The sequence below is a fragment of the Nicotiana tabacum genome, chromosome 12, assembly GCF_000715075.1.
Source record: "Nicotiana tabacum cultivar K326 chromosome 12, ASM71507v2, whole genome shotgun sequence".
Lineage (NCBI taxonomy): Eukaryota > Viridiplantae > Streptophyta > Magnoliopsida > Solanales > Solanaceae > Nicotiana > Nicotiana tabacum.
Window position 1 is genome coordinate 126619543 of NC_134091.1, and position 56330 is coordinate 126675872.

General features: G+C 35.7%; 5 protein-coding genes and 1 non-coding gene across 13 annotated transcripts; 2 read left to right on the forward strand and 4 right to left on the reverse strand.

Moving 5' to 3' along the window:
- Positions 1–1437: 1437 nt before the first annotated feature.
- LOC142167378 (uncharacterized) lies at positions 1438–1764 on the forward strand. The gene has a single exon (XM_075227543.1). It carries the CDS (start codon positions 1438–1440, stop codon positions 1762–1764), a length of 327 nt encoding a protein of 108 aa, XP_075083644.1.
- A 612-nt stretch (positions 1765–2376) lies between these two features.
- On the reverse strand, positions 2377–10305 carry LOC107830902 (cyclic nucleotide-gated ion channel 4). Its single transcript, XM_016658581.2, has 8 exons — positions 9627–10305; positions 7489–7704; positions 6319–6632; positions 5806–5914; positions 4844–5080; positions 4135–4221; positions 3316–3581; positions 2377–2681 (listed from the first exon to the last, which is right to left on the reverse strand). The coding sequence occupies exons 1-8, from the start codon at positions 10095–10097 to the stop codon at positions 2432–2434; spliced, it is 1950 nt and encodes a 649-aa protein (XP_016514067.1). The 5' UTR covers positions 10098–10305; the 3' UTR covers positions 2377–2431.
- Positions 10306–14635: 4330 nt separating this feature from the next.
- On the reverse strand, positions 14636–19814 carry LOC107830903 (uncharacterized). The gene is made up of 6 exons (XM_016658582.2): positions 19609–19814; positions 17493–17557; positions 17369–17398; positions 16423–17290; positions 15816–16085; positions 14636–14952 (listed from the first exon to the last, which is right to left on the reverse strand). Exons 1-6 carry the CDS (start codon positions 19723–19725, stop codon positions 14884–14886), a joined length of 1419 nt encoding a protein of 472 aa, XP_016514068.2. The 5' UTR covers positions 19726–19814; the 3' UTR covers positions 14636–14883.
- A 132-nt stretch (positions 19815–19946) lies between these two features.
- Positions 19947–20019, forward strand: TRNAF-GAA (transfer RNA phenylalanine (anticodon GAA)). Its single transcript has one exon. It is a non-coding gene; the product is annotated as a tRNA-Phe (tRNA).
- A 2142-nt stretch (positions 20020–22161) lies between these two features.
- Positions 22162–34620, reverse strand: LOC107830904 (myosin-2). 8 transcript variants are annotated; one of them, XR_012697494.1, is made up of 25 exons: positions 34318–34615; positions 33650–34107; positions 32662–32763; positions 32417–32560; positions 32177–32327; positions 32043–32070; positions 31709–31877; positions 31488–31559; positions 31119–31203; positions 30326–30429; positions 30077–30215; positions 27970–28088; positions 27653–27805; positions 27481–27570; positions 26981–27058; positions 26438–26593; positions 26002–26169; positions 25657–25862; positions 25443–25578; positions 24916–25045; positions 24473–24586; positions 24293–24396; positions 24067–24136; positions 23415–23621; positions 22162–22995 (listed from the first exon to the last, which is right to left on the reverse strand). XR_012697494.1 is itself a non-coding variant. In XM_016658583.2 (25 exons), the coding sequence occupies exons 2-25, from the start codon at positions 34100–34102 to the stop codon at positions 22522–22524; spliced, it is 3588 nt and encodes a 1195-aa protein (XP_016514069.2). In that variant the 5' UTR covers positions 34103–34107; positions 34318–34615; the 3' UTR covers positions 22162–22521. The 8 variants fall into 8 exon arrangements, 5 of the variants coding, with proteins under 5 accessions (XP_016514069.2, XP_016514071.2, XP_016514070.2 ...); XR_012697493.1 differs by adding an exon at positions 31305–31318 and having other exon boundaries at positions 23415–23618; positions 31496–31559; positions 33650–34615; XR_012697492.1 differs by adding an exon at positions 31305–31318 and having other exon boundaries at positions 31496–31559; positions 33650–34615.
- Positions 34621–38422: 3802 nt separating this feature from the next.
- Positions 38423–42087, reverse strand: LOC142167379 (uncharacterized). Its single transcript, XM_075227544.1, has 10 exons — positions 42063–42087; positions 41445–41834; positions 40763–41213; positions 40374–40410; positions 40213–40290; positions 39727–40149; positions 39301–39413; positions 39066–39143; positions 38818–38978; positions 38423–38559 (listed from the first exon to the last, which is right to left on the reverse strand). The coding sequence occupies exons 1-10, from the start codon at positions 42085–42087 to the stop codon at positions 38423–38425; spliced, it is 1893 nt and encodes a 630-aa protein (XP_075083645.1).
- Positions 42088–56330: the final 14243 nt, after the last annotated feature.

The following is a 56330-nucleotide window of genomic DNA, read 5'->3' on the forward strand; positions in this document are numbered from 1 at the left end:
AAATCGAAACTAAATGCGACCTATGAAATGGATTTGGTGAATGTGGTTTATAAATTGCAGTTCTTAAATGCGATTTATAAATCGCATGCCACAATTACGACTTATAAATCGCATTAACCAAAATCCGAACTTATTTCCAATGCATAAAGGATTAGGTAAAGAACAAATAATTCAACATCTACAAAGAATTATGAAAATGATTTGGAATTGGCGAGAGGCGAGGCGAAAGCCCTAGGGGCAAGGGCGTAAGTGCTAGCTAACTTTGATTATTGTGTGTGTAACATTGACCGCAAATTCGAGTTATAGGAATTACTTCGATGGTTCAAGTAAACCATTAGCTTCTTCAACAGATCCACTTCTGCACTAAAACCTGAAATAAAAAAAAATAAAAAAATAAAAAATAAAAAAAAAAGTGATAATGGGGTCGCACACACTTGCATAAATTCTTGCATACGTCATTGGTTAAAACATTTGTTTTTATCCATGTAATATTTGAAATTCACTTATCCAACTGATGTAGATTTACTTCCCATAGGATATGAATAATTCCTTTTTCACTTTCCAGTGTCTGCATATTTTGTACATCTGAAGCAAAAACCACCCAACAAGATCCAAAATTTGTGGGGCAATCCAACTAGAAAAATTGATTTACAACATAATTTGTGTCTGCACAGCCACTAGTTGTTTCCAATTCCGCCTAAACTATAGGTAATTTCCCTTCTTCTTTTTTTTAAAATTTTGTTCCAAATAATTACTCGAGTAGATTTCTTATTCTCCTCGACAAAGATGTCCCTTAAATTTGAAGTAAGTCTAAAATGATCCCTGGAATATATATTTGATGAATTTTGATCATCTAAGTTTTTCAAAAGTAAGCACTTTGGTCTTCGTAAAAAATTTAGCAAACGTTAGTTGTTAGATTTAACGAGAATTGTGAAAAAAAAACTATTTAATGGGAACTCACATTTGGAGTTTTTTTTTTTTTTTTTTTTTTTTTGTAGTTTGTACTCTTTTAATATATTTTTGATGTATGGTGCAGTCTTTTAGGTGCAATTTCTATTGTTTTGGAATATTTATGATATCTGATGTAGTTTTTTTATGTTGCAATGGATTCAATGGAACTTCCTTGTTGTTTTTGGTTAATTTTTTTTCCCCACAGTTTTAGTTAATCTAATAGCGAGAGTTTGTTAAATATTTAATGGAGACCAAAAGTATTCGATTTTGACAAATTTAAATGACCAAAACTATTCACAAGTATATTAAGGGACTATTTCAAACATATTCCAAACATAAGGGACCATTTATCAATATTTTCTCGTTGATTTAATTTCATCTTCTCTCCTCTAAAATATATATATACATGATCAAGTTTTCCAATTCCTCAATCTAATAACACATCTCCTAAAAAGAGCTGGCAAATTTAATATTTTGATCAAGAAAATGACTGCAGTAGCAGCAGCTACAAAGAGATCAACATGGATTGTTGCAGTAAGTATAGGAGAAATTGAGGCATTAAAAGATCAGGGTTTTGCAAGATGGACTTACACTTTTAGGTCATTGCACCAACATGCTAAGACTAATTTATTATCTTCTTCTTCTTCTGGTACTACTCCGGCAAAATTATTCCGAGCTGCTACTCCGGCGACGTCGGCGTCGACTGCTTCAGAGTTCTCCGGCAAGATTATGATCAGGCCGGAGATGAAAGAGGAGAGTTTGAATAAAGTTATGAATTTGAGTTGTTGGGGTCCTAATACTATAAGATTTTAGCTATATTCCGCGGACTCTTCAAAATCGTTGTATTCGTGTCGGATCATTCAAAAATACATTATATTTGGATGATCCGACATGCACCCAGCGACATTAATGAAGAGTCCTAGCAACATAGGATTTTAGTGCTAGTCTACTCTTTCTTTTTTCTAATTCTTTTTTGTAATTATGGTGTCCAATTTGAGCGCACCTAAATTATTTTATCAGTTACTTACTTAGTTACTCCTTTCATTTATATTATCATATTTTCTTTTTTATCTGTTCAAAAAAGAATGATCCGTTTAATAAAAATTGGAAACAAAGATCAAGTAAAAACATAGACACTCTAATTTTGTCAACATTTAGAACTATCAGCGTACACAAACTAAACCAAGTTATTAATTATGATTAGAACCCTTTTTTTTTTCACCCGGTATCTGGAATCCGAATTGGAGTCTGTCTAAATTTGGATTCACACCGGAAAGTTGAGGGGTATAAAGCGTTCTCTAACAAAGACAACTCCTTACTCAGGACTCGAACCTGAAACCTCTGGTTAAGAATGCAGGAGTATTACCACCCCACCGCAACCCTTATTAGTATCTAAATAGAACCTTTAATGATATATTAATCGAATTAAAGAAAATTATAAGTATTATATATCAGTACAAATGTCTTTTCTTAAATGATTTTAGAAATCAAAATCATCTTGATTTGGCTTAGGTGAAGTCAACAAAGCAGTATAAATCCTAAGTCTATCTTCCCCTAGCGAAGAACAACGAGACAATGGCCTTCTTGGTCTAATGAAAGACAAAGAAGTAAGTGTTAAACGATGTTTGTATCTTCTCCAAGCTAATTGAATAGCAACAGCACCCCAAGTTCTCCACCCTGGTGAATAATACCTTGCACTTCTCTTCACTTTTTCTTTCACAAATGTATACCTGAAATTATTAGGGACGGATTTAGAATTTAAATATAATGGATTCACCGTTTAAATTTCTAATACTAAATAAATTCTATTTATAGAATTATGAGTTCAGAACTTAATTAATATTTCTTCTAGGTTCAGAGTGCGAGGGGCAATGTACCTAATTTTCGATGTAAACTTGGACATAAATTCTTTAAGTTTTGTTTAACTAAAATATACATATCTAAAAATTATAAGACAACTACTAGTATAATAAGTCAACATAGTTAGCAAGGAGGGAACTAGGGGATGCAAAGGCGTTTAGAACCCCCTTCATGAAAAATTATACCGCATATATAAGGTTAAAATTATATATGTATATAGTAGATGTTAAAAATCCTTTTGACTTCTTCATGTGTTTACTTACTTCTTTATATTTTGAATTATCCCAGTGAAAATACTGGATCCACCATTGATAATAATTCAAAATATTTTAAAACATTTAAAAAAAATCATAGTTAAATAAAAATTATTGACTCCCCAAATATAGATAAAATGAGACAAGGAGAGTATATGTTAAAATTTTATGCTTATTCACATATACCTTTATGTTTTGTATAAAAAATACTGAATTCAACTGAACGCATAACTCAAATACCGTCACTGACCTGAAATGTTGTGTGACATACTTGACATCTTCGGCCTCAAGGCCGAAGGCTTCGGTGGTCTCAAGCGTCACCAGTGTCGATGACGACGGCGGTAGCCGCTCTACAAAAGGCCGCCGGAGGCACCATGACAGAAGTTCATCTCCGCTGAAGTTGCCGGGGCCTAACATGCAACAACTTTTCACACCATCTCGCAAAAATTGACTACTTTGGAGGTGACCTCTTACAATGAATAACATTCTCTGAACTGGATCACCCTCTTTTGTTATCTAACCAAAAAAAGAAATAAGGGAAGATATTAGAATCAAAGGTGGATTCGAGATTTTAAATTAGTGAGCGTAAATATAAGCCAGTAAAATATAATTGTATGTACATAAGATTATGAATGGTTACTCAAATTTCAGTTTCTTACATCAAAGTTAATTACTAGATTATCTTTTGTAACGAAAAAGTCAATTTTATCCTAGTATCACAAAAGGCACTAAACTATATTCTGTAACCAAAAGGGATCTCTCAATTTTAACTACTTAAGTATCGCATAAAATCATATGGATGAAAACAATTGAGATATTTTTTATGATATTTAGGTGCAATTGAGTGACTTTTTTTTGTTTTTATGACTTTCCTGATACTTTAATTTAATAAAGTTGAATAACTTTTTTATTGTAAAAAATAATTTAGTAACTTTAGTGCGACAAAGCAAAATTTAAGTGACCATCTGTGCAACTATTTGGGGAAGAAATTTGCACTTACTGGCCTAATTTTGGGTTATCAGAATAGATTATTACCAAATGCAAATGCTGTTATTAGGTTCGAACTTACCGTTTCCCCCTTTGTAAAAATCAGGGACTTAACCCGATCACATATGTTCTCGAGCACCAAATTATCCATATGTTGAAACAAAGGCACCTGAAATAATTAAGTGCAATATATTAGGTTAATTAATGAAAAATTAGAAGAACTAACCCAAAATAGTTGTCCATGTTGTGATCGAAATAACATGATGCATGCGGGGAAGCTAACAAGGTAAACTTTTGAGACGATAAATTAGACAACAAAGAAAAATATACTAAACTAGACATAATAATTTATAGTGATTTGGTCAATCAACCTACATATAATCTATAACTAATATAAAAAGAGAATAAATTTTTTGGAAGAATAATCTACCCTAAACATGATTCTCGTAAGAACTACATTGTGGAGATTATTGTGTTGTTGTATGAAGGATGAATACTCAATTTATAAATGTCTACAAGTTTTCCTCCAAGAAACGGATAAGACATATGAATGAGATTTATTCCTTTTAGGAGTCTTTTTTCCCTTCCTTAAAGAAAGAGAGTCCTATTAGATTAAAAATATAATCAAAACCTAACAGTCTACCCAACTGCTTAAATTAAAAATAGCTTATAGATATATAATATGTGCATAACCGTAATTAATTAGTATATAATATATGTATATCGGCTAAAAAAGATTAAACAGTGAATCTAGTCGGCGATTTGTGTAAGAATCCCAAATAAAACTTTACCTGCCTGACCAAGTCCAAACATAGATGATATTTAATGTCCCTCCTAAGGCCCTCGGGCAGATTTCTGATCATTTCACATTCATCAACTCCTCTCATTGCTGCCCATTTTTGCCTTTCAAAATTTCGAGTTCTCTGCTTTAACTCCCGAGGCAAACGTCTACTTCTCATCCACCATTCTATCTTTCTCATTTTCAGTTGCATTGCCTGTTTCTTTGATGTTGTTGCATGCAAGAACACCTGCATTTCATGTATCAACATACGCCTCGAAGTTTTATGCGTTGACAGTGTAAAAAAATATTTATACGTTACGATCGAGTTACTTATAATTGGTAACGAGTAAAAGGTAATTAACCATTTGTTAACACATATTAAATGATACTGATTAATTAACACGTAAGAAACTTTACACTATCAGTGTATATATATATATATAGGAGTATAAATTAAAGGGTGAAAATTATTTACACTTCCCAAGTTTGCTTTAAAGATCAAACTTCTCCTCCAACTTTGAACGATACACATTATCTATTTTTCCCTTACATATATAAAAGCCATGGCTAAATAGAGATTGTGTAGTATAGGAGAGGGAGAATAACTATCATTCAAAATTCAAATTAAAATTGGAGGGGGGGTTTGATTTTGAAAACAAGCTTAGGGGTGTGAATGATTTTTCACTCATAACTTAAATCAAATTACAACTTTCATATATTGACTGGTAAAAATATTTTTATATTATCAGGTCATCTAAAAAATAACTATACGTAACCATCGATAAAAAATAGAATCAAAAATTTGAAAAATAAAGAAAATTTTACCTACTAGCTACACATACAGTAAGAATGTAAAAAAGATTATCACACCGGTGTTAGATATAAGTTAAATTCTATATATTATTACGTATTCCATTTACTAGAGCAATATAATATTTCTCTATCGAGTGGTTACAACATTAGGAAATTTACCTTGATATTACCAATGAACATGGTGACCAGAATTAGCCCAGAGGTAAGAACGATGATTATGAAAATCACTTCTAGCCAATCTGTTGTGCTCTCCAAGTTTCCAAATGTACTGTTCAATATAATGATATGCATAATCCACTTTGATTAATTTGTTATTGGCTCGATATAAACATAACCAAACAAAAAGTAAAACCACTAGATTATATTACTTTCTCTACTAACCAAGTATATAAAATATATGTTGAAATATGTATATTATATATTAATATGGTAAAATTATACATTTCCGACTATTATATTGGAAGCGATTATATTGTTTAGATTTCTGAAACTTTTCTTGTAGTGTTAAACACGTCATAGCATTTGTACGGTTATAAAAGTCTGTTATTAAGAGTAAAACGAAAGTTTATTTAAGTTAACTTCTTAAAATTTTTAAAAACTGTCAATTTTTTTTAACAAACTAAAAAGCAAATAATGTCATGTAAATTGAAACAGATGACGAAATAAAAGTACCTGAGAGTCATGAGACCCCAAAAGATGGGAAGGAGTATCTTCTCAAAACGATTTTCATTTGCAAAAAGTTGAACAGTCCATTTATAAGCTCCATAATCAAAATTTTCGCCATTGTTTAAGCATGTAAATCTTGCATTACTGGTTTCACCCCAAATTAATCGACTTTTTTCCTTCACCAAACTACTTGTGCCATAGTAAATTGGCTCTTGACATGCCAACATATTCAGGCCACAACCCTTTGTAACTCTGCACTGTTCTTTTAGACATTTTGCTGCCCTTTGGATTCCTAGCAAGTACCAACATGCCCCCACAGCCTGCTCTAATGTCGGAAGCACGATTTTTACCGAGGGGATTCATAAAAAATAAACACACGAAGAAATCAAGGGAATTCAATACCGAGTATACATGCATAAAAATAATATGGCCTACTCAATGTTTGTATATATTCACTTAGTTATTACAACTCTTAGCTGTTTAGAACGGTGAGAATGGATTATAACAAAAATAATCATGGTTGAGTTCTCGTTCTAAATTCATGTACTTTGAACTTAATTCAATAAGTTTTATTTATTTACTTTAAAACCTAGAGTTATTTTGTTTAACCATTCGGTATTCGGTATTTTATGGCCTGATTAATTCAGATTCGCTCCGCATTGGGTCCAGTGGCGAAACTAAAAATTTCCCAAGGGTGTTCAAACTTCAAAGAAGTAAAAAAATCTTCGATAAAGGATGTTCAATATATGTTATATACCTTTAAAACCTAATATTTTACCTAGATACGCAGTGTAAGTGAACAAAGCTTCGCCCCTGATTGGGCCCATTTAAGGGGGAAGCACCGCATGAGTTTCTCTATTTCCATATCCACCCCTTGTGGTTAATTAAAATCTAGATTTCCTTTATATCATGTACATGATTTTGGGAAGGATTTAAGTTATATATACGGATAGTATAAAATTAAAAAATTTTATAGTATCAAAGTAATTTATCTAACCTTTAATAGACGGTTATCTACTTTTCGAGTTATCAAATCATGCTTGTTATAAGCCTTTACTATAATGTTATTGTAGGTAACTAGACTAATAGTGTATAAGTACTAGTATAACAATATTGAGTGTACATAACTTAAACTTTTGCCGAAATTTAAAATAGGGATTTAAAGTTCGTTCTTACGTGCGAGGCGACGAAATAAGCGATGGTATTAAGAGCAATTCCCCACCAAACAGTGCCAAAGATGTAGCCAGAAAGATTCTGCATTCTTCTCAAGAGGCAAATGGAGTGATAGATTTTGGGCAAATACTGAAACAGAAACATTATTAATAGCACTGTCATCACTGTTGTTGTCGATCCTTTCTCTAGTAGAGCTGGGATTCCCACCCACATCACTAGCTGCAAAAGTTGTTTTGTGAATTAATTAAGTACGTCCAACAATCTGAAAACTATACTATATGTCAGCTCAGACTCTCCGAAAATGTTTCTAGGTGCGTGTCGGATCCTCCAAAAATTGTATATTTATACGACACGAGTGCGGCATCATTTTGGAGAATCCGCACGACATAGGTGCTAAGTAGTTTAAGAATTAATGTGGAGGTGGAAATAATTAATTGTAGTGACACCTTGCTATATTTGAAAATAATTTAATATTAAACTTCTCATTTTATTCTTAATTGCATGATTTTATTTGCTATACTAATCTTATATCATATTTAAGACAATAAATTTCAAAATTTTTTTTTCTTCAAGTTTATGCCCTGTCAAATATATTCACATAAAATAAAACGAGGATAATAACAAAGAAATCGGACTTTTTAATTCGTATGAGGTTATCTTCCGCATGCACAAAATATGTCGAAAATAAATGTCATTTGCAAAGATAAACACCTAGTCGGAGGCGAAGTTAGAATTCTAGTTAGGCTCGGCAGAATTCAATAATTTTGGCCAAAACCTTAATTATATTTATGTTAAGAAATTTATTAAAAATATATAAATAATTTATTTAGAATCTAATGATAAACAACCTTTTCAAGAATCTAGAACTCATAAATTCAAAATTCTGGATCCGCCTCCACACTTAATAATACTTTGTTAGTACAAATTTGCTTAAAACACAAGGTTACATCACATGCTTACTGCTATTGCGATTGTCGCTGCATGCAACAAAAGCAACGGATGACATGCACGCCAGCTTTGTCATCTTTTACTATAATTTCATGCTAAAATCCAAAACATACATTATTATACCATTTGGCATCACCTTCTATTGACTATTGATACCTCATCGGCAGAGCCCGAATTTTCATCAAGAGGTGTCAAAATATAAAAAAATTAAATAATCAAAAAGTTAAGGGGAATCAACATATAGTAAATATACATAAAATAAAAAAATTTATCTAATAATATAGTATAATTTTCCGGCAATACCCCTTGGTTCAATGTGGTTGTGCCACTGCTCAGAAGATATATACACCGTTTTGATTAAAAAGAAAGAAAAATTTGTGAGTAAGGCTGATTTAGAATTTGAAACTATACGTTTCTACATAAACTTTAAGTTAATATACAATAATATATATAACTGGATTTACAGTCAAATATTTATAGATACTTAATAAATTTTTAATATATATTCAGGGCCTATACAAAAATTACCGTACTATGAACATATATGGTATACTGTACATTCGCCTCTGCTTGTGAATCATAGGTTTAATTATTTGTTGATTCTTTCGGAGTGCATGAGCCATAAGTTGAGCCAATTTTAGAACGAGTTTCGTATTTTCAACTGAACATGCTATTTTCGACTCAACCTATATGTATGTATAAAAAAATTAAAATAAAATCACACTTATTCCGAACTCACTAACTTTAATTCTGAATTCACTTGTGATTATAAGGTATGTTGCTCGAACTCTCCAAAAATGTTGGCGCACCCGTATCAGAACCTCCAAAAAATATACTATTTTTGGAGAATCCGACATGCATGAGACAGTATTTTTAAAGAGTTCGACCAACATAGTACATAAGAAATGAATAGAACCAATTAACAAAGCACAACTTCTTACAGGACTTTTAACAATTTTTTGTGAAAAATTAGGAGGTCCCAATTACAACTGCCACCTCAACAAAACTAGTTGGCTCAATTACACACACACATAGAAAACATAAACAAATTAAATATATTGTTCGGACTCTCCAAAATCATGTTGCACTAGTGTCGGATCTTCCGAAAACGCATCACATTTGGAGAATTCGACACGCACCCGACCACATTTTTTAAGAATTCGAGCCATAAGAAATGAATAGAACTAACTCACCTGGGGTAAAGGGAGGATGACAAAGAGATCAAAGAAGAAACCCTTCTTAGCCACCATATGAGTTCGCCGTGATCTATTAATCATCTTGAATTGCAACCACATATTCCACACGTGCAATGCGTCGGTCATGCACCGGAGAACCGTCACCGTCACGGCGAACCAACCGTCGACGAAGAGACACATGCAATTCTCACTTATAGAAAGAGCATAGAAAAATAAAGGGTCTAAAAATAGCCCTATGGCACATACTAATAAAAATACTCTGTTCCATTCTTGAACCCATTGTGCTCTAGGGTCTATTATCTTATTTCTTGAGAAAAATTCTATGATTAATCTTCCTTTATTTCTGCCTTCTTGAATTTTGTTACATTCTTCTGAGTTATTTTCTTCTTCTTCTTCAATTTCTTCTTCTTCGTCGTCGTCGTTGTCATCGTCACTGACACTGTATATATCCTCATAATGACTAGTCATTTTTAATTTTTTTTTTTATAGTAGTAACTTTTTTGTATTTGATTACCTCTACAGGATAGACTTCGACGGAAAAGTTAATAGTAACGACAGCGAAGTGATTGAAGGAGGTGTGAAGAGAAGGTTGATTTTAGTTGGGTTTGAGAAGGGAAGAGAATATATATATATATGTATGTATATATATATATATATATATATGCAGTATATATTTGAGCTTTTAGACGTAGGAATGGGGTCTATAATATTTTCAAGAAGAAGACAAATAATTGTAGTTTTGGAGCATTGGTTAGAGATATATTTGGAGCTTATAACGTAAGAAGACAAATTGGAAGAATTTCCTAGACTGACCCTTTGGTAATTTGTAGCATCTATTAATGAAACTGAAAATAGAAAAACCTAGCACATTGGTAATTTTAATGTAGGGGTTTAAGGTAGTTATTATCGATAATTATAATTAGAGTCATAACTTGAAAAAATAAGGTGTATAACATTCTACAACAGATTAAATTATATTGATTATATAAGTTAAAGCATTTAGTTATATACACAAACACACCGTCAATATATAAGAAAATTTAACTAAACTATATGTCCATACTTACTGTCAACATCTTAGTTAATTCTAAAGTAAAACTATTACTCCCTCCGTCTCGTTTGTGAAGGTGTTTGACTACGAAAGAAAGAAGAAAAAAACATTTAAGACTTGTAGTCTAAAATACTTCATATACATTTTTCTGACTATAAAATCATGTCATTAAGTTCAAAAATGTAGACTTAAAATTAGGTCGTTCTAAATATACAAAAATATCATTATTTTTTAGACAAATTTAAAATTAAAATGTATTACATAAAAGTAGAAAAAATGAAGTAGCTATTTATGCTGTTAGAATAAAATTCAAAATATAAATAAGAAAAAAGTTGAAAGGGGTAATATTGGAATAAAAAGAGTGAGAAATAAGGAGACAAAAAGAGGGAAAGTTTAAATAAGGCAAATAAAGATTTGGAGGAAGCTGCAGAGGTTGGCAAAGTAGGAGTCTATTTTGCGAATAAGTTTGAAAAAAACAAGCTTCGACGCAGTTTCCTTCTTTTTGTTTGTTTGCAAATCAATTATATGAAAAAATCTGTCTACGTTACTATTATAAGATTACTATTACATCATATATCGCTTTCGAAAAAACAGACTTAGGAGCTCGATTTTGAGAAATAGAGCCGTTAGGAACTTGAACACATTATCTTAATTGCCATAAATATTCCTTCAATTATCACCTCACTATTTTCATCGAGTTTAATTTATAAACACCGACAATTATTTTACGCCATCACATTAATGCAACCTATATAATTGTGACGTCCATGAGAGAAAGGGGGGCGACGAGGACAGAGCAAAAGAAGGACTGTCAGGCTTCTAGATTGACAAACTTCTGAAAAAAGTGTGCACATAATACCTTAGACGAATCCCACATCACAAGCTTTATAAGGCATTAGCACAAAGTCACATTGTATGCGCATACGAAGAAATAACATGATATAATAAGTTATAATACAATAAAAGTATATATAAGTTAAATCCTTCCATCCATTGCAAGTTTATGTACTCTATCTAATCCATCTCCTCTTATTACTACATAAACTTTGTTGGGGCATGTAGGAAGAAAAAAAAAGCATATTCTATTTTAGAGCTCACTAAGGGGAGACTTGTAATACACTATTGCTTTCTCCGTCTTATGTTATGTGAATGGTATTTGGCTGAATATGAAATTTAAGAAAAGACGAAAAAGATTTGAAATTTATAGCCTTAAACATACAGTGACATTTCTATCGCTATTGTATTGCTTCCTCCGTCTTACACTATGTGAAGGTATTTGGCTGAGCATGAAGTTTAAGAAAAAACGAAAGAGTTTTAAATTTATAGCCTTAAACATATAGTGACATTTCTATCGCTATAAAATATATGTATAAGATAATATTGCAGATATAATGTAATGTCACCCATTTGGATCCAAATTATTGAATTGTGTCGAACCCGTAACTTGTATGGTAGATCAGCAAGTGTGTAGAGTGAAAGGAGCACATGAATTTATTCTTGATAATATTCTTCATTTTTCTTGGCTTGGCATTGTAAACTTTGTTGTTTGCACTTGTACAGACGATGAAACACTGACATTTCTGTTATAACAGAAATAGTACACTTTCTTGAACTTTTCCTTGTCTCGTCCAATTGTTTGTTTTTTTCCGAAGCAAAATTTTCTGTGCTGACACATAAATATGGTCCATCCTTCTTACTAACAGCCGGCGGACCCAGGATTTCAAGCAAGCGGGTTCAAAAAATATAATGTTAATACCGACAAGTAAGATTTGTCCGATGCCTTTTTTTACATTAAATTCATAATTCTATCACAAAATGAACAACTTAAAAAAGTTGCAGTCAACATCCCTTTTTTCTATAAAAGAAAGTTGAACAAAAAATTTAAAATATTTAACAAAGACTACTTACTTTAAGTAAATATATTAACAATTTATTTATTTAATTTAAAAAATTTAGTTCAAAGAATTTCACCTTTGTTACTTTAACTAAAAATCTATTTACCCAGTTTAGAAACCTTCTAGACTCTAGAAATTGGGAAAAATCTAAAATCTGTAACGAAAAAAGTCGCTAATTTACAAACAAAAGACAACGAAAAAATAAAGAGTTATGATTTAAGCTAAACTAATACAAATTTATAAGAGAAGAGAGCTTATAAAGTAAATTAATAATTTTAATGTAACATAAAATAAACAATTTAAGTTGAACTAACAAATTATAAACAATTTAAAGATTGCACTTGCATATTTTAGCAAAAATAATGTAAGATTTCATTTTGTAGAAAAGTTTGATCCTTATAAAGTAAAATAAACTGTAAAATATTTCCTACTAGATTTTAGTAAAGAGATGAAATGTAAAATAAAAATAAAGTACAAAAATAGAGATAAAAACTAAAGCACATAGAGGAAAAGGAAGAATCAACTAACAAGGGTAACTATTTATTAGTCCTAGCCTCCAAAAACTAGGGGAAAAAACTCGCGACCTACACTAAAGTTTGAACTCGCTTGATCATCTTTCCAAAGGATCATCTTCTATCAAGTGGGTTCAACAAAGGGTTATATCTATATTTTACAGAATTTAACCTACATAAAATACCAAAATTTTTCAACGAAGCGGGTTCATATGAACCCTCTTGGCTCTAGGTGGCTCCGCCCCTGCTAACCGCCAATGGTGGAGGCATACAGTGGTAAGGAAAATGTTTTCTATGAAAATGAGTGATTTTATCACTTATTTTCTCTTATTTGGTTGATGAGTGAAAAATATTTTCCGAAAAATATTTTCTAGTGTTTGGTTAGAGAGTAGAAAATATTTTTTTATGCTACTCTCCTCATCCCCCCTCACCCCACCCCCTTCACCCAAGTCTCTAAAAATTCACACAAACCCAAAGGAACTAATGTGTTGCTTTACTTTTTTATGCAAAATTAACGTTGAAATTTGTGTTCCATAACTATAAAAAAAAACTCTTTATTTGGTTGAAAAAGAAAATATTCTTTCTAAAACATGAAAATAAAGTACTCATTTTATTGAAATAAAAGAAAATACTTTTTCTACATGAAAAGAAAGTATTTTTTTTGTTAAAATGAAAAAAATACTTTTATATATCATGAAAAAAAACATTCATTTGTTGAAATGAAAAAAAAATCTATCTATAACATGAAAAGAAAGTATTTTTTTGTTAAAATGAAAAAAATACTTTTATATATCATGAAAAAAAATACTCATTTGTTGAAATGAAAAAAAAAAATCTATCTATAACATGAAAAGAAAGTATTTTTGTTGTTAAAATGAAAAAAATACTTTTATATATCATGAAAAAAAATACTCATTTGTTGAAATGAAAAAAAAAATCTATCTATAACATGAAAAGAAAGTATTTTTTTTGTTAAAATGAAAAAAATACTTTTATATATCATGAAGAAATGAAAAAAAATCTATCTATAACATGAAAAGAAAGTACTATTAATAATATTTTTATTTAGGGTGGGAGTGGGGGTGGGGGTGGGGTGGGGAGGTGGGGGTAGGAGTTGGGGTGGGTGGGGTGGGTTGGTGGGGATGGGGGTTTGTGAAGGTTGAGAAGGAGTTTTGGAAAATGTTTTCCTTTCTCTTGATAGGGAATTGGAGGAAAATGAGTTCACGAGGAAAATGTTTTCCAAAACATTTAGGCCAACCAAACATGGGAAAATTGGAAAACATTCGTACCAAACACACCCTTAGCAATTTCAGAATTTCACAAGAATGTACACCCTTTAGATGTACAGGAAAAACTAAAGGGAGAAGGGGCTTGACTTGAGGTCTATAAAAGGGATTCTGATTGAAGCTACAGTTCATGTTTCATTTCTTGTAAGTTATCACTTGAAGGATCAAGATATAATCAATAGATCAATGAAATTTATCGATAAGTTTAGATGGCTTACCCTGTGAAAAAAGACAGCATCACAGTAATGTTGAACAAATTAATGTGGAAAATAGACATACTGTCAACTTTTGATCAACATCTGCAAAGCAAAATTTCAGAGAGCTTGATCTCCCATTGCAGCTCTCTTTTATTCAGTGGACATTGAATATCAACAAGATGAACTAAAATGAAAATCGTAAAACCTATTTGACAGCATAAGACGATCAACATATCATTTTATCCATCTTCGTTGCAGCTCGACAAGAATGAAAACAGGCAGAGTGCTACTATGTACATACAGATTAGCTATTTTATCTAAGGAAAACCTTCTTCTTCGTATTCACACGATTAGCCACGTCCCTTTTATTATCAGCGTTCACCTGCATTAGTAACATTGTAAAGGCAGTTAATCCTTTCGCACAATTGCTTCTCCCACCGAATTACTATAGGTGTAAGGACTATCTGACACCTCATAAATAAACAATGGGAAGAAACCCTATCAAAATGAGATGCAAGAGTGACAAATCTAATACAGCTTATTAACCAAGGGCCTAGATAACTAACAAGTATATGCTTTAAAATAAATGTGCTAACTGGGCCAGCTCAGACAGGCTTGGTCCAGCTGGATGGGCTTGGTCCAGTCCTGCACTTGGCTCAATTCAAATGGGCCAGGCTGTGCTAATTTTAAGGGGATAAGCCCGACAAAGACCACGACCCCTAACGGTAAACAGGACTTGTAAAGGGCTGGGATAGGCCAGGCTATTTTCTTTTTCAAAAAAGAATGTTTCCTATATTTTCTTTTATCTTTGGAATTTCTACTTTATTCTTTTAGGAAATATCTCGGTTAAAAGTGGACTTTCTCTAATTCCTAGCTGGTCGGGCCGGTCATGATCCAGGTCACTTAACTGGTTGAAAAACCTAGGACCAACCTTGGCTCAGTAACTGGGCCTGGACCGTGCAGGCTCAGTTTTTTCTTATTGGTCACTCTGGGCTTTGTTTTATCAAGCTGGTTAGTCCGATTTCATGGGTCATCTCAGGTCTACTCTAAAGTTGTTAGGACTGTTGCACTCCATGAAATAAGGCCACAAACTACTGACTATGATCAATGAATACTCTAAATTCTGCAATCTGTCTCCAGAATGAGCTTCGCATATACTAATCTAATCTATAGAGATACCTTTTTTTGTTTTTACAATTGAACAGAAAAACTAACAATAATAGTAGCTAAGAGGACAAAGGTTACCATCAAATCACTAGACTTTGCGTTCTCAGTGCTTCGTTTATTCTCCTTTGTGTAACTTGTGAATTCTGTACGACACCTTTGGTTGCCATTGATGCTTGACTTCTGGGTCATACCCATTCTCCCAACCACATTCACCTTACTGGTGCCAACAGTCCTAACGCACTGGCTACCTCCAATTCTTGCAGTAGCCTTCGAGACCACAATTGAGGATACATGATCATTGGCTCTTCGAAATATAAGAGGTTTTCTTTGTACATTATGTTGATGTACCTATAACATAACACAAAAATTGGATAAATCAATTGGTTTGTCATTCGTTGAAAGTGACATGAAACGTTATGAAATAATGCATCACGAACATCGAACAGACTGAAGCCTGAGAGCAGCTCAATTTATCTAAAATGTTCGCCCTGGATCAAATGCTCAATAATTTAAAGATGGTCAAAAACTAGGGAAACCCTTCTCAATCTCCAAACCTATCAGTAAAACAAAAGGCAAAAAGCATACAAATTCTATTCAATAGCCTACCTAATCATAACCTTTTACTGAAAATGAAAATGGGAAGCCTGTCATATAAGCTTTTCAAACAACTTTTCCAGTCTCTCACCTTTTCTTTAGCACCTTCATTCCTAATGGACAAAGAAACAGATCTTCCAGTAACCAATTTAGTGTTAGAAGTTTTATCAGGAGGTTGAACAGGAACCTTGGACATCTTTGCCTTCTTAATTTCTCCAATTGGAGCTCGAGCCATCCTACTTGCATTTCTACTATCTGGAGTTTTCTCTTTAATTTTTCTCTCATTTAGATTCTCCCTTTCCTTGTAGGGGTTTGAAGAAGATCCTACACTCGACATACTTGAAGAAGATTTCTGACCTTCTGACTGCCTAAAATTGTTTGCCTCCATTCTTGATGCTTGTCTTGTAACACAACTTTTCCCCAGACTTACTCTTAGATCTGACAAGAACCCGCTAGTTCGACCAAGTACTTGATCAGACACTTTGAGAGACTTCTTTAAACTGTTAATGCCCAATGATTTTTGGTAATGTTGTTCACCGTTCTCCGATGTAATGCAGCTTCTTGGCAGGCTTTCGTATCTCGTGACAGCCAAAGAGTTCGAGCTAATTTTTTCATTGCCAGAACTAAGATCTGGTGGCTGACAAGAAGAACCTGAGTCTGAAGCAGCATAGTTTGTTAATTTTTTGGAGCTTGCCCTCTGCTTAACTACTTTACAAGCTTCTGAATCTGCAGACGAAGATTTAGAGCTTAATTGTTTAACTGGATGTTTCTTATCCAAGGTAAGCCAATGATATCCTTGTCCCAATTGTCTGTTTCGCAAATCTTTGCCTCTTGATCTTGAAACCGAAGGTGGAAGCTTAGGAGAACATGACCCCTGCAACCCGAGCTCTAGGTTTATGGAACCCTCTCCAGCATGAGAAAATGCAGATTTCAACATTTTAGAAGAGGCGTGGTGAAACCTAAATATTCATTCAACGTAAGGATACCACGTCGATAAAGTGAAACTGCTTAAGTAAGAAAAACGAGAAGATGCTTACGGATGGCTTATGTGGAACCAATCATCGTCCCTGCAACAAAAAGATGAATATGCTGGATCAAGAAACTAATTTCTCAAGCAACCAACATGAATTTGAGAACCTAACAACTTGTGTAGATGCTCACTTTTCTTGATAGGCAGACTTATATTCTAAGGTAAGGTCCACCCACATAGGGGCCTCAATTTGATCCTGCAAAAATCAGCATCAGTAGAACATCGACCATAAACACAAAATTATAATGTAGGCCATGTAGACCACTCTAACAGTTCAATTTTATGGACACATTATAATTACAGGTAACAGAAAAGGAAAAGGCAATGGCAAAAGACTTGATCAACTACGCTTCAATTCCAAACAAGTTGACTGTACTATATGAATCTTATGTATCCATTTTGTTCTATTCAGGCCATCTCACTCCAAAAAAAAAATTATTTCTCTCCTTTTTTCCTGATAACCGAGAAATCTGCTACTTCCAACTTTGAAACTCGGTGGATTAAAGGCCCCCCCTCCCCCCAACCCCCTCACCCAAACATGGTTCACCAGTTAGGAATAATTTGTCTTTCTTTTATACCTACGGAACACTGTTGTACTTGTATGAATATTTAAAATGAACAGTGATTACTGGAGGCAAAAGCAGAGTAAAATACACTCAAATAAGAGGAGGTGCTACGAACATAAACCTCATGAGTCACCCCAGCCCCAGCTATGAGCTGTAACACATATGCAAGAAGGAAGTATGCCTTAATGGACAGGTATACTAAAGAAGGGGAATCACTTGCTTCGACCATAAAAACAGTAACCAAAACCAGGGGTGGATGTAGAGGGGAAGGTATGGATTCATCTGAAACAGTAGCTTTGACTCGGGCACTATATATATGTTAAAAAATTCACTAAATAAGTACAAATAATTCATTTTGAGTCCAGTAAATCAAATGAATTGTGGTATAATTCGAACTCGGCCCATAAAGTTCAAATTCTGGATCCGCCTCTGACCAAAACCATATTGATTCGTAAGCTTCTGTAGATGAGGGATGCAAGATCAAGATTGCAAACAAACAAAGAAACCCAAATAAGGCTAAAAGATATTGGATTAACACGAGTACCAATGAGAGATGCCAGAGAATTTCCATTCTTTTTTTCTACACAAATCTACGGAAAAAACCACGTGAAAGTCACAATATCCACCATTAAACATACATTTTATTAACATTTACAACTACACCTCAATCCAAAACTACGCGCAAAATGTTCTTAGGAAAACTCAGGCTTCGCTAACATGTATCTCAATTGTCTTTATAAACACAGTAACATGGTGGGAGCATAAATTCCTTAAAAAGAGTAATTACACTACCAAAGCCACTACTTCATTATTACAACAACAACAACATTACCATTTTTAAAATAAAAGAATAGTTCAAATAGTAGGATGAGGTGCTCTAGGTAAACATAAGTAGTTTAACTGAAATTTTTTATCTAAAAATACTTATAAACTTGATATCTTAAAATAAATTAATCTTTAAATAGTTTTACTCAAAGTTAGGCAAATTGACTAATCAAAAGCTAGATTTTACGATTAAATCTAAATGGAGTCAGCATTACAAACCATGCTACTATAATAATTTAATACCCTAAGCACCAATCCAATAGTATAACTCCACAGATACTAAAATCCAAGGGTGTGGCCTAATGGTCAATGATGTGAGTTGAGAATCATGAGGTCTCAGGTTCAAATCCCAGCCAGCCAAGGCAAAATACTTGGTAATTTCTTCCCATCTGTCCAAGCCTTGATGGACAGAGTTACTCGGTACTTGTACTGGTGAGAGGTAGCAGCTGCCCCGTAGAATTAGTCGAGGTGCCGGTAAGCTTGCCCCGACACCACGGTTATAAGAATATAATAATAATTCCGTTAGAAAGATATATGAGTAATGACTATTATAAATTGGCTGGTGTAAGAATAACAAAAACACATCTATCGAAATTCCATCGTATCAAATGCAGAAGAATTCATACAGTTCACAGACATTCAGATCCATATTAACAAAGCACAACTTCTTACTGGACTTTTAACAAATTTTTGTGAAAAATTAGGAGGTCCCAATTACAACTGCCACCTCAACAAAACTAGTTGGCTCAATTACACACACACACACACACACACACACACACACACACACACACACACACACATAGAAAATATAAACAAATTAAATATACATTTTCAAGGTAGTAACAGAAATTACCAGAAAAGCCCAGTGATCGAACTGTTCGTTGCATTTTTTGTTCTTAGGGAAACCTTCAACATCATTGGTTCCGCCATTTTCAGCAGGAAGCTTGTTTACCCGTTTTTTGATAACCATTTCTTGAGTTCACCGGACTTCAGAATCGGAATTTGTGATTCCGGCAAAAGTAAAGTGATTTTGCCTGTGCGTTTTGGCGTTTTTTCAGGTTGAAGGGATTTAAAAGAGCAAATGGCTCGAGGTCCTCTAAAAATGTCCTAATATTGCAATACGGTCCTCGTATTTTGCAGTTATTATTTGATCTTATATATTTACTATTACTTTATCAGACGAAGGACAAAGCGGGGATAGCTCAGTTGGGAGAGCGTCAGACTGAAGATCTGAAGGTCACGTGTTCGATCCACGTTCACCGCATTTTATTTCTTTTATCAATTTTATCTTATTTGGGAACAAAACTTTTCATTTTACACTTACACCTTATTTGGATGGTTGTTCCATTTCGTATCATTTACTAGGGTTTCATAATGTATTGTATTGTTTGATGAATACAACGTTTGCATAGATTGTATCATTTGTTGTGGTTTCATGATGTCAATACGAAAAATAGACTTGCAATATTGCTAAGAAATAATAGGATATGACGTAGAAATATTATATAAAAAGTAGAATAAAGGATAAAATATAATTATTTAATAGTAGGAAGACAAGATGAGAGAAAAAACTCAAAGGTAACGACGTCACCACACCAAATCCGTCGTTACATAAAGTGACACTTTTCGTCGACGAATTTAACAATACGATTTAATAAAATTTAAATAACAATCAAAACAAACATTACATTTAAAGTACGTAAAAAGGCCAAAAATATCCTTGAACTATTTGAAATAGCTCAAAAATGTCCTCCGTTTGTTTGGCTCAAAAAGGGCCAAAATATATCCCTGTCGTCTATATTTTGGATCACAAATGCCCTTAAACAGTTAGTATTGCCATTGAAGGTGACATGGCAGTCCAACTAGGTTAGATTTGCTTACATAGCCATCCACCTAAGCAATCCAACATGGCAAAATTATTTTTTCGGAAAAATTAATTTTACGGATTTTTTTAAAAAATACACAATCAACACTTATTCCGAAAAAAGTAAAAAAATTTCGGAAAAATTATTTTTTTCGGAAATTTTTATTAAAATACAAAATCAACACTTATTCCAAAAAAGTAAAAAATTTCCGGAAAAATTATTTATTTCGGAAATTTTTATTAAAATACAAAATCAACACTTATTCCGAAAAAAGTAAAAAATTTCCTGAAAAATATTTTTGCCGTCCGAAATTTTTTTTACTTTTTTCGGAATAAGTGTTGATTTTGTATTTTTTTAAAAATTTTGGAAAAATAATTTTGCCATGCTGGATTGCTTAGGTGGATTGCCATGTCACCTTCAATGGCAAGACTAACAGTTTAAGGGCATTTTGGTCCAAAATATAGACAGCAAGGATATTTTTAGTACCAAAAACAAACTAAGGGCATTTTTGAGCTATTTCAAATAGTTCAAGTGCATTTTTTACCCTTTTCCGTTTAAAGTAACAATACGATACAATACAATAGGTAACAACCATTCAAACAAGTTGTTAATGAGAAGAGAAGCTTCTATAGACATATAAGATAAGGTGTTGCTCCAGTATAGCTTAGTGAGGACATGACCATGGATAGGAAGGGGTGGATATTGAGAATTAGGATAGATGTTTAGGTAGCCGAGCTTCGTCATTGTTTGTTACAGTAGTTTTAGTACATCATTTAGTGTATTTTTGTATTTTTAGACTTCTGTTATTACTTGTTATTGCCTTCGTTTCGGTTTTCTATTGCACTACCTAGTATTAGTTTTGGCTTGGTTTTCTGATTGGTTTTTGCTTGTCATTGTCATTGCCCCTTCCCTTTATTTTTCCTGAGCCGAGGGTCTACCGGAAACAACCTCTCTGCCTTTTTTATGGTAGAGTTAAGGTATGCGTACACGTTATCCTCCTCAGACCCCACTTGTGAGAATATACTGGATTTGTTGTTGTTGTTGCCTTTAAGACTATAATTTTCCAAAATCTTCCTTTTTTGTTTCTTAAACTGCATGTCAAGTCAAACATCATATAAATTGAAACAACAGATTATATGCTATTCTGTCTAAAGAAAAAAAGATGGTTATGTGCTTCCTAATCTCAACAATGGAGTCTCTTCTTTGTTTGTAACAGCAAAAAAGGAAAGGACAAGGGAAAAGTAGCAAGAACATTCAATCTTGAATGGGCAGCTTATCCTATCAAATAAAGTCCAGAAGCTGGTGTTTATCATATGAAACTTTTGTTACTTTTAAGTCCAACAACTCTAATTATGACAGCTCCACAATGGTTTATGACCAAGCTGAAATTTGACATGATTATTTTCATTTTGTTGAATGGAGAAGGCAATTAGGGATGTGAGCAGTATATATACAGGTAATTCCACTTATAACGATATTCTTAAAACAGCTAGGATTAATCAGTCCAGAAATGTATATCTAATAAGTAAAATGCAATCATGTTTTGTCACTCATTAAGTTATAAAAAATTAGTAATCATTCTTCTGCAATTGCAAACAATCTATCACAACTGCTGCAACACTTAGGCATAAAAATCTATGGACTAGGAAATTTCTAGTCTGTTTTCGAACTAACTCCAACATATATGTATGTTGAGAACCTAACATAGTCTACAACAAGCTATTCACAAACAGATGGATCAGAGTGGATCCTTTCGGAGCACGCTACATTCCCCAGTCTCGACTAGTTCTGCTACACTAAGACACCCATAGTTGGGAAAATTACTTTCAACTATACATTTTCACACACAAAAGAAGAAGAAGAAGAAGAAGAAGAAGAAGAAGAAGAATTATGTAGAGTTACTATCTTTTGCTCTTCTTTCCCCACCAATTTCTACGAGTTTTTTCTGCTTCTGAATAACTAAGCTTGTGTACCTTTGCCTTTGTCTCCTTTAACCGGGCCTTGTAATCTTTCTTCCATTCCTCAAACCTATGTCTCAGTCTTCGAAAATCTTCTGCAGGATTAGTTGAATGTAACTGCTCTGACTTCAACTGAGCAATTGCCATGGCTTCGTCATCAAAATTTTGTCTCCGTAGTTCAAACTCCCTGTTAAGGTAATTGACTACACATAAACCGCCATTATTCTCTCTAATACCTCCAAAATCTACACCGTTGCTAGCAAATTCGATAGGAGTGCTGCCCCCAGGAGTGTGAGTGCCCATAGTTGTTGTGTCTTCAGAATCATAACCGCAAGGAGATTGGGAACCTTCACGTTTTCCAGGGTGACCGGCTGGATTGTCAACACCGAGACTCTTCTTGGCAGCAGCCAGACTTGCCTGCATAGCGAAGCATTTGATATATAAGATAGTTGGCAATTTAAACATTCATGTATATAGAAGAGCATAAACCTAAACTCCTTTTCTGAAAGCAAATTAAAATAATATCAACCACGTACACATCCATGGTAGAAAAAACAATTCTTCCTACATTGATAAAGATTTATTTTTCTTTACTCTAACAATTGCTTCTCCCGTCGTGGGGAAAGAAAATATGCTTCTTCAATGCGCTAGAAGCGTAATGACTACATGCACATTAATTGCATCAAAATAACTTTCAAAAGGATTTTATCAGTCTCATTCCGCAGTTTCATCTCACAAACTTTTTCTTCAAATGGAAGGAAATGCAACAACAAAAAATTCTGCTTCGTGTATAGAATTATACTATATTATCACATGGATTTGGAGATATTACAAACCTGCAAAGACACCATTTGCTTTTGCCACATCTCCTCCATCGACCTCATCCTGACCTCATAATCTGACCATCGGGCCTCCAATTGGTTTACTTGCTCCTTTAGGGCAGCATTTTCCTTGTCCTTCTCGTCAAGGGATGCCTCAGCCACCATAACGCGCCTTTCGAAGTCTTCTACAACAGAAGGTAAAATTTCTGCAGGGAAGTCCTGCTGAGATAAAAAGATTTAAGCTTAGTACAGAATCAACCTTGCTTTCAGCTGTCAAAGTGACAGCCATGGGCAATTAGAACAGAGAAAAGAGAAATTGAATTATAAGGTAGAGAAAAGGGGTGGGCTCCATTAAATACTCTTGACCTACTGTCCTAATTCTTTCCTTTTGGGCTGCTAAGTGATTGTTTTTTCTTTGGTGCTGCAGATTGGGCAATAGGATTAACATCTAAACCAAAAAAGGGCCTTCCTATCCATTGAAAAAGACTCATATTTTCTCACTTCTTTACCTTCTAATTAAAGAATCAAACTCTCAGCGATTTCAAGACTGAGCATTTCATTGTCTAGAGAAAGGAGACTATGAAACATTTTCTCATTCCTCATATCAGAAAAGTAGCAGAACACCTTTAATTGGATTTGCTTGTCAAAAAAAGGGGGGGAAAGATACCTAAAACTGGCTTCACGCAACAGGCCACCAAATTCTTAAAGATATTAATCCTGAAGCAGACACTACAATTCTGAACGAAGAAAAAAGAAAAATTACAATAGTATTTATGAAAAAGCTTTTAGAAGAAAGATAAATCATTCCATGCTAAGGTCCCTCTAGATAACAGAAGTTGACGGACGAGAGCTTGCGTATGAAGATATCCACCATTCTCTATCAAATACGGTACCTTCACCTCCGACGTCTTTCTGCCTTGTTTTTCTCTGTCTTGGTTTAACTTTTTCAAACTCTGCAGCTGATTAAGATGCCTCTGTGCCAACCAGCAACGAATTGCTGCAATAAAAGAAAAGCAAGGCATATAAACCCATATTTCATTTCATAATCATAGTCGCCAAAGAAAAAACTTTACCTGATTGTATCTGCACAACAGCCACCAGCTGCTTGTCGTTTTCTTTGTTAGCAGCCTTTCGTTTCGACTCCAGAGATGCATTATACTGCCTTCTAGCAATTTCACCACGAACGACTACAAGAAAATATTTTGACATCATACCTCCAAGAATAATAACCTTGACTTAAAAGTTCCACAATATTTCATGTCGTTAATCACTTTAAGAACTTTCAGCAGTGTGACATATTTCCACTAAAAAAGAAAGGAAGAAAGAAATGAGAGAAAAGAGCTTGGATATGGAATCCCTGGTTGCTCAAGAACTTTAAGTCATATACTAACTACTTAAAACAAACAAAATCATATACAAACAAAACTGGCTTGAGAAAATTCTGTTCATAAATAGCTTCTTCGAAGGTTGATCAACATTCTCAAAATTAAAACTGCTGCAAAACATTTTGCCTTACATGACTGGAGTATGATGATGACTCCTTCGAGCTCATGGAAGTGACGACGAGCACAATGACCACTGTAGCACTTCGGTACCTCAAGAGTGCCTTGCAAAACTTGTTTTCTCACATCCTCCAGTGCAGCAATCTACAAGTCACCGAGAAAGAAGTTCAGAAAATCGATACACCAGGAAATTGATTCTTTAATAACGTGCACAACCATTGCCTCACTAGAAGTCCAAATTAGCCATACTTATCATAGGAAAATTATTAGCATATTTATCTTCATTTCTCATTAGATTACTATAACAGGACTAATTGCAGAAATATTCGAAGTCAAATATGCTTCTTAAATCTGAAATTCTCTTCATGATGTAACCAAATTTTAAGACACGTTACATTTTTATTTGCTTAATTCTATAGTAGTAATGATTAAATAAGTTACAAGGTATCTGCTTCAATGATTAATGGCAATCCAAATTATTTTTCGTGATAAAAGAAAACATAGGTACACTTAAGAAACTACGAAAAAGCAACAAACTTACCTGTCCTGCCCGGAAATATAACTTTGTATACCCAACTTGGTACATTTCGGGAAGGATATCAAATTGCCGCAGAATGGCAACTGACATGCTTAAGGGATCTTTGGATTCATGAACTTGCGGAAGAAGGACACCATACCTAAATAACCACATTTGTATAAGTTATAAAGCATCCAAAAGGGAAATTCAGCAGCAAAGAAAGGAGCACATAATTCACCTTTTAGAGAATTCTTGATGTGTCATCCTAGTAGGATACCCAGATCTAGAGATCCTAGCAATGTCAAGAAGACCAGAGCACCTGAGCTGCTCAAAGACAAGATCATTATTGTACATGCCAGGAACCTGCTTATTGTTCGGTTTTATGCAACAAACAAAGTGTGGCGCAGTACTTTCCAACTGCTGCATCAATTTGAACAATAGGTCCTGCAAGATTTTGATAAAGGCAGCATTAGGTATTTCTTATAGCATCAGAATAAAAATTGTTATTTTCTCAAAAGAAATTTATAAACGTTTTTACCAGCACATCTAGTTTTATAAGGAATTAAGAAAATGACATAACTACCTTAAATTTAGTAGCAACTGTTTGCTTCTGAAAATCTGCAGACTGATTAGCAAAAGAGGAGGCAAACGACTTGGGTAAGTGTTCACTGCTTGACGAAAGTAGCTGAATAACGTCAGAGTGCACCGTATCTCTATTCTTCTCCAAGAAGCCACTTGTGTCATAGATGACCTAAAAAGATAAAATTAAACTTTATGATGGTCAAAACAGAACTATTAAAGCGAGTAACGAATATTAGATATACTAGAAAGAAGCTTATTGATCTTTATTAATTGAAACATCAACTATTGTCCATGAGCAAATTCTAATGTATCAGATCCCAAACCTTAATTGTCTCACAAGAGTCTCAGTTCAAGGAAATCGCCACTTCACATCTAAAAGGACATCATATGGCACAAGTTTTGACACCAAAAGGGATACATTTCGAAAAGAAACTGACCTCTCCAGCATAATGGTGAATGCCAAATTCTTCTCTATCTCCTATATAGCAAGGGTTAGCTTTCAGGTGCTGCTTAAGCTTATTGGCAAAGGTCAAGTCAGTCGCTTTATGAAAATTTGACTCTTCATCCAATAAAGATATCAGCCCGATGGATTTCTGCAAAAGGCATCATTGGAATCCACAGATCAAGATATGATATATAATTACACTGTGTACTGGATATTTTGCATTTTCAACTTCACTGTCGAGAAGTATTTCTACAATATGAACATATGGTGGGTGTCTGCGTGTGCATGTAAGTATGTTTGTAAATGATGTCCATCAAAATTGTGATAATTCGAATGAGGTAGTGTCTCTTCTTATCCAAATCGACAATTGAATATGAGAAAGAGAAAGAATACTACAAGGGAAAACAAAACAAGATTATGTCTGTGTTATGCTGAAGTGTTAAAAGTGTAATCCAAAGTGATGAAATTTTGCACAGACTATGAGTATTCCTGAATGCAAAATGAGTGGAAGAAAAGAACCAAAATGCACAAATACCTTCTCAAAAAGATCCAAGCACTCTTGGTTGTCTTGAAAATCTACTTTTGTCCAATCAATTCCATCCAATTCATATTCCTGAATTAAAGTACATCAGTTTTGGCGTCAGTATCCAACATAAGCTGTAATAAATATCCACAGTTGTCTGAATAAAGCTCAGATATCCACAAATACAAAGAGAAAAGTGTCTGATAATGATATTTCTTTCATCTGCACAACTTCAACAACATTTGCAGACAGCAACCGAGGTCCTAAAATATGTGCTCGGACCTTCTCACTCCAGTTCTCACGAAAAGTTCACTCATTTTTTACAAGGAAAAAGCTTCACTCATACTATAGCTAACTGATGCAAAGTCAGCAAAAAGCATTGTTCTTTGTTTTCCTATCTAAGTTTAAAGAACTGAGTAGCTGAAAGGAATGAAGAAATAAGAACCATATCCCAAAAAAAGGGCATGAAGAAATAAGAAGTCAGTAACTACAAAACATGCTAATGTTCTTACTTCTTGCTCAAGTTTGAACAGATGTCGGTTGAAATGCTGCTGGAGCCTCTCATTTGCATAGTTTATGCAAAGTTGTTCAAAGCTATTTTTCTGAATAGGAAGAACGGCAAGTGAGACAACAGATATACTTTTATGTGGTACAATAGCAACAACATCTTCAAAATCAATTTACCTCAAATGATTCGAAGCCATAAATATCTACGATATTTATGGTTCTAGCAGTCTTTTCTTTACCCATTGCAAGAGATTTATTAATTTTATCCACTATCCAGTCAAAAAGGTTTGCATAGATGAACTTCGCCAATGCATCTCTTGTATCAATTGCCTGAACCAAAGTTAAAATCATTTTTTATGGTTCTTAAGAGAAAAGGTAGGAGTGCCGTATTCATAATACGCAAAAGTAACACACTTGTTGCATATTACGGCAAATGTGAGGATGAAAATGTCAGAGAGAATCTGTAGGAGAACCTATATAACCAAGTAACTTACCTGCTGCATGGTTAAACTCTTGACAACCTTATCCTTGCCAGTTTGCATTCTCCTGGTTGATAAAGCTAGCATGAAGTCATTGGCACTACAGCCCAACAAGCTAGCAGCATTTATAACGGCTGCAATATTAGAGATGGTGAAATACCAAACAGGTTAGCTTTAGCGCTGCCAGATAATCATAGATATAACATATAACACTGTATCAGGAAACTCGCACAATTGGGCATAATTCAAAATCTTCGCGTACAAAGAGAGATGATTAGAAAAGATTTCATTTGCAGTTAAAAAAACAAGTGCAGGAAATAGTAGCAAAACTGACAATAACAAAACATGACACACTGTCTCCTACTCAAAGGAGAAACAACATTGTAATATTTGACCAGACAAAGAAATTTCAGATAGAAAGAAATTTCAGATAGGCTACAGGGCAAAGCAGTAATTTCAGATTGACTGCTTTGCCCTCTTGAAAGAGTGCACAAACCTAAACATGTTATCTACACTCTTTCATCCTCCTTATAGTAATTTATGAATACTGAACATCTCCGTGTTTGTGAATCTTCTTTTCTTTTGTGTGCTAAACAAAATAACCATTGATCATCCTTTTTAGAGCATGGCATGGGGATGGTTCCAAATTGAGCATCTTAACGGAAAAATTACTTGAATAAAAGTGAAGAAGGGAAGTAAAATAAGGGGATACTGCAATGGGACAACGGAAATACATACTTCTATTCTAGTATCACAGTAATAAATACAAGAGATGATACGAATCTATTTTCAGTAATAGTAAAAGGAATAGACATGATTATCCCACAATTATTTGTTTTTAATGCCCCGTAAATTTTCATTAAGCTTAATTCAAATCTATGCTCCATGTCGCTCAAATTAGTTGTTTTATATAATGGAATGTGAGAAATACTTGGTTTAAGGTATTGGATCGATGGGAATACATTTGGTGGGTGATTGTAATGAAATGAAAATGAATACTGAAATATCTATGTTTTGATCTATCGATCATGCCAAAAGGGGTCGTGCTAGTGAAAATGATCATATAATCATGCTTAAGCCCACGCCATATTTGTACAAATATTCATAAGATACATGATGAGGCCAAAAGTGTTGTATTGAAATGTTATATATTGAAGCCATATGAGCTGCATTATGATAAAGCATGGCCCTCGGGGTGAATAATGAGAAAGTATGGCCCTCGCGCGTGAGGTATAAGAAGTATGACTCTTGGGAGCAAAGTATGATTTGTTAAAAGATCTGTGGGAATAAGTTGTCCCTCAAATAAGATTTCCAAACTATTATCCCACGTTTAAAGAATGTTTAAGGTATGATGATTTATGGAACCTGTGAGCATAGTTTGATAGTGTAAATGGCCAACAGACAACTGATATGATTTCAAGGAATATCTTTAAATGTTTAAGCTAATCCATATGATTTGAAATCCCACGATTGCATATGAAGAGTTAAATGATCTTTCACATGTATATGATTTCTATTAATGATGTATTTATGAAACTATGTTTTGGCTACATAATGCATGTTCTCTGAAGGACCTGTCCCACCTTTTGGAGGGAAGTCTGCAAGACTTACCGAGAATTTTTATACGCACTCCTTTCACTATCTTGCATATACAAACGCGCATCCCACAGTTACGAGCTAGGTGCTCCACTTCTTTCGCAATGGAATATTTTACTTACTGCTACTATATTGGGATGATTGACAAGGAATACTATTAATTACCAAGAATTATTCATCTTTCCAGATTACCAATTATTAAAGAGTCAACCATACTCTTCGTTTAAAAATAAATAAAGAGTAATACAGTTGCTTCTGACAGCACCTATCGCCAACTTTAATCCTGGAAGCAGTCTACTTTATCCGTTCCGTTCTCATTGCAGTCCGACTCCTGGTGTGAAAGAGTTTGAAGAACTGTATGACCTCATGGAACTCTAGAACTTTCATAAATTAAGAAGTCTAGGCTACATTTGACTACTAAGAATTGCATCAGAGATCAATAATGACACAAGTATAAGCATAGAAATCAAATATTAAAACAAGAGGAGCAAAATTGGCAAAACTGTGTTTCACAAATATAGCTCACCTTCACTTTGTGCAACTTCAACATAGTTTTCACTGCTAATTGCTTGGAATGTTATGTTTCCCAGCCATAGCACTGCAGCAACCATCTGAAAAGCATGCTCTTGGTCACTTTCGGACATCCCCATTGTGTTTAGGGCTTTCTGAAAAGGGAATGCATGAAAGGAATTAATAACAAATAGATCCAACATGACTTTGAATCGAAAGAAAAATAAAATCTAAATTAACCATAAATTTGATCCCTTTAGCTCACCACAAGCATGTGAAACTTCTTCGCGTCATGAACATCATGGATCACCAAGCAATCACTCTGGTTGAGAAAGTTGTAGTCTGAAGCACCTTTCAGCTTAAGTTTATCTGACAAAAGAATCGCATAACTGTTCTGAATGTGAAAGTGCAAAATCTTCCAAGGACTTGTTTTCTTAACACCCACATCCTCTCTCAAACAAAGAGAAACAAAAACAAAAATCATGCAGAGTTGTAGAGTATTCGATCACACATCTAGCCAAGAAACAGTTGTTCGGCTTTTAAAATAGTAGAAACTATACTTCATCTAGTTTATGTTCAAATTCCAAACTTTCTGACTCAAACTTCCACGCACCAAGTATATAACACATTATTTTCCGCATTCAATAGCATCTAGGCAAAGCAACCACAGACTTGTGATTGCAAGCTCATACATATCTATAATTACAGTGTCACAAATTCAGACAAAAGATCACCATCATCAACTAATGTTTTCTAATAAAGAAAAGAACTTTATAAAAAAAATTATAGCTCCTGTGTTACCTTTAGTATCATAGTAATTTCAGTTCTAAGAAAAGATACGAGGAGAAACATCTCAAAGGTTGTAAAACGCAGCAGTAACAATAGAAGCTGGTTCATTGGCTTGAAAATATTAATAAAGTTACATAGAGAAATTACTGAACAATCATATCCTACTGAGACAACTAAAACCTAGAGCCAATAACAGCTCTGAAGCCCAAACAGCTAAAATAAGTAACAAAAAGATATTACAATAAAAGGTTCAATATCCAAATACAAACCTCTCAAAGCAGATGGAGCCCCAGCACATAGCTGGTAAAAGATATGGTAAGACCTCTCGCCATGAGCCAGTTGAACCACTCTTGACTGCCAAAATAAGACGTGTTTCAAAAGATTTAGACTCTGATGAACAGATACATATTTAACAAGACAATCCAACGAAGAACACAGAGAAGAAATATGCCCACCTTTTCGAGAAGAGCTGCTCATTATTTTAGCATCAACATATTAGACATGCATAAAGATGTGTAAAAGTCAGTAATGAGACCAAAACAATATTACAAGACAATTACAAGAAACTGATACCAAAACAATGCTAACAAGACAATTACAACAAGTTGTATTTTATAAGGAGATTCAACTTAGTAAACATCCTTACATGTTTGTACATTAGCACCACAAATTCCTCCCTCTGCACTAAAATAAATTTCAATCAACTTTCCCTGCAACCCACCAAGACAACTATCAGTTCAAGTGCAAAAAAAGGGGCATAACCAATAAAAAATCTGCTCCATCTCCCCCCCTCCCAAAAAAAAAAAAAGGGGGGGGGGGGGGGGGGGCAGAAAAGATAAAAAAAAGTGTAGAGACTGACAAATCGAGTGGAGTTGTTATTCCAAGGAGTTTTGGCATTCCCAAAAGCCTCCAATATGCAACTTGTCTGCAGAACCCCGCTTTCTATCCGATTGTTTCCTCCACTAATCATAGCCAAGTATTCAATCGCGTATTTTGCTGTTTCCGTCTTCCCAGATCCACTTTCCCCACTACATGATATGAAGAGAAGTTAGTCACTTAGAAATACAAGCATAGGTTTATCGTAAATTTGATCATTACAGCCAAGACATGCAATTACTCAACCAGTTTAGAAAAACACATCTTTACTGTCATCGGATTATATAAAATCTAACAATGAGACACTTCAAACCAACCTTATGATGATGGATTGATTTATTTCATCTGCAAGATACACAGCGAAAGCAAAAAAAATAAAAATAAAATAAGAATTGACTGCTCTCATCTAAAGTTTTCAGAGACCAGGAATGAACTTTGGTACTAGAAAGACCTTCCATCATTTGACTGTAGGCAGTGTCGGCAGTAGAATAAATGTGAGGATCATCCAAGAGTTTCTGCCTGTAAGCTGTAACAAGTTCGTTTCCATACAATTGGATCTCTTTGAAGGGATTGACTGCTATTAGAACAGGACCCGTCTTAGTCTGTAAGCATAGAGGAAACAGAAAACATTAATCAAAAGGTATAAAGTTTTACATGTAATGAAACAATGAGTCGTCTTAAGAGTACGCACATATATTCTATCCTGAGCATATCTATATTGGAGGTTGTGAAGAACTGATGGCTCATTGAGATAACAAAGTTGTATGAGATTATCCATGCCGGAAAGAATATCTGGATTTGCAGGTAAAAGCTCTCCAACCGGCACCGCCACAACCTATAGGATGACAAAGTCTAAGTACATACACATCTTTTTAATTTCAATTGTTTTAAGCTTCACTGTTCATCATAGTGAATAGCCAGAACATGTAAACTCACACTGCCATCAGAAAGCAATACCGAAGCTTTGTCTCCAGAAGTTGATTGTATGTGTCCTGGTTCCCATTGACTACTTTTCAGACGGCACCAGACACGAAGCTTCTGAAACATAGAGCTTAGAAGTTGAGTGTGTTCAACCAAACATAACTCGTTAATTACGTTTAAAAATCGTCCCAAAAGCTATAGCACAATAGGTAAAATCCGTGAAATCTTCCCGCCGAAGAGCAAACCAAACACAACCAGACAAACAATGGTAGTCGAAAGTAGAAGATGCACAATTTTTTCTTACCTACTTGCCAATTAGTTAAAAACGTCAACTTTATAAACATACACCAAAGATTTACGAGTAAACTGCAGTAAGCTCAAGAAACAAAAGACCGGAAAGATATTTCAAAAGACATTCAAGAACTTATGCAGCTGTACTGCGTGGCAAAAAAACAAACAAGAATTACTCTTATCAAACCTTACATTTAGAGTTCTCCTAAATCCCAAACGCCAAACTACTTGAAGTTAGCTATATTAATCATTTCTATTAACACTGCTGTGTGAGCTTTCTGTCCTATACGAGTTCATGATGTTAGTTCCGTTGACTACATTCATAAGAGCTAGTCAATTAATGACAGTAGCAACTCCCATGCGAAAAAGATTATTTCAAACTCTAAGGACTGTCCCACTGCCCATTATCAGAAAGAGATTAAGTTCTATGCACTAACGGTTTAGAGAATATTTACACAATCATGTCATTTAAAAGGTAGTTATAGGTAACTCTACTTAATATGTATTGATTCATAACTTAGAATAAATGGTAAGTAACCTACTATAACAGGTTAAATTACGCTGAAGGTGTAAAAATATCATTAGATTGTCAATGTAAATAACTTAAATCCTATCAGAAATCCAACATTATGTCAATGCAACAAAAGAAGCAGACAAAAGTATATAAAACTGAACACAAAACACAATCTTTACAGTAATTTCCTTTTTTTACCTTCTCAATAAAATAACTGATGTTGTCATTCCACTCATCCTCGCGAAACTTCGGGAGTGAATAAGGAAGTCTGTTATTATCAAGCTTTGCCCCATCTTTTTCCCAAAATCTCTGTCTATATTCCTTTTCTACTGAAAATGAATTAACATAAGGTGACTCACTAAACTCCATTATCATCTCTTTACCCTTTTTGGCCCCAAACATATTTCCTCTTTTCCCTTTAACCTCTTCTTTCCTCCCATTCTCCAATTCAACAACACTGCGATTTTCTTTAGTATTATTGGGCAATGTTCTCTTAGGAGAAGGAGGCCTAGTTCTGGAAGCTAATTTGGGTCGGGCCGGTAATGCCGGTGGTATATCTTTGGGCTTCTCATTCTCATCCCTTTGCTTGAGTGATTCCAGCATTTCTTCCAGAGAACTGCGTGTTCTCGACGGTGCCGAAACGGACAACATTGCATCTGGTTTCCAAAAAAGGAAAATAGAAACTTTCTTCTTTTAGAAATTTTTATTCGGTTGTAAAATGTAGTTTCATTCAAATCCAAAAACCCTGATTTAGATTCGGAATTTCAAAAACATGTTCGAGATTTTCCTACGTTTGGGAGTTCTCTCGAACATGAACATCAAATTTCAACCTGAAAATTCCAAATCAAAAAGAAAATGCAATAAACCTCGGATTCCTCGAAAATATCTTCGATTTCTGATAATGAGAAACAACCGGAATTATGAGCTGATAATTTTTGCTTGTGTTTCTTCCCTTAAGTGAAATGAAATTGTGGAAAAGGAAGTTTCAGGAAGCTTTCTTGTTAAGCTAAATTAAGAACAAGGTAACAGACCAATGGTTGCAGATTTTTCACAAATTACGAGGTTAACATGTGCTTGGGTTAAAGAGATTGTTGAGACGAAGAAAATGGAGAAGAAGGAGAAGAATAAAGAGAGGGCTAAAATGCTATTCAGATGTGTGTGCCTGTTATGCGTTGGACATTGTTTATTGTTTTGAAAAAAAACACTGCCATTTTGAGTGAGAGATTATTTGGTTGTTGGTTTTAGGAAAATTTGAATTTTTTCCAAGTTAGGAGGTGTACATCAAAATAGAAAAAAGGCAGCTCCGTATACGAGTTATTGAGTTTTACTTTTGATATCATTTTCTAGTCTCTAGTTCGTTAACTTAATTTTGCGTTCACGTAGTGTTCGGTAAGGATCGTAATCCAATCCAAGGATATATAATGTATGCGGTCTATCCTTTTACAAGTATTGGTGACTGATTTCACGGTTCGAATTCTCCTTGACCTATAGGTCATACAACTATAACTCTACTATTGTTCCAAGACTCTTCTTCGAAATAAATATTTTTTTCATGTAATATTTTAAGTAGGGCTACCCATACTTTGATAAAATACCGAACTATCATATCGAAATTAAAAATTCTAAAATTTTGATATTGGTATTTTGTTATTCGATACGATATTCAATTTTTAAATAGTGGTTATGGTATGATTTTGAAGTTTAAATCATACATATAAAAAATTAAATAATTTGGAATAGTTCAAGGATAAATTTGGATATGTCTCTTTAAAATAATACAATGATGTGGTAGACACTAGACAGACAAGGGCAATAATAAAACATTGAGAAACCTTAAAGGAAAGGGAAAGTATAAAATAAGAAAATGGGGGCATGTCCTAAATTTGGTCCTTCTTTGTTGTCACGTTGTCTTTGTTAGGTGATGGAGAGGCTTCTATTTCAAACCTTTTAGGGACGGTTTGAGATATGGGATAAGGATAATAATTTTAAAATAAAATTTAAAATTATATTATTTCATGTTTGAGTATATGTATCTATTAATTTCTGGATAAATTTTATACTATAATGATGAGATTAGCCATATGGAATAGCTAATCCAAGGGGTGTCAGTGGTTCGGTTCGGCTGGTTATTTTATAAAATATGTACCGTATCAAATTTTCGGTTATTCTATTATGTATAACCAAAATTAAACTTTTTTGAAACCGTCCCAATCATGTCGGTTTCTCTTCGGTATCGGTACGTTCGGTTAATTTTCGGTATTTTTTTAAATATCATGTAAAATTCACCAGTAGAAATAAAATTCAATAACATACGTTCTTTTGTAAGACTTAGCTAAACTCTCTGGACATTTTTACTATTTAAAGGGTGATGAATTACAAAAAAATGAAAGATGGCTAGAGTATAGATCAATCGACTATTCTACGACAACGTAAAAGAAACCAAGCAAAGGCGAAGAAAATATAAATTACATGGGTGGAAAGATATACCAAGCCGAGACTCGAGAATAAAGTCTATAGAAGATTAAATATTTAAAAAGATAAATTTAAATTATATAAAAGGAAACATATTCAATACATTGTAATTTGCTACTCATTATCGCTAGAATACTTTGTATCTTGCTAATAAAGATACTTGAAATAATTTAGTTTAAGTAGATGTAGCATAATAGGTTTTAGGAATTAGTTTTTTGAGTCTAATTACTTGTTGGCTTGTAATAGTTTTCATAATTCCAAGGCCCAAGGAAAATTTTAATACATTATTATTTTTAAACCTACTAGATAAATATATTTTCACATCTAAAATTTATTCGGTATGGTTCGGTATTTTTTCGATTTATTTTTATAAAATAAAAAACATACTCTAATTATCGGTGCGGTTATAGATTTATATAAAAACCTACGGTTTCTTAAAAAGAGACCTAAAAATCGGTTAGGTGCGTTACGGTTCGGTCGGTTTAATCGGTTTTCGAATATCCATTGACACCCCTCATGAGATATCCCATGAGATATCCTGGAATATCTTACCATTGTACCCGACGACTAGTCACTAGATCAAATTAGGATATAATTTGATAGGCGGGATAAGAACACTAATCTTGAGATAAATTTTGGGGTTGTATTTATTCCTTGATTGATTATAAGTATTAACAAACTTCAAAATAAATTTTATACTAAAAGGATTAGCTAAGTGATGGATATCCTAATTTATCACACTATTATCCCACTGCGCGTTAATTTGGCACTTTAGCTCTCTAACTAATATCTCATGAATTTGAACATTTATTTTAGTTTTAAATTTTTATTTTGAATATTATTTTGACTTGGGTATTAATATATTTCTGTTTTTTGTGATAAAAATAATATATAAGAAAAGCTAGTTGAATTTAGTCACTACTTAATTTACTAATTGGGTAAAAAAAATACTCTTTAACAATTTAAACATGATTTAGCAAAGGAAAATGCTTTAAGATAACTTTTTCGCCGTTATTTACGGTCTGGTCTGTTTATCTAAAAAATTTCAAACACTAAAGGAGTAAAAGGAATTAATCATGTTTAATTTGAAAAAGCAAACTTGGTGTTTGGAAAAGAACTCAAAAAGTTTTCTTAAAAGAAAAACGATAATAGTCTTTGGTTTTTCTTCATTATTTTTAAAACGTTCATTTGACGTATATAAACTTCAAATTAACACGGCTATAGAAGTGTTAATTTTACACAAACAAAATTATACTACTAATATTTAAGCTGTAATTTTCTGATAATTTAGACGTAAAATATAAATAAAAAAATCTTCTCTAGAGTTTCCCTTTTTTATTCTGTTATAAGTGTTTGTGTTCACCAATAATTCAAATAGTATCCGTTGTCGGTGAAAATTTATGATATTTCGTATTCATAACAATTATATTTTACTTATTTTTTGTCTGTTTAAGGAATAAAATAAAATTTCAATTCATCGTCAATCTCACTTTGCTTTGGAGACTCTATGTTTTTGTCTCTTTATATTATTTAAATTTGCGTTTATTATATGGACTACTAAATAACATACGTGGAAATGACAAAAAATTTACAAATCTTGTATTTACAGTAACATATATTTACAAAGATATATATTTATTTATTTATTGAGTTGGAAAAAATAATTAAGTGTACAGCCACCGTTGAAGTAGATGAATGTAAGAGTGAGTATTTTGTTATGATGTGTATTTTTCTGTTTATTTAATGGAATGGTGATTCGAGTATTTATTGATCTAGAGGATGACCTATATCATATTATTGGATAACTAATATGTCACCACGAAAGATTGTAGTGAAATAGTAAATACTCCTTAACTATTAATTATAGATCGTAAATTTGAGTCTTGAGTACTGTTAGGTGCCATGGATCTGAGGATTGAGCTTGAGGAAGAAGACATGTAAATGAAGGAAGCACTCAAGAGAAACAGAATTTGGTTATTCTGAAGAAGAAGAAGAAGAAGAAGAAGAAGAAGAAGAAGAAGAAGAAGAAGAAGAAGAAGAAGAAGAAGAAGAAGAAAAACGAAGGAGGAGAAGGATGAGTACAGTGTATTTATATTGTACATTATAACTAACTTATAATACTATACTAACTAACTAACCTTCAACTACAGTTACATAGTTAACTACAATTAATTTATCAGCTTGTTCACTAACTTTAGTCAGCACTCCCCCTCAAGCTGATGGTTGATACAAATTCTTCACTCCTAACTGGTTTAGTAATTGATCATATTGAAACTTCCCCAAGCTCTTTGTCAGTAAATTTGCTAGCTGGTCTTTAGTATGTACATACACTGTCTTCAGCAGCCCTTCACATATTTTCTCCCTAACAAAATGACAATCGATGTTAATATATTTAGTTCTTTCATGGAAGATAGGATTGGTTGCTATTTGTATAGAAGCCTTGCTGTCATGTTGAATCTTGACTCCAAGTTCCTTGAACAACCCTACCATCCAAGTGACTTATGCTGCACATGAAGCCATACTTCTCAACTCAACCTCAACTGAACTTCTAGATACAGTCATTTGTTTCTTTGACTGCCAAGACACCAGTGCATTTCCAAATTTGACCAAGTACCCAATTACTGATCTCATTGACTCTATACATGATCCCCAATCAGAATCACAGCAAGCAATCAGCTTGTTTGTACTTTCTGCAGGCATAAGTAACCCCGGGCCTGGTGCTTGTTGATGTATCTGACTACTCTAAGAGCAGTTTCCATGTGAGACCTTCGGACAATGCATATACTGACTCAAAACCTACACTGCAAAGGCAATGTCTGGTCTGGTCATGGTGAGATACAACAGCCTCCCAACAAGTCTCTAATAACAGCTAGAAATTTTGAGCTCCTGATCACCTTCTTGTTTGCAGTTCTGAATGCACTTGTCATACTCTATAGATGTGAGTTTTTGATTCAATTCCAATGGTGTACCAGAAGGCTTTGCTCCACCTAAACCTGCTTCAGATATTAACTTAAGTGCATGCTTTTTTTGACACATAAGGATCCCTTCCTTTGATCTGGCAAATTCAATTCCCAGGAAGAATTTCAATTCTCCTAAGTCCTTCATCTTGAACTTCTTCTACAACTCTACTCTGGTGACACACAGTAACTTATCATTGTTCCCTGTGATCGGCAGGTCATCCACATACACAAGGATGATAACTATATCACCATTAACTCCTCTAATGAACAATGAATAGTCATAGTGACTCTCTTTAAACCCCATCTGCAGAAGTACCTTTGTTAATTTCACATTCTAATGTCTTGGTGCTCGTTTAAGACCATATAAGGACTTGTGAAGTTTGCAAACCTTTTTAGTCTCCCCCCTGGTTTGCAAACCCCTGTGGAATATGCATGTACACCTCTTCAACCAATTCACCATTTAGGAATGCATTATGAACATTCATCTGGTATATTATCCAGTGCTGAGATGCAGCAAGAGCTACATGGACCTAACTGTTACCATTTTAGCAACAAGAGAAAAGGTTTCACTGTAGTCCAGCTCTTCCTTTTGACTATAGCCTTTGGCAACTAGTCGGCCTTGTACTTAATTTCGAATATCCACCTGCAACCTATAGGAGTTTTGCCAGGAGGTAGATCAACTATGCTCCAGGTTTTGTTTTCCTCTAGGACTGCAATCTCCAACTTCATAGCCTCTACCCATTGAGGATCAGTGACTGCCTCACTAAAAGACTAAGGTTCAGAACATGCTGAATGAGCTGCCAAGACCCTATTGTATGAAGGAGTAATGTGAGAATAACCTACATAAGTTGAAATGGGATAAGAACACTTAGCATCTTTGGACTGCACCACATAATCTTGCATCCATATGGGAGGTTTGCTAGGCCTGAAAGATTTTCGGACCTGATCAGGTACAACACCAGGTGTGTTAGCCATTGCACTATGTGATGCAGCATCAAACTGAGTCTCAGCATGAGTGTCACCATGTGCTGCATTATCTGTGAAGTTACCTTCAGAATTTATAGTATAGTGAGGAGTAGCCACAGGAGAGTCAGAATGAGAAGACTCCCCCTCAGATGTAGCACTAGCCTCATGTGAAGGAATATCAACTCCAGGAGATGAATCTACAGAGATCTTGGAATCTGCACTAGATGGTGAGAGCATATCCAGTATAGAAAAAATAGTGCTACCAGAAGATAACACATACTTGAAAGGAAGAATGTCTTCCTGAAAAAACAACATTTCTATTAACAAATAAAGACTTAGAATTCAAGTCATACAGAACATAACCCTTTTAAGATGAAGAATAGCCCAGGAAGACAACAGAAACAGCTCTTGGTGAGAACTTGTCAACAATCCTGGGGCATGCTGCATAACACAAACAACCAAATACCTTTAAGTGTTGCAGCGAAGGAGGATGCAAGTAAAGCAACTCAAATGGGGATTTGTACCAAAGTGTTATAGAGGGCAGCCTGTTGATGAGGTAGACTGCAGTAGTAACACATTCACCCTAAAACCTTAGAGGAACAACACCCTGAAACTTGAGAGACCTAACCATGTCTAAGATTGTTGTGTGTTTTCTCTCCACAACTCCATTTTGTTGAGGGATGTAGACACATGAACTCTGATGAAATATACCAAGACTGGAAAGCAACTGTTTAAACTCATTACTAAAGAACTCACTACCATTATCAGTCCTTAAGACTTTTATGGAAGCTAAAAACATGTTCTTTATTTGAGTTAGAAAATCTCTTAGTACAACTATAACTTCTGACTTGAAATTGATAAAAAAAATATCCAAGTGTATCTGGTATAATCATCAACTATTGTAACAAAATACCTCTTACCACTATGAGAAGGAACTCTATATGGCCCCCAGATATCACAATGCACTAAGTCAAATGCAGATTGAGATACTGAAGTACTTAGAGGAAAATGCAGTTTAGTTTGTTTAGCAACTGGACATACAGGACAGTACTGAGTTCCTGTCTTTAAGGTACTAAGAGCATCTAACTTCCTTATTACATCAATAGGAGCATGTCCTAATCTTCTATGCCATACTACTGCAGAATCAGGTAAGCTGGTTGTATGAGCACACTTATTATCTGGTGTTGCTGTAGAATCATGGGATGATCCTCCTTGAAGTATGTACAAATCATGCTCTTCCTTACCAATCCCCTTCACCTGACCACTGTAGAGATCCTGGAAAATGCAGAAGTTAGGGAAGAATGCAACCATGCATTGAAGTTCTTTGGTGAGTTGAGACACTGAGAGCAGGTTGTATTTAAAGTCTGGAATGTACAACACATTAGAAATATTGTTATTTCTAAGTACTGATGAGGTCCCTTTATGTGATACAAATACTACATTCCCATTAGGTAATTGAACTTTGCACTTCTCTGAACTAGGAATGGACTGACATGAGGTAAGAGCATCAAGTTGAGAAGTCATATGATTTTAGGCTCCTGTGTTTATGATCCAGTTATGCTTAAGATAATTGGACATCAGAGTAATTAGAGTACCTGCAGCAGCTAACTTGGTGGATGGTTCTGGACCCTCTCCATTCCCTTTGGCCAGCATCTGAAGAATTTGTTGATAGTGCTCTTTGGTGAAGAAAGGAGCAGCAAGACTATTGTTAGGAGTGGTCTGAACAAACTGAGGCATATAAGAATGTTGAACTTGTTGTATCCCTGATTGAGTTCCATAAGAACCTTGTTGATAGCGTGGTTCTGAAGCATTTGGAAACATTGGACTACTCACACTGTTTGCATATACTCTAAAGTTCTGCCCTTTTTTCTTTCCTTTGAAATTTGATGGATAGCCCTGCAATTTGTAGCAATTCTTTTTTGTGTGCCCCTTGTAATGATAGTATTCACACTGAACCTGATTCTTTCTATACTTGAAATTTTCACCTGCATTTGTTGGATTCTTATTACTATAGAATACAACTCCTTCTATGCCTTCAGTAGTTTGGGTAGTTTGAATAAAATTAACCAAATTCCTTTGACTCTATTGATCAATAAGTAGAGAATAGGCTTTGTTAATGCTAGGAATTGGATACATCATCATAATTTGGCTCCTTGACTGCGAGTAGTGTTGATACCCAATTTTTAGCTCATATTTTCCAAATATATATATACCTTCCAAATAGCGCATATGCATCATTGTTTGATTTACAAGCATACACAAGTATTTTTCATAATTTTTTATAATTTTTAAAGACTTTAAATTAATTTATTTCTGCATTTTTATTATATAAATATCCAATAATTATGTATTTTATTATATAAATATCCAATAATTACCCTACAAATTATTTTTATGATGATTTAATTATCTAAACTTATCATTTATACCAATATGGGGTTTTAAATATTTTTAGTGCATTTATCATAATTACATTTGCATTTTTTAGGGCCAAATTGCATATTTTGCAATAATAGCCCATATGCATATATAATTACATTATTCATACAGAAAATGACTTTTTATATTTTTATAATATTAAGTAATTATTTTTAATCATTTTCATGCATAAATGATATTTTTGTTATTTATTAATTATTTTATAAATTATTTATTTGTTAAATAGTGGGTATTTAAAATCTAGCCCTAAAATCCCCTATTTTCGGATTTAACCCAACACCCTTACACCAGCCCAATACCCTTGGCCCAAGACCCATTAGCCCAATCCTCATACCCATTTAAGCACCCGACCCAGGACCCCTTTAAATCGTGACCGTTAATCTCTAAGATCAACAGTCCACATTACACCCTCCCCTTTAAACCAACCTAAACCCCTAACCCTAATTAATACCACCTCGCCGCCCTAGAATTCCCTCGTCTCTCATGAACCCTAGCCGCCGTTCCTATCAAACCCCCCTCCCCCCCCCCCCCAAATCTGGCCCCAAAACGGAATCCACCATGGATTCCCTTAACTTATTTACCTCTCATCGCCACTGGCCACTCGTCTATGATCTTACTTAGTTGCTTGCAAGCAAATCTTGCCAAAACCGAACCAAATCGGTTCACACCTCTAATTTATGTGGCTATTCCGTCTATGTTCATCATTGATTCTTTGTGAGTAACGAATATTCTTCATATCTATTGATGATTCTTACCTACCCCAAATTAGGGTTTTCAAACCCTTTCAATCGGACCAAAATAGGTCCGATTTTCTGATTTTTAATGTTATTCCGCTTCTATTCATCTTATTTTGTGCGATTTTTACTTTATTTTTCACTGATTTCACATTTTTCCTAAAACTAGGGTTTGAAACTTTCTCATTTGCTTACCGATTTTGGTGAATCTTTTCTTTTTGTGTTCGATTACTTTCTTTCCTTATGTTTTCCCTGATTGTTACTTTAATATTTGTTTAAATATTCTGAATAATTTTTGTTTTGGTATTATTTGTGTTTCTTTTAATATTTGCTTAAATATTATGAATAATTTTTGTTTCGATATTATTTGTGTGTCCTTTAAAGTCTGCCTTAATAAGTCTGAACGATTTGTGTTTTGGTATATCTGTGTATTTACCTTAAATATTCTGAATAATCTTGCGTGTTTCCATGATTTGCTGAATCCTTTGATTTGTGCCCTAAATTACCTATAACTGATTTTGAAATATTTTCTTGCTTATGACTGATTTGTTTCCATGTTTATGTGTTGTTTTCTATCACTATATATACTCTTCCCCCATTCCCTTTTAAAGGGACCTTCGACTACATTCTCAACTCACAATAGACTTACTAGACCTAAGGTTATTCTGATTTTGCATTCTATACTCTAACTTTGGCCGGCTGGAAGCCAAGGTCAGTCAGCTCTGAAATCTTGTTATATACTATGGAATTCCATACTTTGTGCATTTTGCTCGCTTAACTGGTGAGTCACCTAACTTCTGCATTTTCATTCTTACATGTCCCTGATTTGTATATGTGATTACTACTGAATTTGTTATTCAATATGCTTTGGAAGGGTGTTTAAGTATAACTCTATCAAATCTGTATGTCTTAGTCCCTTTAACACTTAATTGCTCCTAATGTTACCTGTGCTGAAGCTATTTGAACTTATTTAAGGTCTATCCAGTTAGTGTATCAATCCTTGAATGCATATGAACATGTTTATCCCCTTACCCTGAATTCCTGCAGTGAATGCCTCACATATGTGACTCTTATTACTAGTTATAATATGCCTCTTTGCTATTGTGTTAACATGATCACTCGATCCCACACCCCCTCTAGTGTTTGTTTGTAATTTGGAATAAATGTCATCATGTTCGAATTGTTGCTTTATCATTTGATACAAATTGGATCATCTTTGGTTAGATCATTATAACAAAGTTACCTGCTACTTAACATGATTTTACTGAGTGTGCGTGTCTTGACTTATGATTGTAAGCATGATGCCCTCCCCCTTCTATGATGTTGTTCTGGTTTTCTTGATAATAACACCAGGTTATGTACTTAACATGATTCTGCATGCTTTAACTCATTCTACACCTATGACTTTGCCAAACTTGCAAACATGTTCTTTGCCAACTTTTAGCATGTGACTACTACTGTGCTGAGTTTGAAACCTGTTTATCAGTTTCATTAAACTAGTTCTTTTTTTTAAGTTCTATTTAAGTGTCTGCTTGTTGACTCAATTTGGTCATGTCTATTTAAATCCTCAATTCCTGTCTTCTCAATTTTGGTCTTTCTTTCTCTGTCACCTAAGCTCTTTTAAATCTTATTCTTAGCCAATGTTGCCCAAGTTATGTCCTTTGGTATCCCTAGTGTGAGCATTGCTCAGGGTTCATTAGAGACCCTTGTGAACTCTGACACACTAGGATTTGGTCCCTAATCCCTCCTCTGAACTATTCTTGTTAACCATCCTATTGTAAGCACTGCCTTGGGTTCTTGAAACCCTTGAGAACTCTGACTCACTAGGGCCTTGGTTCTTTATGCTCAACTCTATCGTGTGCTCACTGGGTGAATCATTCAATTCATGGCTGTTGTATGTTTATAAGTGTATAACTTGGAGACTGTTGTGATTTGTGAGAATAAAGGCCAGGCCTGTCCAGGTATATTTTGGGCCTGATGTAGGCTCCCGATAGTTATTCTCCTATGTAATTCATGCTATTCATTATGGGTCTGTAATAATTATTGTAATAATATTTGGGGTATTAGTGAAATTGGGAAAGGGATTTTTATCTTATATTTGCAATAAATGGGGTAGAAATCCTGCCTATAGGTTCAATATTATGTGTTTAGTTATCGTGTGTTATAAATCATGCCTATAGGTATCCTATTATGTTCGGTCATTATATGTTAGCAATTCTGCCTATGGTTTCAATACTTGGTTTAATTGTGTTCTATTTCTGCTTATTAGAAATCACGCCTATAGGGAATTGTATGATTCAATATGTGTTTACATGCTGCCATATTCACAAATTGTAGAGATCATGTCTATAGGATCTAAAATCGGATTAAATTGTAGAAAGCATGCATATATGTCTGAATCATTTTAATTATCATCGTGCTCGTTTATTAGGAATTTTCGACACTGTGTCATTATTATCACTAGAAAATATGCCTATAGGACTAAATAAATAATTCTGAATATCCTTACGTGATTACCATTATTTATTATTGAGTAGAACACCTAGACATCATGCCTATAGGTTTAATCCCCTTATGCTTAAAATCAGTAGGCAAATTATGTAGGTTTCTGGAAATCGTATTTAGGAAATGGCTTTTCCGTGTAGCTGTCTGCTCATTAATTTGGTATCACATAGAGATCCTGCCTATAGGATTCTGCAACCTTAACTCATTAAAATCTGTCAATGTTAATCAGTTTGGCGTGCATTTATTGTCTAAATGCGGAGGCTAACTTGAGCCCTTATTTGCTTATATGTGAAAGTCCTAAATATTTTGCTTGTCGCCTAGTATTTTCCTCTTTGAGCAACCTAAGTTAAAGTCTAGAACCACCCTGAAATAGAGGTCCAAATGCCTCCTGGACCATAGGCATGGGACGTGTAGTGCACGCATAGAGTATGACTTAGAATTGACTAGTGTGCTTTAGGTAAACAACTTAAAGATAGTAATCGGGTAGCAGGAGATGATAGTATGTGCCCGTTGAATAATATGAGTAACCCCCCATCTTGAGGGAGTTATGAAGTATTATTTATGTTGCACGGGGTGATCCTTTAGGCTAAAAAAACTTAGGACCCCCCGCCCACCTTTGTTTAAAGTCAATCATTTTATTTGCCCGAATTGCTTCCCTTCTCTTAGACTTATTCATATAATTCGAGTCCGGCCGGGACCCACCGTTGTGGACCTCTAGGAGTGCCTAAGACCTTCTCCTCAAGGTAATTTGAGCCCTTACCCAATCTTTGGTGACGCGAACTGGTTAATCCAGTGTTATTTGCAAAATAGGTGCCCTAACGTACCTTAATCCGTTAGATGGCGACTCTCTCTTTTAGTACCCTTCCTTTAAAAGAGTTGTCACGATGTCGAAGCCCGATTTCTCGAGAAAAGGGGCACGACAGCATGGCGACTCTTCTGGGGATATTTTTAGGCTCTTACCATAACGAACTTGGTCTATATGAATTAGTCTTCTTTGATGAATGTGTTTCCTTGTTCTTTATCGTTACATGAACATCCCGCTTCCATTTTCCCTTTTTATGGCTACATGCACACCATTTTCCCTATTTCCCTCTATTTTAAATTTGTATGCAAATCTTTGCTTAATTTGGTTACAATGTGCGTTTTTCTTTATTTCCTAGTCATGTTCACGTGCTCCGAATCATTTTTAAATTTGCTACATCATGTCTCTCTCCCTACCCCTACCCCTTTTGTTTACTTTATTAAAATTCTTTCATATTGTGTTAACAAACTTCTTCCTTATTTTTCTTTCTTTTTATGTCTTTACATTTCATTTAATACTGCATTTACCGTCTTCATCACGCAAAATACTTGACAACGTGTTGTTTTATCTTTGCATAAAGCATGCTCCACATCATATTCCACTCGTGCGTAACTAATACCATAGCGGCACTTAATGAGTGTCCGCGCTCTTCCTAAATCACCCTTTAAATTTGAAAGGCTTATTTGCGGTAAAACTAGTCGATCAGCGGTGCAATCGACGGTTTCGTGCCTTCCCCTCTCAAGTTGTCTACTTGAGGGTACCGGTCTAGACTTTTCTAGAAAACCCCACTCTTATATTAACTCTGCATGCATCATGTCTAAACCTAGTATGGGTTAGAACGCTGTCCGCGTAATAACTCTTTAAGGCAAGCCTTGTCCAAAGCCCAACGGGATTTCCTTAAATCCCAATGGGTACGATCATGATATGTGCATTATTTGGAGAAAACATGCCGATATGCTAATCATTAATGTGTAAATAGTCAAATCCGGAGGGGAAAGGGCTAACTTTATTTGTTTTGCAAAAATGAGGCACGAAGTCCCCAGGTTCGGCATGGTTCGAAGTATCCCACCTTTGTTGCTAGATTGGTAGAAAAATCTCTCGCCGAGCGACAAAAACCATGTGAAAAGAGTTCTCAGGAATTTACCTTATTTGTTAGATATTCAGCCGAACAATGTGTTAATTGAGGTTGCCACCATGTTCTGGGATGAGAAGAGGGTCGTCTTCCGTTTTGGTGATATTGAAATGACTCCTCTTCTAGAGGAAATAGGAGGCTTCGCTAGGCTCCCATGGGAGCCCTGGCTTGTTGGTACCGGAAAATCGTACTTCTCGAGGTTTCCTAAAAATGATGGGTTTAAGGAAAAATGATGAGTTAGTATGTCTGAAGAAATATTACATACCATTCGACTTCCTTTACGAGCGTTATGGTCACAGCAATTCATATCACCTTTACCATGATGAATTTTCCATCACTTCTTTGGGTTGGACCCACCGTCGGGTTTTTGTATTCATTGTCTGTTTTCTGGGGATGCTGATATTCCCGATACAAGGAGAAAGGATCCACACTCGCCTAGCTATGGTCACTAAGACCCTAATGGAAGGAATTGAGGGGCAGACTTACACTATTTCCCAATGATCGTGGCTGAGATGTATCGAGCCTTAGACCATTGCAAAAAGGGATATAGGCATTTCGAGGGTTGTAATCTATTGCTGTAAATATGGTTGTTGGAACACCTTCAGAGAGGATAATACCGTCAAGAATTTTCGCGACGACCATGGAATGACCACATAGCTTATCACCATCTGAAGAGAATGACTTTTATCCCAGACAGGTTTGCACAACCGGGAAACGTTGTGAGCTGGGTACATTTCTTTAGCAATTTGACTGATGACAAGATACATTGGATGTTCGAGTGGTTCCCTAGCAGTGAATACATCATCAGGTCGAGATATGTTCCTCATCTAGTGCTAATCGGATTAAGGGGAAACTATCCTTATGCTCCTATCAGAGTCATGAGGTAAGCTGGGAGAAAACAGGTTATACCACGAGTTTCCAAAATGGATCATTACAAAGCAGATTTCCAAGGGAATGTCATTCCATTCAATTTCGAGGCACAACACATGTGGCATCAAAAGATTATTGTGGAGAAAGATACCATCGAGCCAGACAGGTATCATGCCGGCCATGTGTACTTCTACCCATCATGGTTGGTCGATGACATAGTAGGAGAGGTCAAGCCAGGGTTGATTTGAGCAATAGGGTCATAGACGACGCTGCTGAAGCACAAGTCAAATACAGAAGGTTGCGCAAAAGGGTCTTTGAATCTGAGTCCAGGCATTTGGAACAGTATAAAGTGGACATGGAAGCAATCAATAAATGGAGAGGAATCGCTACTAAATCAACAAAAAGTTTGGAGTATTTGGAGCAGAAATTTGATGGAACTTGAGGGAAAAATGAGGAAAAGGGTCTCGGATTGTTAGAACGCAAAGGGCAATGAAGGAGGACATCTAGCAAGGGCGTATCTGCTATTGGACATGCACGACCCAGGGAATCTGATTGACGGGGCTAAGAAGGCCAAGCTTGGAGAAGGTCCCTCTGGGACCAAGTAGATTAGGGGTGATGTTTTCTAGATTCGTTGTAGAATTTGATTGTAGTAAGACAAATGCCACTAGTGACTCTTTATAATTATTGTCGTTTTAGTAGAGATTTGGTCTATTTATCATATTAATGAAATGATGCAGTTATCAGCATTGAGTTTTCTTCAAAGCTATATGTCGCTAGGCCTATCTCGGGCACGATGAGGTCCCAAATTAAGACGTGAATTCCGCAATACGTGTTTAAATATCCTTTTAATACTATTTACTGACTTGTTTACCTTTTGGTTTTCTTCTTTTCTTTGTTTATTCCTATCTCCTAAGGTTGGTTTGTGCATACTGGCATCATCGGCATATCATACCAAATCTAAAGGTCCTCCACCACTTCCTTCTCCTCCAAGTGATCCTAAGAACAAAGGAAAGGCTAAGATGGATGATCTGAGCGGTATCAGGAAAGACAACGCTACACATGCAGAGAATATTGAGACTTCGGATGGTCGGAGTACTCTGGCACAGAACGACTTGGTTTTGCGATTAGAGCAAAAGATACTGGAGTTACAAGGGGAACTTAAGCAGGTCCGTAACTTGGCAAACCTTTCCCTTACCCTGAATGTTCCCGACATCAACCAACAAAATGCCTAAAACTCAACACCTCCTTAAAACACACAAAACCAGCACCCGCAAAATCCTCCCGCACCTCATCAATACGCCACGCCTCCCCAAAATCCTAATCCTCCACCAGCACCAACTCCTCCACAACATCATCATCATCCGACTCAGTACCCATAAACTACCACATATCACACTCCTCAGAATGCACCACAGCCTACTCCTGACCCGCAAAACTCAACCAATGACCACCATTATGCCCAGATTCCCGGGGTCCACCAAAGTAATCCTATATATGTGGAAACCTTACCCCACACCCCATAACAGACCCTATACATACCCGAATCCACTGAGAAGGACCTTCTCATCAAGAACATGGCAAAGGAACTCAAGAAACTTACCGACATGGTTCAAAATATCGATGGGGCCAAAGGTGTTGAGAGTTTGAATTATGAAGATTTGTGTATTCAGCCATATGTAGAACTGCCAGAGGGTTACAAACCTCCTAAGTTCGAATGTTCGACGGAACTAGTGATCTGAAGGTGCACTTGAGAACATATTGTGACAAGTTTGTAGGAGTTGGCAGGGATGAAAGAATCTGCATGAAGCTGTTCATGAGAAGCCTCACTGGAGACGCCCTGTCTTGGTACATTAGTCAAAACCCAAATAAATGGGTTAATTAGGTAAGCATGACATCAAATTTCATGGATCGGTTCAGGTTTAACACAGAAAATGCACCAGACATTTTCTACATTCAAAATCTCAAGAAGAAGCCAACGGAAACTTTTCGCGATTATGCTACTCGGTGGAGGTCTGAAGCTGCAAAAGTAAGGCCAGTACTGGAAGAAGAACAGATGAATAAGTTCTTCGTCAGAGCTCAGGATCCGCAATACTACGAAAGATTGATGGTTATTGAAAACCATAAATTTTCTGATATCATCAAGTTGGGAGAGAGGATAGAAGAAGGGATCAAAAGCGGAATGGTGACAAATTTTGATACACTCCAAGCCACAAATAAGGCCCTGCAGTCATGAGGTATCTCCAAGAAGAAAGAAGTAGTTACAGTGATGGTAGCCCAAGGTCCGAAGTCTCCTCTCACATACCAAATACCTCCACCCACATATCAGCCTTTACCTCCCAGACACCAACAACTTACCACCACTTACCATACATATAACACCCAACCCGCATACTACCACTCACCACCAGCCCACCTAAACTACCAAAAACCTAGACCAAATTTTGACCACAGACCACCCAGACAATACACCCCAATTGCTGAACCTATAGACCAATTGTACGAGAGGCTGAAGGTTTCCGGTTATATCACTCCCATTCCCGCTGCCGCCGTGAAAAATTCCTCTCAATGGGTCAATCCAAATAAGACATGTGCCTATCACTCAGGCATGAAAGGTCATACTATTGATGATTGTCGTACTTTAAAGGATAAGATTCAGACATTAATTGACACCAAAGTCATACAGGCAAAGGAGGTTGCACCCAATGTCCGTAACAATCCTCTCCCGAATCACAGCGGTGGAGGGGTAAACATGATAAAGATCGATGAAGAATGGGATTCAGAGGGTCAATTGGATTCATTCGAGAAGGGGATAATCCTGAAACATCTCTAGTCACTCTCACACCTATCATGGTACAAACTCAAGCACCAATTGAAGTTGAGGTAGCTGCACCAACTCCATTTGAGGTTGAAGTAACAACACCCTTCACCGTGATGGTAACACCTACACCGTCTTATAAGTCTAATGTTGTACCATGGGATTATGTTGCGGAAGCAAAAAGGAAAGGAAATGGGAAAATGGAAGAAACTGGTGCAGCACAAGGTATGACCAGAACTGGTAGGGTTTACACGCCAGAGCATTTGGGGGGAACAAGTAAAAAAGCCGCTTCCAGGCAGCCCATCATTGAGACCGGCCCGGATGATCTTTGGAGAAAGGTGCAAGCAAGGGAGTATTTTGTGGTTGATCATTTGAACAAAACCCCTGCTCAGATATCCATTCTATCACTACTAAAGAATTCTGAGGCACACAGGAATGCGTTGATGAAAGTGTTGAATGAGGCTTATGTACCCAACAACATTACCAGTGGAGAGATGGCCAATATGACAGGACAAGTGTTGGAAAGCCACAAGATCACTTTTCATAAATGCGAGCTACCACCAGAAGGACTAAGTCACAACAGGGCACTGCATATCACGGTACAGTTTGAGGGTAAGTTCATTGCAAAGTCCTGATAGATGGGGGTTCGAGTCTTAACATATGTCCACTAACTACTCTGAAAAGATTGGGTAAAGGCCTGCATGAGATACGAGCAGGAAGAATGAATGTGAAAGCATTTGATGGGTCTCAAAGGGCCACAATTGGGAAAACCAACCTCAGCCTACAGATGGGCCCAACATGGTTTGATGTTGAGTTTCAAGTGTTTCACATATCTACTACCTACAACCTATTGTTGGGACGACCTTGGATACATGCCGCTTGGGCCATAACTTCTACTCTACATCAGGTCGTGAAGTTTGAGTGGAACTATCAGGAATTGATCATCCATGGGGACGGAAGTAGTCCCATTTACACTAGTCAAATTGTTCAGGTCATCGAGAATATAAGGAAGTTAGGTGGAGAAACATACAATCGCATCGAGCACATCAACGCAATTGAAAAGGACAAATGGTGGAGCAGTAAGATAGAAGGCATATTGGCATGGACAGGGTATGAGCCTGGCAAAGGTCTTGGTAAGAATCTCCAGGGGATCACCAAACCAATACAGCTAAAGCATCACGGCACAACTTTTGGGCTTGAGTATGAATACACCTGGTACGAGTATCAGAATTGGTCGCCACCATGGCGTGGTCCTTATTACCCTCTAGAGAAACCAATACCACATTTGAGCCAGTCATTTTATCAAGTTGACATGATGTTGGAGTCCAAAGAAGATGAAGTTCTAGCCAGTATAAGGAATCTGTTTCTGGATGATGAAGACATGGATTACAGTGCGATAGTTGAGGAGGAGGAGGAGGAAGGCCTCATTATTCAGACCGTGGAGAAGGGAGTTGTTCTCAAGAACTAGACTGTTGCACCATCAAGGGCCCATCGAGTTCTTGGGTAGCCTGGCAATTAGCATCATTTATTTTAAAAGCAATTTTTATGAGCATTTAAGACATTTTCAGTCTTTTGTTTTAAGCATGTTTTTTTTTTGAAATAATTGCTCGGGTCATCGAGCCGTACCTGTTTGACGTTTTCAAGATTTATCTAAATACATTGTTGTTTTTAGTATTTATTATTATTCTTTACATTTTTTCTCTACAAAATTATTATTACCTATCTCGATGAACTTACGACTATGACATGTAATGAGACAACGCAACATAAGAATAACGATTCAGAGGATCTAGAAGAGGATATAATACCCGAGAAAATTGTCAGAGAAGTGAAAAACTTTGAAAAAAGCCTAAGTCCAATTTGAATGGTACTGAAACAGTTAATCTAGGAGACTCCAAAACAGTCAAAGAAACACGTGTAAGCATTCACCTGTCACCATCAGAGAAAGAAGAATACACTCGTTTCCTTAAGGAATATGAGGATATCTTTGCATGGTCCTATGATGATATGACCAGTTTGAGCACGTCCATAGTGGCTCATAAACTACCTACCAACCCAATGTGTCCGCCGGTAAAGCAAAAGCTCAAAAAGTTCAAGCCATTTATAAGTTTGAAAATCAAAGAAGAAGTCACCAAGCAGATCAAAGCTAAGGTTCTCAAAGTGGTTGAATATCCAACTTGGTTGGCTAACATCGTACCAGTTCCGAAGGAGGATGGGAAAGTCAGAGTATGCGTCGATTATCGGTACCTAAATAAGCAAGTCCCAAAGATGATTTTCCGTTACCCAACATATACATACTGATCGACAACTGTGCTAAGCATGAACTCCAATCCTTTGTGGATTGATTCGCGGGATATCATCAGATCTAGATAGATGAAGAGGATGCCGAAAAGACAGCTTTTATCAGACCATAGGGGTGTACTGCTATAAAATGATGTTGTTTGGTTTGAAGAATGCCGGGGCCACTTATATGAGGGCCATGACAACTATTTTCCATGACATGATACACAAGGAGATAGAGGTATATGTGGATGACGTCATCATCAAATCCAAGAAAAGTACAGATTACATAGCAGACTTGAGGAAATTCTTTGATCGGCTTCGGAGGTACAATTTGAAATTAAATCTCGCAAAATATGCCTTCGGGGTCCCCGCAAGAAAATTATTAGGATTCATCGTCGGCCGCCGAGGAATTGAGCTAGACCCATCAAAGGTCAAGGCTATCCAGGATTTGCCACCTCCAAAGAACAAGAAAGACGTGATGATCTTCTAGGGACGCCTTAATTACATCAGCCGTTTCATAGCACAATCAACCGTGATCTGTGAGCCGATTTTCAAAATGTTAAAGAAGGATGTCGCAACCAATTGGACTAAAGACTGCCAGAATGTTTTTGACAGAATCAAAGAATATTTGTCCACACCGCCAGTCAAGGTCCCGCCAGAACATGGTAAACCACTGCTACTCTATCTCTCCATATTAGATGGGGCTTTCGGTTGTGTCTTGGGACAACACGACGAGACGGGAAGGAAAGAACAGGCCATATACTATATGAGTAAGAAGTTCACACCCTACGAAGTACGATATTCTTTGCTGGAACGCACCTGCTGTGCTTTGACCTGGATAGCCCAAAAATTGAGGCACTACTTTTGTGCCTATACCACATATGTCATATCGAGGATAGATCCTCTGAAGTACATCTTATAGAAACCCATGCCTACAAAGAAGTTGGCAAAATGGTAGATATTGTTGAGTGAATTCGACATCGTCTATGTGACTTAGAAGGCAGTTAAGGGACAAGCATTAGCGGATCATCTTGCGGAAAATTCTGTAGGAGGAGAATACGAACCACTAAAAATGTATTTTTCTGATGAAGAAGTATCATTCGTGGGAGAAGATATCGCTGAAGCCTACGACGGGTGGAGAATGTTTTTTGATGGAGCCGCAAATTTCAAATGAGTTGGTATTGGAGCCGTTTTGGTGTCAGAAATAGGTCAACATTATCCGGTATCCGTGAAACTCAGATTTCCGTGCACTAATAATATAGAAGAATATGAGGCTTGCATATTGGGGCTTAATTTGGCCGTTGACATGAATATCCAGGAATTACTAGTAATTGGTGATTCAGATCTTCTGGTACACCAGGTGCAGGGAGAATGTGCTACAAAGAATACCAAGATATTACCATATCTATATCATGTGCAAGAGATGATGATGAGGTTCACGAAGATAGAGTTTAGACATGTCCCGAGAATCTAGAATGAGTTCGCAGACGCATTGGCCACTTTGTCCTCCATGATACAGCATCCGGACAAGAATTTCATCGACCCCATTCCGCTAAGGATTCATAATCAGTCAGCTTATTGCGCCCATGTTGAAGAAGAAGCAGACAGGAATCCATGGCTCCATGATATCAAAAAGTACTTGGCAAAAGGAGAGTACCCGGATCATGCAAATCATACTAAAGAATGCGCGCTTCGAAGATTGTCCAACCATTTCTTCTAAAGTGGAAGAATTATGTACAAAAGGACACCGGACTTAGGATTATTACGGTGTGTTGACGCCAAAGAAGCTTCCAAAGTGCTCGAAGAGATACACTCTCAAACTTGCAGACCACACATGAATGGTTTCATTTTAGCCAAGAAGATACTGAGGGCAGGTTATTTTTGGATGACTATGGAAACAGCCTGCATCAGGTATGTCCAGAAATGTTATCAAATGCCAAATACATGCAGATATGATACGGGTGCCGCCAAATGAACTCAATGCAACGAGTGCACCTTGGCCTTTTGCCGCTTGGGGAATGGACATCATTGGACCAATTGAGCCCGACGCTTCAAACAGGCACATGTTCATTTTAGTGGCCATAGACTACTTCACAAAATGGGTCGAAGTTGCATCCTACAAAGCTATAACCAAGAAAGTCATCGCAGATTTTGTCAGAGATCGTATTGTTTGCCGATTCGGGATTCCAGAGTCCATCATCACCGACAACGCCACCAATCTCAACAGTCACCTAATGAAAGCCATGTGTGAGACTGTCAAAATCAAGCACAAGAATTCCACAGCATACAGGCCTCAAATGAATGGAGTCGTAGAGGCCGCAAACAAGAATATCAAGAAAATACTGAGGAAGATGGTAGACAACTACAAGCAATGGCACGAGAGGTTACCATTTGCCTTATTGAGGTACCGGACCACAGTCCGCACATCAACTAGGGCAACTACCTATTTGTTGGTCTACGGTACCGAAGTTGTCATTCCTGCCGAGGTTGAAATTCCTTATTTAAAAATTATACAAGAAACTGAACTTAATGATGCAGAATGGATAATAAGCCGCTATGAACAATTAGCTCCCATTGACGAGAAAAGAATGAATGCAGTGTGTCATGCTTAACTCTATCAGAATAGGATGTCCAGGGCTTTCAACAAAATGGTCAAGCCTAGACAGTTCGCACCGGGGCGGCTGGTACTGAAGCGGATCTTCCCGTATCAAGATGAAGCCAAAGGGAAATTTTCGCCCAATTGGCAAGGGCCCTACATGGTTCACCGAGTACTAACAGGAGGAGCACTCATACTCGCAGAAATGGATGGAGAGGTTTGGCCAAAGCCTATCAATTCAGACACAGTCAAAAGATATTATGTTTAGAATGTTCGCATTTCTTCATCTGATATAATTGAACTAC

Coding starts and splice junctions, on each gene's coding strand:
- LOC142167379 (XM_075227544.1), bottom strand. CDS start 42,087: ATGATGCATATGCGCTATTTGGAAG. Junction 41,835..42,062: donor GCATATGCGCTATTTGGAAG/GTATATATATAT, acceptor CAACAAATGCAG/GTGAAAATTTCAAGTATAGA. Junction 38,979..39,065: donor GGGAACAATGATAAGTTACT/GTGTGTCACCAG, acceptor TGAATTTGCCAG/ATCAAAGGAAGGGATCCTTA.
- LOC107830904 (XM_016658583.2), bottom strand. CDS start 34,102: ATGTTGTCCGTTTCGGCACCGTCGAGAACACGCAGTTCTCTGGAAGAA. Junction 32,561..32,661: donor TATTGCTTTCTGATGGCAGT/GTGAGTTTACAT, acceptor GTCATCCTATAG/GTTGTGGCGGTGCCGGTTGG. Junction 24,397..24,472: donor TGTTGTGCAGATACAATCAG/GTAAAGTTTTTT, acceptor CTTTTATTGCAG/CAATTCGTTGCTGGTTGGCA.
- LOC142167378 (XM_075227543.1), top strand. CDS start 1,438: ATGACTGCAGTAGCAGCAGCTACAAAGAGATCAACATGGATTGTTGCA.
- LOC107830902 (XM_016658581.2), bottom strand. CDS start 10,097: ATGACTAGTCATTATGAGGATATATACAGTGTCAGTGACGATGACAAC. Junction 6,633..7,488: donor CTTATTTCGTCGCCTCGCAC/GTAAGAACGAAC, acceptor ACATTAGAGCAG/GCTGTGGGGGCATGTTGGTA. Junction 5,915..6,318: donor TGGGGTCTCATGACTCTCAG/GTACTTTTATTT, acceptor TATATTGAACAG/TACATTTGGAAACTTGGAGA.
- LOC107830903 (XM_016658582.2), bottom strand. CDS start 19,725: ATGGTTATCAAAAAACGGGTAAACAAGCTTCCTGCTGAAAATGGCGGA. Junction 17,399..17,492: donor AAGTCTGCCTATCAAGAAAA/GTGAGCATCTAC, acceptor TTTTTGTTGCAG/GGACGATGATTGGTTCCACA. Junction 14,953..15,815: donor CAAAGTCTAGTGATTTGATG/GTAACCTTTGTC, acceptor TTACTAATGCAG/GTGAACGCTGATAATAAAAG.